The sequence below is a fragment of the Polyodon spathula genome, chromosome 21 (genome assembly GCF_017654505.1).
Source record: "Polyodon spathula isolate WHYD16114869_AA chromosome 21, ASM1765450v1, whole genome shotgun sequence".
Lineage (NCBI taxonomy): Eukaryota > Metazoa > Chordata > Actinopteri > Acipenseriformes > Polyodontidae > Polyodon > Polyodon spathula.
Window position 1 is genome coordinate 27,600,911 of NC_054554.1, and position 71,760 is coordinate 27,672,670.

The 71,760-nt window shown below is 41.0% G+C and overlaps 4 protein-coding genes across 7 annotated transcripts; 2 read left to right on the top strand and 2 right to left on the bottom strand.

The window, feature by feature from the left end:
* Positions 1-598: 598 nt before the first annotated feature.
* Positions 599-11,241, bottom strand: LOC121296634 (G-protein coupled receptor family C group 5 member C-like). 3 transcript variants are annotated; one of them, XM_041222390.1, is made up of 5 exons: positions 10,873-11,241; positions 4,599-5,660; positions 3,307-3,407; positions 2,706-2,834; positions 599-1,899 (listed from the first exon to the last, which is right to left on the bottom strand). In XM_041222390.1, exons 2-5 carry the CDS (start codon positions 5,641-5,643, stop codon positions 1,867-1,869), a joined length of 1,308 nt encoding a protein of 435 aa, XP_041078324.1. In that variant the 5' UTR covers positions 5,644-5,660; positions 10,873-11,241; the 3' UTR covers positions 599-1,866. The 3 variants fall into 3 exon arrangements, with proteins under 3 accessions (XP_041078324.1, XP_041078323.1, XP_041078325.1); XM_041222389.1 differs by having other exon boundaries at positions 10,723-11,238; XM_041222391.1 differs by lacking the exon at positions 2,706-2,834 and having other exon boundaries at positions 10,723-11,239.
* Positions 11,242-13,551: 2,310 nt separating this feature from the next.
* Positions 13,552-22,802, bottom strand: LOC121296090 (probable G-protein coupled receptor 142). The gene is made up of 3 exons (XM_041221281.1): positions 22,640-22,802; positions 16,717-16,871; positions 13,552-15,887 (listed from the first exon to the last, which is right to left on the bottom strand). The coding sequence occupies exons 2-3, from the start codon at positions 16,853-16,855 to the stop codon at positions 14,947-14,949; spliced, it is 1,080 nt and encodes a 359-aa protein (XP_041077215.1). The 5' UTR covers positions 16,856-16,871; positions 22,640-22,802; the 3' UTR covers positions 13,552-14,946.
* Positions 22,803-34,893: 12,091 nt separating this feature from the next.
* LOC121296089 (BTB/POZ domain-containing protein 17-like) lies at positions 34,894-38,905 on the top strand. Its single transcript, XM_041221280.1, has 3 exons — positions 34,894-35,091; positions 36,246-36,528; positions 37,072-38,905. The coding sequence occupies exons 1-3, from the start codon at positions 34,998-35,000 to the stop codon at positions 38,147-38,149; spliced, it is 1,455 nt and encodes a 484-aa protein (XP_041077214.1). The 5' UTR covers positions 34,894-34,997; the 3' UTR covers positions 38,150-38,905.
* A 1,170-nt stretch (positions 38,906-40,075) lies between these two features.
* On the top strand, positions 40,076-53,247 carry LOC121296108 (dual specificity mitogen-activated protein kinase kinase 6). Of its 2 annotated transcripts, none has more exons than XM_041221321.1 (12): positions 40,076-40,213; positions 47,021-47,087; positions 47,440-47,488; positions 47,656-47,769; positions 48,247-48,366; positions 48,937-49,053; positions 49,364-49,415; positions 49,595-49,722; positions 50,143-50,220; positions 50,772-50,911; positions 52,218-52,263; positions 52,772-53,247. In XM_041221321.1, exons 1-12 carry the CDS (start codon positions 40,111-40,113, stop codon positions 52,847-52,849), a joined length of 1,092 nt encoding a protein of 363 aa, XP_041077255.1. In that variant the 5' UTR covers positions 40,076-40,110; the 3' UTR covers positions 52,850-53,247. The 2 variants fall into 2 exon arrangements, with proteins under 2 accessions (XP_041077255.1, XP_041077256.1); XM_041221322.1 differs by having other exon boundaries at positions 40,147-40,514.
* Positions 53,248-71,760: the final 18,513 nt, after the last annotated feature.

Consider the following 71,760-nt stretch of genomic DNA (forward strand, 5'->3'; position numbering starts at 1 on the left):
ATCTCATTTATTTTCCATAAGAAACTCCTGCCCAGGTTTCATGATTATCTTCACAATAAACTGAGCAGACTAACCTTGGGACAACAATTGGTGATTAAGCCTTTCAATTTACATGAAAAAATAATTGTAACATAACAACACATTTAGATATAGGTCAGCATTATTTTAATGGAGTGTAGCCTACTGGTCATATTTTTAAATAAGTAATAAAATTTCCATTACATTTTAATTCTTCATTCACGGCAGCTTTTGGGCCCAATTCAATTAACTTTTCAGCAAATAAATTAATGCAAAAAAGTACGTCTCAGTGTTGAGACACCTGATTTAAGGTGGTATTGCAAGGTTATATTTTTTCTTTCACTGATTGTTCGGGAATACCGTCTTTAGTTATAGTATACCAATACCACCTTAAAAATGTATCTGTATCTGTATCTGACTACTATGCAAATGTATATTGGATATATATATATATATATATATATATATATATATATATATCTATATATATATATATATATATATATATATATATATATATATATATATATATATATATATATATATATAGATAGATAGATAGATAGATAGATAGATAGATAGATAGATAGATAGATAGATGGTTTATTTTCTACTTATTTCCTACTCCCCCAGTTTAACACAAAGGTAAGAGTTTGTTTAACAAACTCGAAAAGATTAAATTGACGTCCCCCGCTATCTCGCAAACACTGCATTGAAGCAAGCTCTTAGTTAACATAACAGAAAATTATATAAAACAAAAACAGTCAATTCAGTTAACTGAAATGTAAGGCACTCCCACTCTGGGGAACAGCTGGAGAGGCTGAAGACTACACTCCCTACTAAATCCTCAGGCACATCATACTACAGAAGGTGAGTTTCAGATCACAGGTCCCATGGGTTGTTTGCAACTGCTGGTGAAGTGACAGCCATATTCTGGGTATCTGGAGAGCAATGAGGACTTCTTCAGCTGGACAGGCATTTTAGAACTGCTGGTTATGTGTTATTTGAACCCTGTGTATTTTTTACGTTCATGGAGCACTACAGTGTGCTTGCATTATTGATGCAGCCAACCTGGCTTTCTGAATACGCTGGTTTTTGTCTTGGTTCTGTACTGGTGGTTTCATGGTTTCAGGGAACCTTTACTGCTGCATGTGGGTGCGTATTGCATCCAGAACAGCAAGCTGCTTCCAGTCCTAGATATTGAAACCCTGGATCTCCTCCTCCTTGTCTGGCTGTCCACGTCACACTGGTCGGCAAAGTCCAAACCAGAAGCAAAAAATAAATAAAAAACCTCAACGGTCAGGAAGGAGAGAAGGGGTTAAAAGGAAGGGGGTGGGAGTTTCTTTATACCCACTGACCCGCTCCCTCTCACTAGCTGACTGCCACATCAGTTCTTTTTTCACAAAAGATAAATCCCAGTCGAAATACCTCTGACTATTCTGGACGAAGAATCTTTTTTTTTTTGGTCACATTACGATTAACATTTTGATAATAAAAAAAAAAGCGCCTTGTCTGTGGGGTTTGTTATAGCCGTTCATACCGAAGCCAGGCTGGTAAGAAGCTAACAGAGAGCATCCATGGAGAGGCACAGCCTTTGAGATGATCCCCAAGGACCCCCTGCCTCCTCCTGTGTGAGGCTGCAGCGAGAGAGTGAGGAGCTAGGATATTGCGCTGTCGCTCCTTCTCTGTATCGGTAGAGGAATCTGCCATACCCCCAGTGCACCAAGCCCTGAGGCTGGGCCAGCAGCGAAGGGAACAACCACAAAAAAAAAAAAAAAAGTCTTAGCTTTACAGGGTCAGCTGGGAGTATTTGCATCACTGGAAAAGGTTGAGAAGTCTGAAGGATGTTTACCAAAGGGATTTGGAATAAAAGCTGTTTCCCTAAAAGAAGAAAACAAAAAGCAATTGTAAGTTTTACTGGCATACCATTTTGTAAACTGCAATGGTTTAATGGTAATCAGAAATGGATCTTCCCTAATTAATACATAAAAAAAGGCATACATAAAGACATATTCTAAAAAATTCCTGTCACATGGATTTAATAGGTGCTTGACCAAGTAAAAAGGTTTGACCATTTAAAAGTTTTGCGCTGGAATAGAAGCTTATAAGTCTGGTCCTGAACTAGACGGTGACCGGAAGCAATGAAGTCCCATGTGACAGGAAGTAAAAGGGTGAAGTCCCATGTGACAGAAAGTGAAGTGATAAGAAAAGCCTTGCTTACAGAGACTCAATGAGGTAAAAAATAAATAAATTATATATGCACATGTTTGCAGGCTTTGTGTGGATCAAGTCACGATTCCACTTTACGAGAACGTTGAAAAAAACATAAATGTCTTTTGAGAATGTAGCCTTATCTATTACACCTAAGCACCTAAGTTGTTTTGACACTGGTATCAGATAACTATTGATCTATTAACAATGTAAAATAGATCAAATAATATCCAGAAATTGTACTGCATAACTACATGCCCAACATTTACACATTTACATTCTTTGTACAAGTGAACAGGAATGACGTCGATAGCTTTTGGCCAATAAGAGCCTTTTTTTGTGGGGTCTGGGTAAGCGAGAGAGAGAGAGAGAGAGAGAGAGAGAGAGAGAGAGAGAGAGAGAGAGAGAGAGAGAGAGAGAGAGAGAGGCGACGGTCAGGTGACACCGAGAGGTGAGTGTTTGTTCAGTTCACGTACGCTTCCATTCCTCTGTTGCCCTGCTGTGGAGGCAGCGTCTTCAGCTCGGACAGTGGAGTTGTTGCTGCTTGCCGGCTGGGAGATTACACTGGCCCGTGGGATAGCCCCTTCGTACTGCACTTCCGAGTGCTTTACACATGCAGCATGCACCGAACCACACGCACAAGCAAACAGACACACAAAAGGAAAGGGAAAAGGGCAGCGTTAAAATCCAAATGAGACACTCACAGCCCGTTTTGATATATATATATATATATATATATATATATATATATATATATATATATATATATATATATATATTAGTTTATAAATGTGTGGATTTGAAAATATTCCTTTAAAAACATCACAGCGAAATTATAATTCGCTGTTCTGGAATTGTGTGCAGAAAAAGATGGGGTGTATTGAACTGATCTAAAGAGCAGTGGATGTATACACTAAATGGGTAGCCTAATTTGAGGGAATTTTTCACAGACGAGAGATTTAAGCCAAGACTGCTGAGCTGAATGAATTACACATGCAGACTGTACACACAGGTTAGGAATCCTCTATATCAGTAGGTTAGGGTGGATAAATCAACATTTATAAAAACAAAACTTACAAGTTCAGGGCCTTTACTGATCAATGCGAGTTCTGTGGGTTGGTACACACAGTTGCGATTCTGCCCGTTGTAACCACAGTACGGGGACACAGTCTTGTTAGCTGAAAAGGAAGAAATAAATGTGGTTACATGTAGAGAAGGTGAAACACATCAGAATACACTGAAACCTGTCTTTGCAGTCAGGGAGATTGTGCTTTCAAGTGACTGCGGGGGCACCTTGAATAAGCAGCCATCTGTATTAAGATGTGTATTGTCTTTGGCGACCAGTTAATTCAGGTTTTTCCCTGTTGTGCTCTGCCCTCATTCTTAAGTCACACTTTGGGCTAGATTTACTCCAAATCAACATTAGCACAATTGTTGATGGGGTGCAACTGTGCTGTTGCTGATTATGAAAGTAATTTGGTGACTGACCGATAAACCAGATCTCTCAGTGTTTTACTGGTCCATCAGTGATCGATGAACGGAGCAAACTTCTTAGAAATGTTCTCGTAACAGGCACGTGTTCTGTAGTTGGTTGATGTTCTTTGTAAACGTGCAGTAGATTGGAAGTACACATTAACAATTCTATTTTAAACACTATCTCACCATTCATTTTTATTATTTGCAGCACAGAGCTTGTGTTTTCTGTTATTCTTTTCACACGGTTACAGTAGTACAGGACAATGAAACAGGAGAAGGTTCGATATCTATCTAGCTGGAAATGAGAATAATTGATTTAATTCTGGCTTGACCTCAAATGACAGAAAAAACAATGTTTCCATTGTAGTTCTGGATTTTGCCAGTGTCCTCTGTATATTATGTTATCATAGCAGTTATTAAATCATGGTAGTCTTTTATCAGTTTTAAACATCATGCATGTGGAGACTGTCCACATCATATTGATGTTTTAATGATTTTTTGTCATATTGTTAGCATTCCATTTGAAAACTACACCATATGGGGATCCTTTTAAATTAATTAATGAAGTACATAAGCAATCGATATCTGTAAAGCATAGCATGCAACTAGTAGAATGTTTGGAAATGTAGCATGTTCCATTGTGGAATACAGCAAGTTGTACGCTACATTGCTGGATAAGCACACCATAACTACAAAACTTTGTAAGTCAATCTAAGATCAGTGTTAAACAGAGTCTGTGAATTCATAATGATTTTGTTAATCATCAGTCACCTACAGAACTAGGAGACAGTAGATCCTGGGTTTCAATCCTAGTTCCAAATATTTACACTCTACAAGCCCAACAGGCACCGCCAATGGATTGATTATAAATTGGGAAAGCGAATGCTGCGTACCTGTGCTTGGCTCATCCATGGAGAAAGCTTTGTTTTCCACGAACATGCTCTGGGATGTCTGTTCCTTGAGGATGGTCTCGTAGCCCACCCCTCTGGTGGGGTACAGCTCATCTCCGTAGCTTGGCTGCGCTTCAGAGACCTTGGTGAGCAGGCAGAGCTCGGGGATGATGTACAAAATAAGGAAGGTCCAGGCATTGGAGACCAGAGCAATGGCCAGAGTGGGGTCATCCCAAAGGGAGCTCCCTACCCTGCTGTTCCCAAAAACATACATCACGATCCACGCCACCCACATGCCTATAGAGAGGAGGGCCGTCAGCAGGATGAAGATGCCATGCTTCCTCCAGCGCTTGTGCTTGCCCATCTGGGCGGAAACGCTGGACACTAGGGTGGCCAACAAGAGGACCATCACGTAGATGAGCGCCATGACGAAATCCATGTTGGCAAAGGAGCACGGGTCCCCCACAACGGTGGTGTTTGGGGCGTTGCGGACTATGGTTATGATCAGCCACTCTGTGTTGATTATGACTTCCACCAGCCAGAGAGCTAGGGCGCCCAGGCACAACACCCATCCCCGCGGACCATCGTCCTTCCGCACAAGCAGGTTCAGACGGATGCTGTGCACCAGCAGGCAGGAGAAGCAGCCGGCAAACAAGACGCCAAAGAGGAAGCGCCTGGAGGCACAGGTGGAGAAGTTCGGTTTGACGATGAAATCGAATGTGAGGGCGAACAGCCCCAGTGTGCACAGCAGGAATCCCACCTGCAGCCCCACCACGCTCTTCTTCTTCCCATCCGTGACAAAGGGCAAGCTCGCCACCAGCACGATAATAACCATGAAGGTGCCAACCATGCCCGCCCCGGCAAACGCCTCCAGCACCACCCCCCAGGCCACAGTCAGATCACACAGGTTGTAGTAGAGGGGGTTCACGTTTTGTCCGCAGCCAGATGGAGGGGATGGGCTGGTCTGAGCCTTGACCACCGGTGCAGTCCACTGGAAGAGGAACAGCAGCGCCACCAGAAGGAAGTGCTGGGGTAGTGCAGGGGCCATGTTAATGCTCCCAATGTCTACAATAACAAAATAAGACACAAAGTGGGTGATAAGAAGGATCTAGAAAGGAGATATGTTCCATTGCATATCAATGAATGACTCAAGTGCATAAATTATACTTTTCCTTGACATTACGTAGGTGTGTATCGTGATAAATTACAAAAAGCTCAACAGGCAGGTTTACTATTTTCTAACATTACTGAACAAAATATAAGCCTGCACTATTTACATAAGCGGATTACTTGTATTGCATTGTACTTATTTTAAAATACATTTCGAAATGTACATTTTACTGGATCAAAGGCAAAGCTTTGAGAAACTCTAGCTAGCAGGAGAACCGTTTAGCTAGCAGGTTACTTTTTCTGTTCCTACCATAAATCACTGATAAGCTTTTAAAACAAATACAGATTTGTGGAGGAGCTCTTTTTCCAGCAGTGAGGGGAAAGTTGGATTTGCATTTTCACAGGGCAGTGAAGTGTGTATGTCGATGGATTTATCACACAGAGCACCTAAGAGAAGCCATCCTGTATGTAAATACAGATGGGGGGTGATTGAATGGGATTGGAGGGGTTCTTAAAACAAAACTATGGGGGTGGAAATGCTGGACTATGGAGTGCTAGACCCATTAACCTCCGGCTACTCCACTAAAACAGGATTCATCTTGGTCTCAGAAGCTCATTGTTTATTAACATTTCAGCTCAGTTCATTTGTTAATTTTTAACTAAATTAACTTTTAACTCAGTACTGTTTTGAAGGCCTACTTAAGACACAGTGCTGAGAAAACAATGCAATTTACATTTCTACAGTACTTTTCATTTTAATATCTAAACAAAAGGAGCTCGAACTGACACCTATTTGCAAATTTAATAAAGGCTCAAATAACCAAACCAAATAAAAAATAAAAAATACATTAAAAAAAATCTTTCGGTTTGGGCACAATCCAAAAATGCCCTAGATTCGGTATTGTTCTGCATTTGGGTTTCGGCTTCCTCGAGCTCATTCAAATGCTTATTAAAAGGATCTTTATATATTCAAGAAGGCTGTGCCCAATACCCTCAGCTCAGTTGTGTTTTCTGTGATTTTGCTTCCTAATACTGAAGAGGTCATTTCTAACCTCCTACTCCTCCAAACAGTAGTGTGTTTGGCTTAAAGAACGAGAGATGCATTGAAAAGTGGGTTTAACGTTTCCAGCTATAGAGTGATGTAGTAACTGATAGAGTAAACAAGCAGTATTGTGCAACACTGCAGTTCAGTGTGTTCAGGTAAGTTTCAAGGAGATCTGAACACTGTTTGGATAAGTGCGTGGGGGTTCTGCAAACAAACAGTGGCCTTCTACAAACATTCGACAGTAAGAATACAATGCATTCTGACACAGACTGGTCAAACAGATAAACAAAAAATGTTAGTATTGACGCTAACTGTAGAAGTGTTACCCATTCTTCTATTACACAGTGAATGACATGAAAGCACTTTGCAAGAAACAATGATCAATAGGTCAAACCTACACATCTGGTTACATTGCAATGTCCAGTTTCATTATGGGTGACTAAAATCTATTAGTGGCTTTTATTTAGTAAGAGGTACTACAGCCTTGTGTATTTTGGCTAGCTTTTCAACCCGTTACTGACAGCTGCTGAGCCTGGTTAAATAAAGGCTGATAAGTAGAACGAACAAACAGAATCGATCAATACGAATGTGGGAGATATATGAAATCGCTTGTTTCCAGGCCTCGGGATGCTAGGCTGTGCCCTTCCCCTGTAGGGGGATGTCCTTCACATTCAAAGAAGTGCAGTGTAACAGTATGAATGGAAAAAAAGAGTACTGTTGCTTTAAATCCTGACCCTTCCAGTCTCGTACTTTTTTTTTTTTTTTAACAAAGAAAAAGTTTTAGATTGTACCACTGACTCTGATAGGGGTGTAACCATTATTATGATCAATGCCAGACTGCAATGTTTCTGGATAATGTTTTACTAAGCAATTTTTTTTAAGTAATGTGTTTTTGTAAAAAGGGTAACATTTTGGGTCAAAATGCAAAGGTCTCTCTGCAATGAAACAAGCCATTCTGGGCTTAATTATTGCAGGGAAGGTGTTTTTGATTTGTTCTTGTATGCATTTTGTGCTTATTTAATAATATTTAATATAGAGACTGCTATTTTTGATAAATACGTGTACTGTGCATGAATCAATGACGTATATTTTTATTGTGCAAAAGCATCCAAAATATTTGTACTTGCATAATTATATTTTGATTAAAACTTTGCCACATGGAATGAAAATAAAATCTGTATTGTGCAGCACAGAGAATGCGACATGAAAGTGCTGTTTTATTTTTACGGATGGATTCCGGGGCTTGATTATTGCATATTTGCAGAAGCACAATGTAATAAAAATAATACAAAAGACCTTTGCAACACCACCACTGTACTTATGTGTGACTTTAGGAAGCCTGGAATGGGAGGTAAACAGGGGCTGGGTTACATCAGCAGAGGGTCTCAATGGAAAAACAGCGGCACACAGAACCTGCAGTATCCCCCTTGGAAATGCTTTTGCGGTTCACAAACCCCTTGATGCATTTTTTTTTTTTTTTTTGCTTGCAATTTAATGCAACCCTTACATAGTTCTAAATATAGAACGGCATGCAATATTATCACTGTGCATGTGCTGTAAAGTCATTAAAGGTAGTCTGTGCAAGTGAAATGTTCCACTGTAGCTGTTCCACTGTGAAATGTTCCACTGTGAAGTAAAAAAGACCTTGGTGTAAAAGTCTTGCTAGAGACTGAAGGGAACAGGCTGATGCTTATTGGAAAGTGCTCCCTGTTAGGTGGATAACTTTACAAGAAAAGCACTGCATCTGGTTTAAACTGGAGCTTTCTTCCTTCTACATCCCTACACAGCTGTGAGCCAGCACCCAGCCATGGCAACACAAACCAGCCCTCAAGGGCAAACTGGGGGCGAGGAGATCAGACATAGAACACGAACCGCAATTCATTTATTTCCATGGATATTTATTTACCCAGAACAGTCCCGGCAGACAGATCCATGTTATTGCTGTATCTATGTCTACAGTTAGACCGCCTTAATAGTTAAATTGCTGTACCGAGGCTGACCACATTTTTTACAGCTCTTTTAACACAACGCTATGCCATTTACCATGCTTTCACTGTGCTTACTTTAGCCATGGTATACCACAATAAACTTGGAGAAGGGCTACAGGCTGGAGCTAAAACATAGATTTGAATAAATAGCCTCAAGGTCAGAGTGATTTGCAGATCATCTGCAGCTGTCTTAAAGTGCAAATCTGCAGTGGTTAAACATAAAAACAGCAGCAGGACCGAGTTCAATCACTGAGCCGAAGCTAGGAGCATGGGTGGTCTGTCCGTCTGTCTGCCATCACCCCACCCCCAAGTGATGCCTTCACCTTGGAAACAGAGACAACACTTAATGGAGACGCTCATCCCTCCCCCAGCTCCCCAGGCACATCCCTCACACTGACAGATTAATTTCTCCTGCCGTTCCAACATTAACATGTTTCCTTTTGTTCTGATATCAGCATATGGAAATCTGGCAGATGTTGCTAATGGTATCAAAAGTAATTATTCATGTATACATATAACCAGGATATTTCCAATGAGATCTGTTTGCAAGCCTGTATTTGTTCAAAGGCTTTTTTTTTTTTTTTTTTTTTTACTGTATTAGCACAACCTATTCACTAAGGAGCCTTTTTAAACACTGAACTTCCTTCCTTTTAGATGATTTTCTATGAAACACTGCTTTAACTGTACCCACCAAATGTGTGCAAACGCTTTATAAGACATCAAACACAACTTGCGTTTGTAAAGGAACTTGCAGAATTCTCTGGCCAACGTTTAGACCAGAAGTCTCTCTCAGTGTCTTCGTTCGGGTTTCTGACTGGAAAGGCACGGCTTGGGAAGCCCTTTAACCAGTCTCTGTGGTTCTCCCACCGTTACATATTTTTGAATGTTAATGAAGACAGTGAAAAAGACTTCTGGTTCAAACGCTTGTCATCTTAAAAGCTTATTTTTTCTATAAGATTATCATTAAAAAGTTTATTGTCTCGCTGACTAAGAGTTTATGTAGGAACATAAATAAAGAATTATTTTAAGGGACGTTTGTTATGTTTTGTTAAGCTCATTTTGCTAAATCAAATTTGCAGTTCTTTACTTATTCTCATTTTACAAACCACCGTTTAGAAGAAAATGTTTTCAAACACTTTTCAGAAAAAAAAAAAAAACTGTCATAAAAACAAAACAAAACAAACAAAAAAAAAAAAAAAACAAAAACAAAAACATTTCTTAAGGTTTTGTGCATAGTGCCCATCAAGTCTGCCGTGTATTCCTTAGTGTGGAATAGGACTAGCAAATTCGAAGTGCTGCCAGCTCTATCAATCAAATCAGTCTGCAGGCGGGACCACAGATCCCTGTTATTTACTACCAAGATACATCTGAGCGGATAAACAATTGTTCAAAAATAAATATTCATGTATATATATATATATATATATATATATATATATATATATATATATATATATATATATATATATATATATATATATATATCCACATACACACACACACACACACACACACACACACACACATATATATGCATTTAAAAATAAAACGAATCCCACCAATTTATTTGATATGTTTACGATGTTATTATTACTTTTTTTTTAATAAATCGAAATCAAAATGAGTGTCTTTACACAAAGAAGTAAAAGGAAATAAACCGTATCTTAACAAAAATATGTATGACCTTTTGAAAAAGTTACAAAATTAAAAGTTAAAAGTTAAGTTAAACTTGATTTGTGTGTCAACATTTACCAACACTTTCAGTCTGAGCCAAAACGGAGATAACTATTATTAGCCACTATCTAATAAGGCACAGTGAATAAAAAAATATATAATACAGCAATATGGACATAATAGCATTATGCGTGATACAGCAATACAAGAATTTAAGACTATCATTGAAAACAAGCGTGCCCTTATAAGGTTAGAAGTTTAACGCTCACGGGTGTTATCAACATACACACCAGGTTAATGCTTTACTTACCTGCGTAGTTTTGGGTAGGAATAGGTTTAAAGTGTGTGGTAATTTTTTTTTCTCGACTTCAATGCCTGCTTGTCGGTGGCGCACCTCAAATGAAGGTAAACCTTAGCGTACACCAAACCTGTACAAGTTAACAAGCAGTCGGTTTATCACCTGGCCAATGGCGAGAGTCTGCCCGCGGTGTCCGTTATCCTCCGTGTCTGACTATACTCCGGATAAGTCCTTGATTAAAATGAAGAAAAAAAAAACGTAGTACTGGCCAACTAATCAGATGTACTTAATCGAGTTTTTTTTTTTTTTTTTTTTTTTTTTTTAAGTCGCTCCTCTTTTATGCAGGTAGGTACTTTAATTTTCCAATTCTGTTTATTGTCAACCTGTCTCTAGCTTTCTGCTTTCTGCCTTTACTAAACTGGCAACTTTAGTGCCAGTTTAGTATTAGTGGCTCACTCCCAGTCCTGCTCCCTTTGTACTGTTTAGTGCATTTATGGTACCATCTCTCCCTCACTAGTCTCCATCCCTCTCTCACCCCCTCCCTTTTTTCTGGCAGCTACCTACCCACGCTCAGCCCTCCCACCACAGTGCACGACTAGCGCCAGTTCACACCTGCAGAATGATCACGCAGCTCTCTTTCTTTCTTTCTTTCTTTCTTTCTTTCTTTCTTTCTTTCTTTTCTTTCTTTAACATTATGGATTTTCTATTGATATTTTTTTCTTATAGTGAATATAGATCACATTTTTTATCACAGACTTAAAAGGTAACATATGTGATATATGGATGGAAATAAAACTCCAATTGCACTGCAGTTGGATCCATTCCTGGTTTTACTGTAAGTTTACTAAGACACACCTGAGCTTGTTACCTATTCACTGGCGCTCATATTAAGCACATAGTAAAACTTGGTGAAACTGCTATGCGATATGAGCCGTATTTCCATCTCTGTAAATACTGTATATCATTGCTAAATAATTTCATTCAGTTTTCAGAGCAGAGCAAGTTAGAAAGCTTCAGTGCCATCTAGTGGATTATCTTTGTTACTTCACTGCCTGGTACTCTACCTGCAGGGTCAGGTGTAATGGCTGTTACCACCTCAAATTCTCTATCAAAGTAACCAATCTGCACTGTAATAAACAGTGGGTGACAGACCCAATTAATTGATTAGTGATTCCCATTCTTATAGGTACCACCTTGATATTAATAACAACCATGGGTGATCTCCCCTCATCTGTGAACAGGCCATTGTCCTGCCACGGGGAAGGTTATATGCTCCCTGATGTATAATAAGTAACTACCAGAAAGGGGAGTGCTCCCTTTCTCTGGTTACTGTGACTAAACAAGTTTATCCTATGTTACTGTAATGTCTTTTAATATGCTCGCTGATAAACACATTACTACCTCCCTTATGATCAATGACTACAGTTAAATGTAAAGGCAAAAAATCAAATGTTATATACAGTGTAACTCCATGTACTGTGGTTTTTCTGTCTAATTGACAGTTCCCTTGGTCGCCTGTAAATGTTGGTTATGAAAATGATTTGATTGATTATCTCACTGGCCAGTGTCTGCTGTCACAGACGGGTTAATAAAACCTATCACCTGGTTAATTGATTACTGACTCATTATCTCCTGACCATCAATCCCATGCATGTTGTGTTTCCCGCTGGCTTGGCTATTGTTAGCCAGAGGAAAGCTGGCTCTGGTAGCATCTTACCAAAGGTAATCAGAAGGAGTTACGGGTGTCATAACTGGCTGTTCAGAAGATAAATAAGAACAATTGAAGTGATTGTGTAAAACCTAGGGGGTTGACAAAGACCACCAAGTCAAATGAGATCTGCCGATCTTAGTCTATCTACTGGGATATAGATTTACAGTCAGAAACACACCAGGAAAAAAGAAAATCTATTTTGTAGCTGCTCAGTGATTGATCCTGTATGAATTAGAAATTGTACATCATTTAGTTTTATTACCCATAATAAAAAAATATATACCACTATATAAAACTGTAATCTCTATGTGCATAACCACTGATGTAGTTTTATAATAAACATCAACTATGGTTGAAATATAATATCATTGGTAAACTGTGATCTGATATATAGCCTTAGTTTTTCAGAATGTTATATGCCTGTCTTGCAGATGCCTCTGAATTAAAAAGGACAGTTATTTATTCCTAGTTCCACAACCTAAATTTAATTTTCGTCTGGGAAAAATGCAACATTTGTCAAGCTGTTGCTTTGTAATCAGAGCTTCATTAGGAAGCTGTCGATTTTTAAAAGTGTTAAAAGGGCTTTTGATGGTTAACAAATGAGCCTGGTGCTGATAAAGCCAGGATCTCTGGGTAGCCTCCCTGTGGCTGCTCTTGATAGAGCTCTCTCAGAGTCAATTGCAGGCTGAATAGTGAACTGCACCAGAGCCCTCTAGATTCACTTCATCCACTTGGCTGCAGGTGGTGTTGGCATCAATACACCCAGTTTTTATTTAAGTGGTAATGAGAGGCCAGAATCACATTTTAAATGACTTCACAGTGAAGAAGTTTGCATAGGAGCATGAAGCTCTGATGCAGGACTCAGGCCAGCCATTGTTATGAAAATACTACAATGAAACAGCATGCTCCTGCTGTGTGCTCCATTTTTATAAAGATATGTTTCTATAATTGAACACAGTATCTGCCCTCCAATCACTTACCGTCTAACAAATAGGAAAAGTAATTTCTCAACCGAAAAATAAGAGTTAATTAAACAGGACAATATGCTGTGGTGTGTGGTGAGTATTTGAATGCATGTGAGCCCTTTAACTAGACAACAACAGACGCTCAGTTCAGAAGATTTATTGAGTGTGTTTATTCATTTATTTTACTTACAACCACAGCCCCTTTCAGGGACCACAGTGCTGGTTGCAGTTTGCTTTGTGTCCACCAGGAGTTGTAATTCAGTTTGCATGCTTGAATCTGCTAGGATTGGTTCCAGCTCACTTTGTGCTTTGTGGTGCAGACAGGTCACTTATCCTAGCATGACTGGATTTATTGTGCTCCTTTCGGCCTAACCTGAAAATGAAGGAAATTGCAACTGGCATGTATGTAACGCATGCAAAAGAGGAGAGATACGTATAACAACTGTAGGTAGTGTGGCTCCTACCCTTTAAGGTGGTGTTGTTGACCTTGATAAATAAATTGTGCTCTTAAAGGGAAAATCACATTGGAATTGTCCACACATCATTACATCAGGTTGGTAGTTTCTTTTTCTAACCTGGTTGTATATGAGGACACTTTAACCAATAGGCAGTGTACTATGGTACATACAGCATACAGTACTAGTATAGCTAACAATAGTACTTTTGCGATAAACAATATCAATAGACAATTGAAAACAGAAACGTAGCTAGATAACGACTTTCACTTTACAATGAACACAATATAAAGGTCATTTTTTGTCATTTTATAATGATGGTTGGTTGTGTGTTTCAGGACGCCTGTGTTTCCAAAGCCTATAAAAACTCCCTCCCCATCGGACAGTGATAAGGTGGAATCAACACAAAGTCCTCCACACATAAACTTCAGACGACAACTGGCATTTCAAAGGTTATATGACATTCCCTTTAATCTGGATTTATAGGGCAAAAGTCATGCGTCATTTAAGCTCTTTAGACAGAGGGACTGGGCTTTAAAAAAACTGTTTCACAAGTAAAGAGATATCCATTTTGACATGGTGGCTTTTATAAACCCATTTCCTCTTTAGGACGAATCAGCAGGACAGCCTTAGTAGAATTCACGCTTCTGAAGCATGTTATAAAAATGAATCTGCACAACAGTTCTGCTGTGTTCAACTCACAGTCCAACCTTGTCCAGCTCTGCTCTAATGGAAAAGGATGATTCCAGTTCATGCTTTTTATTTAAACTGGGTTCTAAATAGTATATGCATCTGGAATATACATTGTTGTTTTTCCCCGGGTGAACTTTAAATATTTAAACATATTACTCAATCATTTCAATGTTCTCTGGACCAGTAAAAATGGAACCCTTCTCGAACTCTGACCATGTATGCCAATTAGGAATGTCCCCAGTTGTTTATAACTAGCCCTATCCCTAACCCTAACCCCAATGCTGAGAAGTAATTAATCTCCTCTTCATGTTTTTATTTGTGTTATTTACAGCGATGGAGGAACAATGACAAGTGTCAATGTACAAATACTACAACAGTCCCTTTATGATTCATTGATTGGGTGAAGCCATGTTTATGTGCTAATTCCTGGGTCAGAATGGGAAGGGGTCATGTCAGGGGTGCTGAGTCTCTTGCCATCACAGGAGGAGTGCAGGGAATTGGCAAGTGGTTTGAGGGTCAGGGGATGATGGGGAGCCGGCGGGGCCCCGCCATGCAGCAGGAGCACGTCTCGGACGCCCGAGCGAAAACGCTTGCTGACGAAGCAGTACAGGAAGAAATTGACGGCGGTGTTGAGCATGGCAAGCATGTTGGCAAGGTCGTAGGCCAGGTGAACGAGCCAGTTGCGGTTCACCGTGGACACGTAGAGGTGGTAGATGATGACGAAAGTGCGTGGCGCCCACAGGATTGAGAAGGCAGTGGTGAGCACCAGCAGGATGGCCGTGGTTTTGCTGCAGCGCCTCGGGGCTGGCTGTTGGCACTGCTCGTGGCATTGTTTCCGGTGCCGAATCTTCAGCCTGTAGATGATAATAGAGTTGAGCACCAGGAAGATACTGCAGGGCAGGAAATAGATAATGGTGCAGTGGGTCCAGATTAACACCTTGTCCATTGCTGTTGGTGGGTGGGTGACCCTCCAGACGTCCGACCACCAATAGAAGGGGACACCAGAAGCAAGTGCTAAAACAAAGACCAGGGCTATGACCTTTCGTGTTCGTTCAGGGTAGCTGAACTGCCGGTGGCGCAGGGGGTGGCACAGAGCCAGGTAGCGGTCCACAGTCAGTGATACGGCAGACCAGATGGAGGCGTGGTTGGCGGCGAACTCCAGCACGCTGATGGTGTGGAGCAGCAGCTCCGGGACCTCTCGATGGAAAACAGCTGTCTCCAGGAGGAAGCCCACGAAGATGATGAAGAGCTGGGTCAGGATATCGGAGCCAGTCAGGGCTAGCAGGTAGAAGTACGAGGACTTCTGGGTGCGGGCTACAAGCCGGGAGAGAACCACTGCTGTCAGAATGTTCACTGAAATGGGAGAAAAGGAGAGCATGTGCAACTAAGGTTAAAAAACTTGTACTTTTAATAGATGTCAGACGCCTGAATTCATTTAGGGTTAGATTTAAATAAACAAGACTTAGTCTTGGATTTGAACCTGGGCTTGGATTTGAATCACCATGTTTTAGATTTCAGTAAACCAGAATGGGTGTGAATGCATCTCTCCTGGGTATATAGGTATAGCATGGCATTAAAAAATGTGTGAGTGTGTTTGTTTGGGGCAATACATAATCTAGAGTGGAGCTGAAATCCTTTTTGTTATTGGCATGCTTCATTGATCCACGAATTGCAATCATCCCAAGGGCAGCAATACAAATCGAAAAATATTCTCTCTGGGCATTACTTCATGGTTGATCAAGAAGCCTTGCTCCCTCCCAGAACCTAAGACCGTTTTTGAAAACCCTGGCTTGAAAATATCAATGGCTGCCAACATTACAATATTACAACTCAGAAAGGACAGGCAGAACACCCACTGTGTCAATCAATTCCAACCTACACAAACAATTATGTATTTATTCATTATCTATCAAACATTTTATTACCCCAGGTTGATAACCTACAAAAAATATTCTGGGTGGTCTATTGTTTATAGCCATGGGACTGGGAAGCAGTGTGGTCCAGTGGTTAGAGCTGAGAAACTGGGAGACAGTGTGGTCTAGTGGTTAGAGCTGAATGGAAGATTAATAACTACAGGTGCTTTCATGGAAACTGAATTTAGCAAAAAATATAACTGCTGGGATACATTTTTGTAAGGCATTCCGATGGGATGCATAGAGTAACTTGTGTAGCCTGGTTGTACCTGGCACTCCGATGCAGAGGAGGGTGCTGTAGTAAATGACAGGGATGAATCCCAGTACACAGACAGACCTTTGCAGCTGCCCTGACCCCTCGGTCCCCCCCGTGGGGCTGGACGAAGTAGCGTTGAGCAACGCGATCATCGCCTTCCGGCGTACCCTGCAACACAGAGAAGGAGGAGGAAAGATGGAAGAGTGAACTAAAGAGTTCTAAAGTGCACTTTAATCAGCAAACAATGGATTGTGTAATGACTCTGGTGTACTTTCAGTATTCTGAAATCTTATCTAAATGCCACCTTACTTCTCCAGTCTGTTAACATGCAACCCATGTACCGACTCAAAGGGACACGTGAGCCAAGAACGGCAACTCGCCATTACTGGGTTCTCTACTTTCCCGATTGTATGAGGATGACTTATCAATGTTTAAACCGCATCTATTCTTAAAGGTGCTTCTCTGTTTTCATTATTTTACCGTGCTTGCCTGTGCAGTGGTATGCTACAGTGCCCTACTATAAGAGAGTCCAGCCCAATTGATTAATGGAGCAAAAAGTTTTCCCCTCTCTCAGCTCGGCTGGACGCTGTCTCTGTGCTTGTTGAAGGTCTGTCCGGCCCTGTGGGAATGGGATTCTGAATGAAGACACTGAGCCCCTGGATCTCGGATCATAGTACAGTTTGTGCTTTCTCCATTACAGTTTACATTGTCATCTAAAGCCCAGATCACCATGTGATCTACATTGTGAGAGAGTCTTTCAAACAAGCTGGTTACAGGGAAGGAGTTTATTATAGCATGATTTGGGGGAAATAACAAAGAGGGGAGCTTGATTTAATCTTCAAAGTGATGTGATCGAGCAACGCACCTAGAAAATTAGAACATTTCTGACAGTCTATTGCTGCTTTGTTTAAGCTACTCCCTATTCAGAAGAAGTAATAAAACGTTCTCTGTCTTGGGTCACTATGGAGCTTGAGTTTCAGTATAAAGCAGTAGTTTTAAGCCAGATCTATTTTTATAAGACAAACATACATTTCTTAGTAACAAAAATCCACTTTATGTAGCCTATTATGGAAGCCCAATTTTTTTACTTACATCTAAAGATTACAAAAGAAAAATGAAAGGCTTGATAAAAGACTTCAAATTTTATCTAATTTTATCACAGTTTTTTTTAGTAGTATGGTTATAGATGCCACGAGCATTATGAAAATGTTAGTCTAAGATTGTTAATGAGATCGTCGTCTATTGCATTGGCATTAACACATGATTGATCGGGTTTTCATTGTGTAAAACGAGTAAATGAAAATGTGTTTACCAATTTCATACATTTTTACCTTAATGTTTATCAAATCTTTAAAAGTAGTGGAATTATGTTTTTTTTTTTTTTTTTGTATTTATGGTCTTTATACATTAATATTATTCAGCGGGTTACCAGACGAAATATGCCCCCCCGATTTTGGCAAACAATGACAACTGTTGACAAAATGGTTTGTGTACAGCCGGCAATATTACAGGGTTGCTTTGAGATTTCAGAATTTGACTACAGTACCATTGGGTGGTTCAAACGGTTGATCTTTGGAATGAACATGTTGCATTTTATGAGTACAATTAATATGTTTGTATCAGATTAGGAATTATGTTTTTTTTTTTTGTCTTCTACATTAATAGGTTCAGCGTTACCAGACGATCTTCGATGGCAATGCAATGGTTGTGTACAGGGCACTATTACAGGGTTGCTGAGATAGCATTTTGACATACAGTACCATTTGTGGTTTCACACGGTTTGATTGAATGAACATTGCAGTACCATTTCATTGTATCAGAACCAGTGTGCTAAGGAACCAGGCCAGCTGTGTAATATGAGATCCAGATCGGTTGTGTTGCCAGTGCTTGTAATGCTGATATCTGTAACATTTTCTGTACAGGGAGAGCCAGTGCTTGCTGGAGGATAGTGGTCATATTCTCCCTCTCCTTTCCAGCATGACCAGTACAGATTGATCGCCCTCAAAGTGCAAAGGGAAAGAAAGTGAAAAGTCAGCCACTGCTGTTTTCTTAAGTATTACAGCACAATACCTACATAATGCATTATTCTGTATTGCTTTATTAGAAAATAAGTTAAACAAAGTGTTGCTTAATACTGTAAGTACATAGCACAGACTGGCTCTTAGTCATTGGGCTGCATCGATAAAGCAATTACAATGGAATTTATTAACCTGCATTGATTTGCTTCAAAGTAGCTCAATGAATGTCTTAATTTGTGAATGCACAAGGCTCATTTGCTGGCTTCATGTTGAAATTACCCATGGTGATTTGATTATATAGTTAGGGTTGTGTTCTGTGTGGGGATGATGACGGCAAAGCTGTCGGGAATGTGTGATGATTCAACACAAGAGTAAGGGCTAGGAATGCAATAACCTATGGTGAGTCATTGAAGGCATGGAAGAACATCCAAATCTAAATGTGTTTTGAAATGTCGAGATCCTGAGACAGATGTGACGTGACGGTTTGAAATGTCCTGATTCTCTCGACACAACACATTTCTGTAATTTCTTCCCCGCTGTCCTTACAATGAGCTGCTGTATAACCCTAATCCAAACCTTAAAGGCACTATCAGATTGCACAGTTCCTCACTAAATTTCAGATTGAAATACTGTCCTCTGTGCAACATCATTGCTCTTCACACCATGGATTCATTTCAGTAATGGACAAATCAACAAACCTGCTGAACCTCTGTGTGATTGCCTCACTGTGGACACAGAGTGCCTCCAAACAGCAGATGGGGTCTATTGCGAGAGCAGAAGAGGAGAGAGGGTTGGGTACAATCGGGGGTAAAAGCATTTCAGGCCATTAGAGAGCCGCTTACAGCATGGAAGAGTGAACACAAATGATCTCTTATCAGTCTTCCTGCCCCTTATCACTCCATCTAGTCACTCTGCCACCCTTCATCTTTCTATCTGGCTTCCTGTTTTTCACTTCTGCTCTACAAATAGTGCCTGTACTGGTTTAATTATCATTAAATGTTTATATCTAATTATAAAACCACAGCAATTATTCTGTTTGTACAACAATACACTGAATTAATGCAAATGTAGCCTTATGTTTAACAGCTCAGCGCCTTTATGCCTTTATTGCTTCTATCTGAACTGGGAAACATAAATATACTCCAAATACTGTCATATGTAAATTAAAATAATATGCATGTGCATATATATTGAACTTGAGGACATGAGACGAATTGCTTATTAATTGCTTATTAATACGAATTGCTTATTAAAATCCTTAGCATATTTTTAAAGAAGAGAAAAATTATCAAAATATCTATTCAATACAATCCCCACCCCTACTCTCGCTGTAAATCATTAGTTTTTTCTTTAATTTGTGCCAGTACTGTGTGTGTGTGTCTATATATATATATATATATATCTATCTATCTGTTATATCTCTGTGCGTGTGTATGTATGTTTTTTTTAACTTAAATGCAAGAAAACGAATTTAAAAACTAAAATCCCAGAATGAAAGATAAAGAATGAGGCTAGTAAAAATAAAATAATTCATGCCTATCTTATTAGAAATGGTTTAAATGCTTTAACCAATCAAATGTATGCCACCCGGAACACCTATAAGAATTTTATGCAATCCACAATAGGGTTAAGTATTCTTTTTAATATCAACCGAGTTAATATGAAAATAGTAACATTTCCACTACAAAGCTAATGGGGACAGCGCTAACGACATTGCTTTTTTTTTTTTTATATATAAGCCCAGCAGCGATTTGGACAGATGTCGTGATTACAGCCTCACTAATGTTGCTCCTCAATTGAATTCAGAATTTGTCCGTGAGACAGAAACAAAGCACTAATAGGATTATTTCCCTACCTGGTCGTTTATATGTTGTACTGTGTTAAAAGCGTCATGGCAAAGTGTAATGATAAAGGATTGTGAAAGCAAGGTAAAGCACAGGCAGGTTTACATGCACGTCTAACCTGCCTGTCTGCTTGGCTGCTTACATGCCATGGTGTCTGTCTGCATGCCTGTTTAGCTTTCTTTACACCCATCTTTAAAAGCTCAGATGCATCCGAAACTGCTGACTGTGGTCTGGATCAAATTAAAATGAGTACTAAGAGGCATATTCAACCAATACAGCCCTGATCGATGACCCTTGCTTCTGTTTAATGGCGCTATTCAATCACACTTCCGATTTACAGTTTCGCTATGGCGCTGCCATAGACTGATTTCATTTGAATTTATTCAGACATGGATATACTGGTTAGAGAACCTTCTGGTCTCCATTAGGATCCCAGTAGAGATCTTTCTAAGGTATCGGAAGCCAGGAAACTATTTTAGACGTTCTCCAGAAAGATATATTATACTTTTTGAGCTTTCAATACACAGACAGAAAGTTCAAAGCAGCCCTGACGCTTGTGGAAACAAATGCTTGTGCTGGTGCAAAATCTCTGCCACATAACCCTCTCCCCCATCACATTTCCCCTCACCCATCCAGAGGTGACTTCTTTTGCCCGAAGATAAAGTTCTGTTTTTTTAAAATATTTATAATTTTTATGCTTATGCTTTGAAATGCTTAAAATCTCAATGCTCTTTCCCCATGGATGATTAATTAAAATTAAAATTAAAAAAAACAAAACAAAACAAAACAAAACAAACAACAACAACAACAACAAAAAAAAAAAAAACATTTGAACCAAAGCGTTTTTTTTCTCATTGTCCCTTGAGAAATCAACAAGCTTATCACCACCAATCTGATCTCGGAGAGATCTCTCTGACACTAATTATCGTAACCTCTATTTGCAACACTCAGCGCACAGCTCCAGCGCTCCACTGCTGTTAAATTCTTTCAGTTGTGAATTGTCTCAGTCCTCCTTTGTTTCTCATTACGGACTTGCTGGCATCAAGTGTCAATATTTCAACCACTGCTGCGGCAGCACTTTTTAATTATTCAGTGGTCAACATTGAAACAGTTGGTAGGGAAGGTACGCTGGGTGGTTTTTCAAGGTCAGTTTGTGAAAAGGGTTAGATCCTGATGATTTTCAATGAGTGCAGTTAGCTGTAAGATTATTTCTTGTAACATTATTTATTTAGCCATGCTGCATTATGGAATTTCGTCTGTTTAAACAGATGTAATCAAAATGTATATTTCAAAGGATTTCTTGTCAAGGCACCCTCGGACAATGGTCTGTCCAAATTAACTCACCACTACACGTCGAATGTATATTGAAAAAATTGTTTGACTGTGTAAGCATATCAAAGTCAATATAGATTGAGTAAGCAAATAGATATGTTTTTTTCTTTCCCCATTTTCTTTAAATTGTGTCATCTGCTGTATTCCTGTATAAGCTTGCAATTGCGCTTATGCAATATACAATATATGTCTAAATATATTATCACATTTATTATTTTGCATATATTCAGTTGCATAGATGGTGGTGTATCTTTGTTAAAACCCCCTGTTTTTTTTCCAAACAGGGGTTCTGGAGACAAGATTTATCTGCACCACAACCAATAATCAATACATAACCATGCAATAATGTATGCAACAAAAATGCAATGGTTTTTATACAGATATAAAACAGACTTCAATTTGCATCTCAGACCCTAATCCCCTGCATATCAAACATTCATTTATCATGAAAGGTAAACAATAATTACATGCACTATAGAGTCAAGCGTAATGTGGTTTAAAGGTTTGAGTAAAAGAGATGTAAGATACAATTAAACTTATTGATGGCATTGTAGTTCTTAGATGAGTTAGTATTCCAGTAAATTAAACCACAAACACATGTCACTTCTGTTGATTTAATAATTAATATCACATTGTGCTCAGTTCTGTGCATTATAACTGCTATATTGCTAAGTCAAGATATATCCTGATGCACATTTAAGTAATTGACCCTCTCCCCTTACTATCAGAAACTGGTTCTTACCTCTACCACTGGGAGTGTCTGTCTGTCCGTCCAGTAGCCAGTGGGTATGTCTGTCCTTCTGCATGGTCTGCACAGCTTGGGATTGTGTGGGGAGATAGCACAGGGTCTAGAGAGAAGAAACGGGCTGCTAGCTGCAGAATCATTACTGCAGTGAGTGAGAAACAGAGAGAGAGAGAGCAGAGAGAGGAGGGAGTGAGAGAAGGAGGGGGAGTGAGAGATGATGGGAGGGAGTGGGATTTAGAGGGATGAGGGAGGGAGACAGGTGAAGTACAGAAAGAATAAAAAGGAGAGGAAGGCAGCATGGGATGAGAGAGAAGAAAGGACACAGGGATTGATCTGCACTCAGTGAAGAGGTGAAAAAGCCAATTGCTTTGTAACATCTAGGTTGTTTAGTCCTACTAAATCCAGATGATTCACCCCCAACCCCCCTCCGTAGAGTGGCGTCCTCAGTCCCACCTCCCGAGGTAATAAAGAGTCACTGCACGGAGTCCTCAGTCTCTTTTGCCTTTCACGAACAGGTTAGTGGGGTGAGTATAACACTAACCTCTAGCTCCTTTGCGGCTGCGAGGGATCAGGGTGATGAACTAACAGGACGACTGGTTGATTTGTCCCCAGTCCCAGGAGGGGGCAGTGGCCCACACAGCCATTGTGACGGAGCATCTGTCAAGGCTGGGTCTCACCCTCAACGATACGAAAAGCCAATTAATACCAGTGCAGAGTACGGTCTACTTGGGTCTCCAGCTGGATTCCCTTATGATGCGAGCCTACCTGTTGGATGACAGAATAGCTGCCATTGGCAACTCTGGCGTTGTTTCAACTAGGGTTCACAGTGCAACTGCTGTTGTGCCAAAAATTACTGGGTCTGATGGCTGGAGAAGCTGCGGCCATCAGACCCAGTAATTTTTGGCACAACAGCAATTGGGGTTGTTTCACATGCGAGGCCAGCCCTGGGAGATCCTGCTGCGCATGGATTTCCTCAGCCAGATGAAAGGCACCCTCTGGTACCCATAACTGGGCAGACTCCAACTTTGGGTCTGGCCCCTTAACAGGACCGTTTGATCACGTTAGGGCTCTAAGACATTGTAATCGGTATGCTGCAGAGTGCTAGGGCTTCTTCTACAACTGGAAATATTTTCAGAATTGGTGCATGGCCATAGGTCGTGATCCCTTTTATTGTCTTATAGTGATTATTTTGCAGTTTCTGCAAGTTCTGTTAGAGGCGGGTAAATCCCCCTCTACATTGAAATTGTACCTAGCAGCCATATCTGCATGCTGTGTTCCCATTGACTCAGTATCCCTGGGTGCTCATATACTGGCGACCTGCTTTCTAAAGGGTGCTCGGCAGTTACGACCTCCTATAAAGGACATTCTCCCTGAATTGAGTCTAGACGTGTTAGTGGAGGCTCTCACTAAGGCCCCGTTTGAGCCCATACATGCCACAGAGTTGAAGTATCTCTCTATGAAGACAGCCTTTCTATTAGCTATTACCTCCGCTAAGCGCATCAGTGAGCTACCGGCATTGTCTATGCTTTGTTTCTGTATGCGTGTTTGGGACAATGGAAACAGGGTGTTGGGCACGAACCCTGCTTTCCTCCCTAAGGTGATTACAGCATTTCACTTGAATCAGGTTTTTCATCCCCCTCCCTTCGCGGAGGAGTAGGATAGGATATTAAATTCCTTCTGCCCTGTTCGGGCATTGAGACGCTATGTGGATAGAAGAAGAGCGCTGTGTCAGTCTGACCAGCTCTTTGTTTGTCATGGTGAACGGACCCGAGGTCAAGAGCTCTCTAAGCAGCGACTGTCACATTGGATTGTGGACACGGTTTCGATTGCGTATACTAATGCCAGCCTACCCCCACCTGGGAGGATGGCCGCGCACTCTACCAGAGGTGTGGTTCCGTCATGGGCCCTCTTCAGAGGTGCCTCCTTGACAGGACCGAGGATGTCACTCCACAGAGGGGCCTATCAGCAGCTTTGATATAAAATGCTCAGCGAATACCTGACAAGCAGGAGTATCCCAAAAGTATTGATTTGGCGGCCATCTGCTCTTTCAGGGAACCAGGGTTACATCCGTAACCTATTGCTTGCGATTGCATGCCACGTAAAATGAAGGGTGAGGACCTCTGAGAGGGCGAGGGTTTTGGAAGGAGGGGCTTGCTTTTGGGAAGTACCCGTCACCAGAGAGAGGACTGACCTCTAACGATCATACTACCCTAATAACGGCAGTCTGGCCAAGCACATTGCTCAGGACATTCAAAAGAAGAGAGAACAAACTGCCGGCCGGACGCGAAACAGAAATATGCATGACCCATAATGACCCCGCGTACCCATAACATATACATTGTGGGCTGGTAGTAGTTTCCTTTATTTAACATATTGGAATTTAAATTGCATATTGATATACCACTCGTAACTATTAAACATTCAAACAGCGCTGCATTTAGAAACACAAAATGAAATGTGATAAATTCAATGACATCGTTTTGAGTTTGGAAAACATCGCGAAAGACCTTCAGTCGAAACATTTGTCGTTCAATTTGTTACGTTTTGTTTAGTATTTCTAATATATTTTTTTTAATACAAATAATTCCCAAATGCGTACATTATTATCTACAAATATATATATTATGAATGGTCATATACAGTAAATATATCACTATAAAATAAATTGTTCTTGAATGCATTTGCATTATAACAATACAAGAAAAATGGCTCCTTCCAAGGACAAGAAGTCAGGCTTTACCAGTAATTCTGTTTCAGGCTTAGTTGCCATGTTCTCTAGTAACCGCCCTCTTTCTTTTCTGGTGTGCTTTCGTGTCTGATTTGTTGTAAATGATCAGATTCTTCTAGAAATCAGCTATACTGGGGCAAGCTCCACAAAATACATTAACAGGCAGTGCTGGAATTAAAAAAAAAAAGCAGTGAAATTAAAAAAAGAAAAATCTGAACAAAATGAATACATTTAACTCACAAGCTTTGAAATTATGTTAAAAGCAAGGTCTTTTTTTAACGCTAAGGGTGCAAACTCCAGCTTTTTTTGATCAGCTCCTATTTGTATTGTATAGGGCTGTGTCTCTGGTGTTACCTGCTGTATTTAGATGTATCCCCATGTGAAAATAATACTTTAGAATACTATAATTCTGCATAATGCCAGCAGTCACTCAACACTACATTACATAATACTGTGGTTTTGAAATTTCCACAATTAATTTGCATACATGGCAGAGAGCAGATGTAAAAAGGTTATGTCAGCATTACTTACAAGGTAACATAAAACCATGTTTTATGTTACCAAATACTACACAACAAAGGTCCCCAGGACCTGCCTCTACAGTAAGTACAATTTCATAACAAATGCAATACTTCATTTCATCAGAACCTGCGGTTCTCAAGATACAGCTTTTAATACAGGGGTGGCCAAAATTGGCCCTTCCACACATGAGTCTTTGTTCCAGCGCTGATCTAAATTGTACTAAATTAAACCTGTTTTACCTGTTAAACATGGCACTCCAGGACCGTGATTGGACACCCCTGCTTTCATAGCTCAGCCAATCAAGTGCCGGTACATTGACAAGACTTTAAAAGAAATGTTGACCAAATTTTGGTGGAAGCTTCAGAGCATTCTTTATCCCAACCAATCAGAGTCCAGAAGTGACACAAAAGTGGGTCACAGTGTGATAGATTAAGGTACTCTCGTACCCTAAGTGGTATCATTACCAGGTTTCACATATCCTGGTCACCAAGGATGTCAGAACACTTTTAAACACGTACTGTAACTCTATACATTTATCTCTTTTATGTCTGGGTTTCACTTGCAGCTTTTAACCTACATGTATTCCTGCAATGTTTACCCATCAATTACCAGCCTCTTAAATATATAAAAAAGACTGATAAATATAGTTGATCAACAGAGAAAATGAAAACATATGATGGTTAAAGTCCACATGCTAAAAGTTTGGTGAGGAGCACTCCCTGTTGTTCAAAGATGCTATGCCGTTAATGTGAAAAGACTTATTTTCTCTCGGAATCTCCCACAAGGATGCTCCCCATTGCTCCCTCGTGGTTTCACTTTTCAATAATTAACAGATATGATTTGAGGTGTAAAAAAGTCAGTGCCCTGGATGAGAAGAAAATCCACTTCCAATCCACTTTCAAACCGTGGAAGTTAATTAGCATTGGTTAGTACTGAATTTCTAAAGCTGAATGATATATAGCTTTTCATGTTTTGAAATCAACACATTAATGAATGGATCTATGTATTGCTTGGGATGTTTTAGTTTTCATTATAACAGTATTTAATTGTTTTCTTAATGGGTCACATCTACCATACCCACCAATACCAGTTTAATTTATATAGCGTTCTCCATATGCAAGCATCTCAGGCCGCTTTGCAAGAAACCTGGCCTCCTATTCCGGACATTACAGTGAAGGTGTCAAGGTTGCTCTTATAAACTAAAACTTATCCAATACAGAGGCATCCATACATATGTATTTCTGATTATATTTGATCAAAGCCCTCACATACATTTCATTTTAGTTAGGCACAAACCAAAGTGAATTACTCCCCCTAGAACCTGGGCACACTGGCTTGTTACAGTCCATTGTGTGCCTCAGTCTTCTCAATTTCCTCGCATCACTCTCCATTAAGTTGTGTGCGGGCCCCCTGGGCTGAACGCAGGAACTAGCATTACAGTTGTGCAACACCCCAGCAGGTGGGAAAGCACTGCTCTCTCAGGAAAGTAAAACAGTCGAGGGAACGGTGACCTTTTAATTTTCGGTTGAACAAGGTTGCTATGGTACCAAAGCATACAGCAGAGATGAGTCAAACACCCCCCCACTATACCCTTATCAAATACGCACTGGTTTATTTGAAACTAATGTATTAATTGACCATTTGCGTTAGTAACTTATTAGCACTTTATCAGGGTTGCAGATATTACTGTAAACACTCTACATGATGACCCCCCCCCCCCCCCCCCCCCCCCTCCCCCTTGGTGCACTGGTGTATGGTGCACTGCAGACAGAAGGTACTGATCGGAATGTGTACCCTCCTTGAAGATCACAGTGACAATGATCTGCAATGATCACTGTGATGTATATGTTCAATTGATTAGTACAGGCTCTGCTCCCCTCTATTACAGGCAGATAATGAAGCTCAGCTTTCGATTACAAAAGAGCAGAGCAATGGCAAACACTTCTCACTGAGACAAGCCAGCCGTGCTCAGCAACACTGAGCTTGTTAATCTGAACTGCTGAGGAGTGGGAATAGGGAATATGTGCGTGAGACAGAAATAGAGAGGGGTGATTCGTGGGCTTTCATGTATATTCACATACCACATGACTCTTAGGAATTCTACAGTAAGACAGCTCACCCATTCAGGACAAGAGTCATTCTTCCCAACAGTATCCTTGGGGACTTCATGAAATTATAGTGCCACTGAAAAATTCTCTAATTGAAGAATGTATATTGATCTCAGATCCCCAGCACTGAATTCTCTATACTGTATATAATTCGCTGGCTCTCGGATCCCCAGTACTGAGTTCTCTATACTATATAGAATTCTCTGGCTTTCAAATCCCCAGTACTGAGTTCTCTATTGAATTTGAAGCATTTATAATCCCATTTGTGTTCTGTACACTGTACTGAATTTGGTAGTTCATGTATTTGCAGCATTAGTGTATATATTATTCATGTTTTCTCCCCTCAAGGTGCTAAGATGGATTCATTTTGGCTTTATTATTTTCTATTCAGCGGTGCACACATTATCTGTGCTATTCACAACCCTGTCATTTTCCTGTGATTCTCATGTGCTGTGTAAACAGCCAGGGGCACCAAGGCATGTTGTGAACATTCATTCCCCGTAATGAAGTTCAGATGATGGGAGCGGAGTTTCCCAAAGTAAACCAAGTTGCTGGGCTGGTTTCATGCAGCTGTTACAGATCAGTCTGACCCCTTCATGATTTTAATTGCATGGTTATTTTAAACCTGTCTCCTGCGGCTGCTTGTTAATGCCCCAAAGCAAATGCAACGTATATTTCAATTGCTCCTCTCACTGTAAGAGTGTGTTCAGCTCACATTTGCATTATTTTTCTGTCAGCACCACATTTGAGATTTCCCTAATTAAACATTTCTAATATGCAATTTATGATTGTTGTGGCTGTATTGAAAGATTTGCATTCAGTGTGTTTATGCAGTTAGGATAATTTGGCACCAGCTGGTTCATGGACAGAAAAGCATGCACTAATTAAGATTTGTTGTTGTTGTTGTTGTTAAGGTATATACTACCCTACAATAAATGCATTGCCATCTTGTATTGGCCTCTCTATGTATGGAGCGCACAAAAGATTGTGCTTTTACCTTAGCATTCTGATTGAGCGTATTGAAGTTATGGATGAAGCTGTGTGTAAATGTCTCCAGCAGGGGGCATAGCTGTATATACATACATTATTATTGTCCAGTTGGTGAGCAACTATTCCCTTGGCATTGCAGTAGCGAAACCTGGATTAACCGGTCACCAGAGGTACTGAACCTCTGTGCCTGCCAAAGACGGGTGGCGGCTTATTCAAGATGCTTCTGTCATGCCGAAATCCTCATTGGGGTTTATTGGCTGGAAAAGCAGGTGACAGCAAAGACTCTTTTCACTATTCCAAGCAGTGGAAGGTTTTGAACATACACAAAAAGTTATTAAACTGGGGCCCTCGAAGGAGTATTAGTATAAGCAAGTGTTGTAAGATTGATGATGGTAAAACCCCTTCTACACCTACTCTTACTTTAAGCTGCATTTAAAAGCAGCCACATGCACCTACCTGTACTGTAGTAAAATATTCTGAAACACAGAATCACATCAGAGCTCATTAAACTTGGCCTCTGGCGGTTCTGTTATGGCTTTGCTGTGCTTTGGGAAATAAATCACTGGGTGTGTTTACAGAGTATGGCAGGGGATGTAAAGTGAGTGATGGGGAAAAGAGAGAGAGAGTGAGGGAGAACAGATAAAGAGAAGATAAGAATGGAGGAAGGAAGATAGAGAGGGAGCAGGGGCGACTTTTATTTACTGTACCACTCTTTCTGAGTATTGCTGGAGGAATCGCAGACAGAGAGATGAGGGGAGCCCTTGCAAGGCAGAGAGAGGGTGGAGGAGAGGGGCGCAGGCAGGACTTTGCTCAGAGTAACACTTTTACTTACAGCTCTAATGTCATTTAGAGAATGGTTTTTCAAAGTTTTTATACAATAAATTCAGCAGGAGCTGTTCTAGACTGTTAGTGCTGTGAATGTAAAGCAGCATTTTATCAGCATTAAAATATTCTTTCAAAAGCTTTGTCAATAGTAATAGATCAAATATTTATATTTATCAAATATAGTGTAGTTAATGTAATTATCAATTTTATTATCATCGATACATTAATTAATACAATAATAAATACCAGACCTGTTCCATAACCTGAGTAGTATTCAATAAAACCAAGAGAGACAGAAAGAGAAATAGAAGTGATGTTGAGCTAAGCTGAGGTTCATTTTCTTGGCTTATTTTAGTATAACTTTGTATATATTTGATAAAAAAAAATGTTCCATTACATGAGAGTAGGTGTTAAAACTTCATACTTATCTGATGCCAAGATAAGCACCAACTAAGACATGGTTTCTTTTACTGTAAACTAATGTGATCCATCTGCGTTTCCTTCCATCTGATGATGTAGATATCCTTCTGCATGATGTTGATTGCTGAAGTGTAATGCTGGGATCAGCCTATTTTCCCTCCCTGGCGCATCAGCACACACAACAGCTGCAATGCTGGCTCCAGGGATCAACCACAGTGCGGCCTCCCTAGCGCATCAGCATGATAACTGTCTGGACTGAGCTGATTAGGGTACTTCTCTGGGGTCTTCAAGTGGGCACCTTCCATCCTTAGTGTTTCGTCGACCAGCCCACAACACCTTAAGAGGGCTCGACAGTGATTCTGGCATCCCAGCATCACCCCCCTCCATCACCCACATCTATATATTTCATATATTTACATTGGGAAGACATGTATAATGCCGAGTCAAATAATAGGTTTTTAATTTGAGTTTGAAAGAGAAAAGAAAGGGTAGAGGAGGCAATGAGGAGAGAGAGAGACAGAGAGAGGGATGCCTCACAGTAGCTATGTTTGCAAAGCGCTGCGGCTGTGCACTGACCCGCAGCCCTGAACCTTGCAAAAGATGTTTGCTCGGAGAAACAGGGCAGAAAATCTGATGACATAGAGCCAAGGCTGTGCATTAAAAAAAAAAAAAAAAAATGATGGGAGCAGTTTGTAAAATGAGCACTTCACAGTCAGACCACACCCTGCCTGCTATCACTGCCGAAGCACTGCCTGGATTGAGAACCTCTCCATATCACCAAATGCACTGCAGCAGTCATTTACCAGCATTCTGCTGCTTTAGGAATACAGCCCTGAGAAATCTATTTCAGTAAGCAAAGTTTCAAATCGAATTCAAATACATCTTATTGAAACTGAATTACAGTGCATATGTTTATTGCATTTGTTTTAGAATGGAGGAGATTACAAAGTGCAGATATGACACACACACACACACACACACACACACACACACACACACACACACACACACACACACACACACACACACACACACACACACACACACACACACACACACAAAGACAGACTCCCCAACACTAGATTCAACACTGCCTATTGTTTCAGGCCTCCTACTCTGGATCTGTCTGAGGGAGAAAGAATTAGAGATTGACAAATGGTCCAATTCAATGATCTGTTGTTCCCATACTTCATGGTACACACTGTCCCATGCTTGCACATGCCTTACCAGGCTTGCTCCTGCTTTCACAATGCTTTAAGACACATGGCACTGTATATAATTTGTTTTCATTAATAGCGTGTGTTCTCTGTTAGGTAATAGCGCAACACAAAGTCAAGGATTATGAACTGTGACAGAAAAAAATAAGCAGATTATTCTTATTCTAAACCAAAACCACAGATTCTTATCAAAATAGTGCTGGCATGTACATACTTAACTCCTGCTATTTCCATATAATACAGCCTTGTTTAGTTAAAACAGCCAAACTGGAGTCCGTTCCAAGCTACTGCTTTTTATGATCCCAGGTTAATTCTGCTGTGTGCTTCTTATTGCTTAATTGAAACACTCAAGGGCTTGTAATGCCCTGTGCAGTTACCAGCTATTGCAGCATAGTCAGTCCTAGAATCCCTAGGGCAAACTGTGTGGGTTTGTTTGATCTCTGAGGTTCAGTAGGTTGGGCTACACTGTCTGTAGTATGTAATTGTGTCAGTAAGCATAGCTAAAAACAGGAGTATTGGTTGAATTGGAATATGAATGCTCATGACCCCGTGGTAGCTATACTTTATCATTTTCACCACAGCACCATCATTTAGCGCTTACTAACTTGATGTTCTCTTCTTTTTTTTTTTTTACAGTCACTTCCTACCAAATTGAAAATCTCAGATCTGTTTAATGCCGTAGCAAGAGCTCAGGAGAATTGCAGGTCAGTGGGAGTCCTCCCATCCCAGTGCAAAGCCAGTCTCTGCTTTACACCGAGGAGCTCAACCATCAATGCTGGAGAGCCACCAGCCCCTGGAGGAAAAAAGACCATCCCTGCAAGGGTCAAGCTCATCAGGAAGCTGCTCAGCAGGGGCCACTGCAGCACGGTCGATTTGATCTCTGGTTAACAGTGATAACAAAAACCAGGAAGAAATGTGATCATATTCTATTGTATTGTATTTATTAGGCTCTGCAAGTCTTTGTTAGTCCTGTCAAGGAGATGTGAAGTTCCTGCCCTCTAGTGGCCAGCTCAAGTAGTTGATGTGAAAGAAGCTTGTGGGAAGGTCTGATCTAGGGACAGCAAACAGATCCACAACGCAGCAGTGGTGACTGCGTCCTTCAACCAAAAACACATCAGGGGTTTAGAAGGATGCTGTACCTCATTTTGACCTCAACGGGCAGGATGGTGGAGGATTTAGGAATGGGGCTCATTTCTGAATTTACCGTAATATGATGTTTGTTGTATAATATTTTATTAGTATTTATCCAAAGAGAGTACCCACAAGGGAGAGAAAAAACAGAAAAAAACCACAGACTGGCTTTCCCAATTATCTCATTCTTATTCTCTTTCAATAGCACCACTTCCAAGTGGTACGTAGTTGAATACACTCAAAGCAGAAGTCACAACAATATCCATGTACGCTGTCCATGTGTGCTCATGTCCAGTTTCTGCATAATAATATAATTTTCAGTGTGCTCTGCAGCACACCCTGCTGGAAGACAAAGGGAGTACGTAGCTGTGTCCATCACTTTTCCTTGCTATGAGAGCTCTGCTTTGTTTGTTGCAGAATATTTTATTGTTAATGACTTCTTCATGAGATTTCATGACAGTGGATTGAACTCTAAGTGTGCTGCAATCCTGGGAAAATATGTCAAACTGCGCAGGTTTACAAAGAGCCTTGAGACCAGTTTTCATTTCATTACCATGTTTTATCCTGCTTGCACTGGGGAGACAGCAATCATTGCAATAAATCATTGCAGATGAATAGATCTTCTACAATCTTTATTGTCATTATCATCACACACAAGGATTTGGTTTGATATATTTCCATATTTTATTCATACTAATATACTATACTGTATAATATGACCTCAGAGACCATTGTATATGGAAATGTGAAGGCACAGCACTGTAAAGATTCAAAATTGGCTGTCTGTGTACTACAAAGGTCAGATAGGGATGGGGGGGACATATTCATTCCTCATTATAATTCAGGCATGTTTTAATCTGCAATAGATCATTCTATCACTGTATTCTGATTCTCTTTGTCAAGAGATACGCTGTATCTGACACACTCACACATACATGCACTGCTATATAATTGTAGCTGACTCACATCCAATGTTTAAAAATGTTATTCATCTGAGTATTATTTCCCATACTCCTTTTCTAAATAGAGACCCCCCCTTCTATGCTCCTTCTTCATCCAGCAGTTTAACATTGACTAATGTCATCATGTTTTCAGCTCAGGGGAAGGGATAATATTACAATTATTAGAATTAGAATTATATAGGGGAGTGATTTCAGCCACAATGGGTTCATTTCCAGTCCTGTCCCTCCAATCCAGAAACAAGCGCAGCCAAAGTACAGGAAATCAGTGCGAATATCAATGCATAGATTAAATGCATTTTTTTTTAAAGTTTATTGCACAGTATTGTACCTTAAAAAGTGTTTTTTAATAAAACAGAGACTAGCATGAGAGGTCACATTGTAAAGAACCAGGTACATGTGTTCATTAAATCATAAACTATACTGCCTGAAATTAACTTCTCCTTTCCCAAAACCTTTTATCTCTCCAGCAATACGATTTATTGGCTTGACCCATAAATTTAAAAAAAAACAACAATAAAAAAACATGGCTATATTTAAAAAAAAACTATTAAAAAAAACTGTGAAGAACCAGTACACACTGGTAATCCATTGCAGTACCATATCTGTACCAGTGACTTTATGAAGTAAGGATAAATAATCATATATGCACCTTCATTAGGAGAAAAAGGTGTCGCAAATCTGGAGGCATTAGCCATTGCATAAACAGTTGCCTGTATTCCTTATCTGAATGTCTGAGTTCCCTCTTTGGCCCTAGTTTCCTAATTTTAGATGATCACACATTTGCAAGCTGCTGAACTACAATTTAACACCCTCTCGCTCCAGCTAATTTGAATCCTACATGACTAAATTTACCATGTCACCATAGCAGTGATAAGCCAAGAGACTTTAATGAGACAGTGGAAAACAGGATCACTTTTCACACACACATGCAAAAGATATTAAGTTCCTATATTGCATAATATTTCTTATTACGATTTGCACATGAGGATACAGGAAGACGACACATATGCACTGCATATCCCAGGGACACATTGAAAATATATATCCATAGATACAATGTGCATTCAACACATTTCAATGTTGTCCTGTACTGGGACCAAAGTCACAATTTTGCATACATAAAAAAATAAAGATTCTGCTAGAAGTTGCATGTTCAAAATAAATGGCATTTATTAAAGAGTCCATTCACTGCATTCCTCAGAAGTTGGCTGCTGATCGATATGGCACAACATTGAAAAGGGACAGTCAAAATCAAAGTGGTTGCCTTAGCAACTGCCCTTTCAGATTCCACCAATCAATGGGTCCGCTGCACTGCGATTTGCCTGTAAGGACCAGCTTCCTACACAAAGAGTGAGGGTCTGGGACTAGCGAGAGCCACACGCCTCAGGGGCTAGGAGAACAAACTGAAAGAAAGAAAGAAAGAAAGGAAGGAAGAAGAAATAAAACAGAGAAATGGCCATCATGTTTCAGAGAAGAATTCCAGCTCGAATCCAGTGGGTGGTCCTTTTCGTAGTCTTCTGCTTTCAGATTCTAACAGCTAGTGGAGGTACAGTACTATTCCTTTGTTAATTCAACTGCATATCTATCTATCTATCTATCTATCTATCTATCTATCTATCTATCTATCTATCTATCTATCTAATTACAACCAGTGAAGTTTATTAGCTTTGTTTAGAGTTCTGTTGCAAGGGCGGGAAATAACAGCAAAATACAGACTGGCTTTTTCAATGATCTCATTATTATTCTCTTTCAATAGCACCGCTGCCAAGTGGTACACTGTTGAATACACTCAAAGATAACCAGTAGCACCTAAAAGAGGAAGCCATAATAAGATCCATGTACTCTATACATGTGTGCTCATCTCCAGTTTCTGCAAAATAATGTAATTCTCAGTGTGCTCGCAGCACACCCTGCTGGAAGACAAAGGGATTTTTGTAGCTTTGTCTATCACTTTCCCTCTCTAAGAGATCTCCGCTTTCCTGGACAGAGACCAGTGCTGTAAGTAGACATGTAAATGAAACATTGCATCTCTTTGGAGTAACTGCGAGCACAGAGCCTGTCTGTTCTGTCTGTTTGTTTTTTTTTTTTTTTTTAATCAGTTTAAAGAGGTGGAGGGGATGCAGCTGTCTAGTACACTGTGGACCCCTGCTGCTAATCACTGATCATGTGATCTAAGGGACAGGGGTGCCAAGGTTGTAATTTGTATTTAATTGTATTTAACAGCCATCAGTGCCTTTGTTAAGTGCAGTATGATCTGTATGCTGGGCAGCAACTACAACTGGGTAATAAAGTATTACTGTGTCTGTCATGTGTCTTGGATCAGCTAATGTCCTCATTAAAACAACAAAAAAAAACTGTCCTCCACTCACCTTTACAATTGAGTACCAATCAATGGCAACTGACTTCCATGTTGACTTTTTAAAAGCAGATTGGAAGTGAATTTTCCTCTCACCTGGGGGTCTAATATTTTTACTGCTGTACTGCAGGAAAATTAGCTTTCAATCTGCTTTTAAAACACTCAACGTGGAAGTCAATTGCCATTGATTGGTACTCAATGCAAAGGTGAGTGGAGGACAGCTTTTTTTGTTTTAAAATCAATACATTAATGAACAGATGTATTCCGTACTTCACGAAAGTTGATGATGTATCCTTGATATATACAGTGTGTATATGAGGGTGTCCGTGTTGTGCCTCCTGCAGTTCAGAAGCTGGAAGCTCTCCCTGAGGGCAGCAGGGCCCTGATTAACCACTCCCTGATGCTGGTGCAGCGGCTGGAGGCTCTGCTGGCTCATGGCAACGGCAGCGACATGGCCCTGCGCGTGGAGACGCTGCACTCGGATGAGGTGAAGGTGTTCCAGGCACACTCGCTGGTGCTCTCCCTGCAGAGCGAGGTCTTCGAAGGGCTGCTGCAACACCGCAACTCCAGTGAACTGATCCTGAGAGAGACAGACGACTGTGCCGCTGTCTTCGACAAGTTCATCAGGTACTGTCAGCTCCACACACAGTGACACACAGCACATCTGTAATGTCAAGCACAGTGACACACAGCCTATACACAGCTCTGTCTGAAATGTCTGGTGCTAATTATTATTTGATTAATGCATATTATATGATGAATTTTTATTCTGTATTATAATGTAAATACAGCTCATCAGTAAGTGACAATCCCTTTAAGGGGTGGTAGCTCTAGCTATACCATATTCCTTACTCAATACAATTATTTGTCTACATCTGTTTCAGCACCTTATTTATATATATATACGAAACTATCTAGGTAGACTTGTGTACTACATATTTATAAGGGTTGACCCAAAAGTCAGACTTGTATAATAAACAGGGCGGTGGGATATCGTGCCCTAAATTTGAAAAAGCAAGAAAACAATACTGACCATGGTGCTGGAGTGCCATCTAGTGGCATTGCAGATAATAGCATAAGCATAAAGACTGTACCTGCAGTGGTCTTTGACACTTCATTCTGATAACTTTTCACAGCAGCTTCTGATTAATAACAGCCTTCTGTTTCCAGGTATCTGTACTGTGGGGAGATCACAGTCATGCTGGAGCAAGCCATCCCACTACACAAGCTGGCCAGTAAATACCGCGTGTCAGCTCTGCAGGAGGGGTTGAGTCACTATATGACCCAACATCTGGTCAGCGACTCCCCGCAGGGCCACGTGGTCAGCTGGTACGACTACGCCATGCGCATCGGGGACGTGGGGCTGAGGGACAGCTGCCTGCAGTACCTGTCCTGGAACCTGTCCTCGGTCTTCCAGAGTGTGGAATGGGGGGCAGTGAGCGATGACCTGCTGCTTTCTCTGCTCCAGCGCTCCGACCTGATCCTGCAGAGCGAGCTGGAGCTCTTTGGGGCTCTGGAGAGCTGGATTGGGCGCAACCAGCCCAGGGGGACGACCATTGAGAGCGCACTGCGTTCGGTGCGCTACGCCATGATCCCCCCCGAGAAACTCTTCCGCTTGCAGAAGCAGTCCCTTGTCCTGCTCAAGTACCATGACTCGGTCCGGGACCTGCTTTTCATGGCTTTCCAGTTCCACTCGGCCTCACCTCTCCAGTTCGCCAAGTATTTCAACGTCAACTGCAGCCTCTTCATGCCCCGGAACTACCTCTCCCCAGCCTGGGGCTCCCCCTGGCTCATTAACAACCCCACCAGAGATGACCGTAGCATGAGCTTCCAGACCCAGCTGGGCCCCAGCGGCCACGATTCTGCCAAAAAGATCACGTGGAATGCCTTGTTCTCCCCACGCTGGCTGCCCGTGAGCCTGCGGCGGGTGTACACAGCAGAGCATGGGGCGATGCAGGGGATGAGGGCGGAGGAAAGGCGCCCCCGGATCATCGTCACCCCGGCCACCTCCAGCGTGGACTTCGCGGGCGTCAGCTTCCAGAAGACGGTGATCGTGGCGGCGCGCCAGCAGGGCAAGGTGGTGGTGCGCCACGTCTACAACTTCCACCAAAGCACGGAGGAGGGTGGCGACTTCATGGCACAGGCAGACCTGCAGCGACTAGCCTCCGAGTACCTCATCGAGAGCGCCATGCACCTGCACATCATCATCAAGCCCATTTACCACTCCCTCATCAAGGCCAAGAAGTGATTCCTGCCTCCCCCTGCTCCTCCCCTCACACACTCACCTACACAAATGCAGCCGCAGACGCCACTGCTGTACAGTACCATTGCTTTTGGAATTGCATTGCAGCTTCCTTTCTGCTACCCTAACCCCTTTTTAAAGAGCCACTGAACTGCCATCTTGGACCACTATATTGCCATAATGGTTCTCAATGCCAAATGTCATTTGAATTTCTGGATTTTTAAACAATAACCATCCCTTATAAAAGTCTTCCACAGTAAAAGCATAGCAAAGTGTAATAAAGCACGGTGACAGCATGGTAACAGACAATTAGGCATTGTAAAGAATAGAGAGGTATGGTATAGAATACTAATAAACATGGCAAACCAGGGTAAAGTAAATGCATAGTATAGCCTCTGGAAAAGCACTGCAGAACTGCAAAAATACTGTGTAAAAATACCATGGCAAACTTTAATATGGGATTCTCCAGTTTGGTATATATAGTCTAGATAATAACAATGGCGTTGTTGAGCCCAGCATACCGGAGGAAACATGTTTTCAGTCAGGAGCTGTGAGCATGTGACTCATTGATCACATGACTATGCAAGATGACAAAAACCATGGATTACAACATGGTTTTGACAGCTACAAAAAAAATGAAGTGGACAACAAGCCAAGCATCATTATTATTATTATTATTATTATTATTATTATTATTATTATTATTATTATTATTATTACTGTATGTTAACCCTTTCTCTGCTTCTCTATGAGAGCTCAGTCTGCAGTGTGCTGCTTTGTGTTGTCAATAAAGAGCTCTTTCTCTCAGTCTGTGTCTGCAGTGTGCTGCTTTGTGTTGGTAATAAAAATATGTCTCCAGATCTCAGCACCTGTTTTCACATGTCATACTGGACAGAAGACACGTTGCCCTCTGCAGTGCAGGCCCATGACAAACAGGGCCAAGTCAGCTGCTCACACCTATTGCTAAGGTAGTCTTTCAGAAATTACGATTTGGAGTATGTTGATTTGAGAATGTGTTTGCTATTTTTAAAAGCCACAATGGGACATTAGCCCCAACACCTCCTTGCTTCTTTAAGGTGTCACTAACAGTGGCTGTTATCTGTGCTGGTCTGGACTGGCTATACGCTGCACTTGCCCTGTGTGCTCGCTTTACAAGTAAACGCTGCCATCTAGTGTTCAGTGTGAAGCATTACTGGTACATCTCTGTTTCCTCTAAGAGGACAACTTTACACTTGTCCCCCCCATTGATAAAAACGGGAAGCTTAGATTGTCATACAGATACATTCAAGTCACAACGTTTTAGAGTTAAAAAAAGAAGGTTTACTTGTTAATCATTTATATTAAACCACAAATCCTAGTGAATACCAAACAGTTTTTTTTTTTTTTTTTTTTTAACTTTAAAAAGGCTCTTGAGGGAAGCAACATGTTTAAAATAGCTTGCATTGTAATGTGATAAAGGTTTTGTACAGATACCAAATCATGCTTGATAATTTTGCTAAGAAAATGCAGCAATGACACAACTCAAAATCACTGCAAAAAGCAAGTTTTAAGTATTAACTGCAAAACAAGGCTCATATTTGACGCAGACTAATGTATACATGTTTGAGTCTAAACTACTATCAGGCCTGTCCATACTCAGGCCTTGCTGTAATTACACACAGGAAACGCACAGACACAATCACGTGATTCGCTTTGCAACAAGCCTTTATGCAAACAGCAGACTGCAAACTGAACCCTCCTCACCTTACCTAAACCATCACACAAAAACACAAGCTAGAATAAAAACTTTACAATAAACTTTAAAATAAAAATACATAATTGCATGATTATCACAGCGACTGAGGGTCAAATGACTGTGTAAGGTCACTGTATATTGACTAAATATACTTTTATATCAGACATCTATATTTTAACAGCGTAGGTGTGTGCACGTTCTGAAAAGGTATTTATTTTGTCGATAAAACTACATGCCCCATAGTGCCTTGCGTTACGTGCAGGAAAGACGTCTGTTCACACAGACTCTCAGCGATCCAAGTTTGGAGCTTTCAGCTGCTATCCTTGGCCCATCATGTAAGTGCAGCTGAGCTTTCCTTGCAGTGCAATCAAAAAATTCCTCTTTCCAGCCTGTTTTGCAAGGTGTGCATTTCTACTTTCGCTCTCTGCACGGAGACCTGCAGCCCACACCCGGAAAACCTCCAGTTGCATGAAGATCGGAGCCTGCATTTTTGCATTTTTTTGTTGCAAAGCTTTCCACTGAAGCTCCAGTCAGAGAAAGGGAGAGGGAGGGAGAGACAGAGAGAAAGAAGGCAAAGTCTTTGTGATTCCCCTCCCCCTCATCAAAGCAACGGGGAAATGTCTGTGTCAAAGGGAGGTAAGATTAGAAAGAGTGATCTGTGCAATTCTGAATTAATGCAAGCAGGATTGCATGCCGTGCTACATGCATGGGTGCAGCTCACTATTTGCCATTGCATTTTGAAGTTTTGAGTTTTTGCAAGGGTCAGCTGCATTTCCTGTTTAGGTGGTGCCCTTTTACACAGCGGGAGTTCCTGGTAAGACGAAGCTTGCAGTAGTTCAGCTGTATATTTGTTGACGTTATTTGCGTTCTACGGGAGCCATCCTGCTATATTTTTGCATTGCCAGGGACTCCCATATAGAATAATATGCTACAGCCTTCAAAATTAGCTGTGAAAACCTATTATACTAATCCCAAATTTGTTTAACATATATGACATTTATGTACTGTAATTGCATGGTGAATCATGCATTTGGAAACTTTTTTTTTTGGTGGACCTGAACTTTATTTTTATATGTGAAACTGATTTCTGACCGACTGTAACTATGAACCCTTAATAAACCGTTGCTCTAAATGAAATGTTCGCAAAAAGAAATGCGCACATGTATTGTTTTATGCATTTCTTTTTGTCAGTTCGTGTGCGCAGCTGGAAATCAAACATTTCTAGTTCAAACGTCTCGTCGTGCACGCGTTGTTTCAGCTGTAAATAATATAAGTGGGCTTTGCAAAAAATAACAGCCTAAAAATAGCCGCCTCGCAACAAACATAAAACACTGTTTCGGAAGGGCGACTTCAAATCTGAAAAGATTAGCAATTTTTAATATGCACGCATTAATATTATTGTCCTTGTATAACTTGTGCAATTTCAAGTATAGCATGTAATCGGCACGGAAGCGCGTACGCTTACAGGGCAGGGTTACACGTGAAAGCGATATTTTGAGAAACTTGTTTGTATTTTTATATATAATAGAGTAATACCTTAGTATGTTAGAGATGGTAACTTATTTAAAGAAAAAAAAAAAGTAAATGGGATTTAAATATAGTGGTGTGCGTGTAAACGCTGGTAGAACGAACAGGTGACGCCATCCGTCCGTCTCTCCAACTGCGTCAGTGTGACTGGAATGTGCCACTCCACGGGGGAACTGGGTTGCATTCGTACTGCAAAGCAATGTACTAGGGTGATGTGCAGATGAAGACAAACGTGATTACACCCGGTGGGAGAAACGCGTATGTATTCTTTCTCAGTCCCTCAGGGGGAGAGATGATATAGTCAGTCCCACACACCAACCTTGTGTCATTTAATGTTACTGAAGATATGTGATTGTGGATGCTTGGAGAGGGTGCATTTTCAATACAGCATGCTGTATTGATGGATTTGTAGAATTGTCTGTGGTAATATGCAGATTGCCTTTGAAACATTAGTGGGCCTGTTGTGCTTGATCCTTATCTTCAAAGCTGCAGCCCAGCACTCTTCTTACCCCTGAGATACTCAATCCCAACTCTGTTGTCATGTAAATAACCCTCGTTGTCACAGCACCATGCCTAAATCCCCTTTCTGCAGGGTAACCGTTGGTCGCGTTCCAGTGCTAGGGGTTTCTGCTGCAGTAACAGAATTATCCAGTTTGTTGTTCCAACAAGCTGCAGGATTCCTTCTGGGTTGCGAATTCTATCACGTATGTTCTGCTTGTGTATGTATTTTGTTCCCGTTGGTAACAGAAAGCTGTGTGTGTGGTTTTTTTTTTTTTTGCAGGGGGTTTTGCAGGTGTTGGGTCCACTATAAAGAACTGCTATGCAATACGTACTTTCTCTTCATAAGAAATCAATGCTTTGTTTGCACCGTGGTCAAATGTTTTGCTTGCAGCAAGGACTGCAGACACCTTCCTTCTACAGCAACAGTGTAACTTTCATTTCGAGGATTCCCAGTTTAATCTCTTTATTCCCTTTAGGATTTCCCAAACCCATAGCAAGCATTCGCCAATCCCTTCAGCCCCCCATGCAGATGTCCAGCACTTTCCCAGTGAAGCATGCTGTAACTCAGCCAATTCTGTAACAGGTTTGGTAACAGCTGTGTGGTTCTCTGCCTCACCTGCAAGAATCTGTATAAAGAAGTTTATATATGAGCAAGACTCTCTTGGCCAATCAGAGAATTTACAGAAATACAGAGATGGTTTTATCATGCAATGGACGCACATTTTCTTCTTGATGGAATTGTCATATTCCTCTTTATTTTTTACAGAAATATACATTGTAATACATTTCAGTGCCATTGACTTTTTTCTTTTTAAAGCACAGTTTTATACCAGACATACATTTATTTAAAAAAACATATTTTGTATTACAAAGATTAAAGTTGCTTTACCCCATGTATGCTTGATCATAGGTGAGTTTTCAGGAATATTCTGTATGATCATGAATGCAAGTGTGGGGCTACGTCATGTTGGAGCACTGCCAGACAAGGGGGTCTGCAAGAGAGAGAATTAAGTTGTTGTTACAAGTACATTCTTTTGCGCTGGTGCAGTAATAATACTGTAGTTTATATTATATCAGTTCCCTGGGATTTTTTATGCTAAAATATTCAGTTTTGTCTGCACCAATTGTGAAACTAGCTCGAATACAGACATTAATTTGAAACTAATCTAAAATGAAGCCGGGTGCTTTGGCTTGAGAATGGCTGGCTGGTTCGGGAGGCAGGCGCTGTCTTGGAAAGTTTAGGAACTCGCAGTTACTTAGAGGCCTCTCTGAATCAGCCTTCAGGCAGCCATGGAATTCCATTGAAAAATACTCAAAATTCCTGGAATTCTCAGCAGAGCAGAGCAGAGGCCAGGAGGAGAGGGGAGGGGAGGGACCTGGCCAAGTGGAAGGGACAGGATTGACTGTAACTGCTAGCCAATGCAGGGCGCCTCAGTGGTAGGACAGTTAAGATTGGATGTAGCAGGGCTTTGTTTTCTTTACATTAGAAGGGAGATTGACTAACTGTAGTGGACTGTGGTGAGCCAGTGCTCTCTTTTCAACACTGCTGTTAGGTTGAGCAGAATCAGCATACAAGACCCCGAGTAGAGACAATGTGACAATTTAAAGCTGTAGTAACTTTTTGCACTATTTATTTTATTTTTTTTTAATACCCAAGAGAAAAACAAAAGCAAACTGTTAAGGTATCGTAGCGATTCGGAAACGAGCTGATTAACCCGCTTGTATCCTGATTTTTATTTCTAATTTTATTATAAAATAAAAATCAATAAAACGGTTATTGATGAATTAATCGTCCGAGTGCCCTTTCTGGTCCAGTTTTCTTCTTGCTTTTGAAATGAAGTGTTCTCAACGCATTGATTGTTGACGACAGTTATCAGTTACATATTTGATTACTTCATGCACTTACTTCATGAACATCATGCATTTGCCACTACTGCAATATGGTTTTCTCTGCCTGTATAGGCATGTTGTAAAAGCCAGGGGGTGTAACTCTGTAATATTTCTACATTATCTGCAGCAGAGTAAGTCTACTTCCTTAGTCATTCAAAACCTCAAGTACTTGCTTATTTTGCACCCCCATCCTTTTTAGGTTGTGTGTATGGGTGGTGGGTAATTCACTGACACAGGAGAAGGACAGGTGTACTTGAAAACACCACACAGGTCCCAGTTTTATTTTCAAGTGTGTTTGTTTCTTTAGCCCGCAGAGGGCGCTGTTGTCCATGGTCTGCTTACCAACTATGGTAAACAGAACCACAGGAATACCAAGCAATGGTAAACAGTTCAGGGTGCAGGTGCGCTTGCAGGTGCTCCAAACACTGATTCAAAAATAGAAGGCAAAGGGAAAATAAAACTACAAATAAAAGGTGCTGCACTTGGCAGTGATATCCCGGTCGCCGCTACCCGCACGACCCGGATCACCGACCTACGCTACCGGCTCACTAGCCTGCTCTACACAATATTCCGGGGTCTGCCCAAGGGTTCCCTGCTGTCACTGTCTTGCTGTTAAGTTGCTTCTTCCTCCCCGCTGGTTCTTGATCACGACCTGCGCTTCCACACATTCAGCGCGTCTAAAAGGGCAGACATGAGGAAACAGTAGAGCATTATCTTATAGGGCTAACAATCTCCCCAAGACCCGCCTCCCAGCCATTCAGAGAGAGGGAAAGTCCACACACCCCCTTTCCCACCTCCCTGTGTCACTGCCATGACTGACAGGCAGTTATTGGATGACTGCTGCACTCTTTCTGCAACACTGTGAACACGCCAGCAGAGTCGGCACAGATCTCCCCCTGCTACAGGTTGGAATTTCATTGTCTCTTGGTAACTGCACAGCATTTAATTGCTGCTGTTGTAACCTTTTCAACCCGCAGCCCATTATAGTAAGAGATTGCTCCACTTCAGGGCTATTATTGTACAGTAGTGTTCGATACTCTGTATTCTTTCTCTTGTTCACATCTGGTAAAAGGTAGGTAGTGCAAGTAATGTAATTAAAACAAACACAGGTTGATTAAACAATGAACTCATCAGGCGATACTTAACAAAAACAAACTATTTCTATGAAAACTTGCTTGTACAGTAAGTGTATTTCTGGGTTGGTTTGTATAGAGGATTTCCTGGTAATAAAGAGGTGCAAACATATACTGTGTACAGAATGCCTGCTTATGTTATTATAGTGTGATGTTTGGTAGACCGCTTTGGGCCTGAAGCTATTTATCCATTAGCACAAAGGAATAAAAACCACAAATTAGAACCGAGAATGTTTACAAGCCCCCTACGTTGAAATGTTTGTGTTGTTTACTTATGGTTTGGTAGCTTTGTATGATGCTTTTTTATCCGTTCTGAAAAAAAATTGGCTAATGGCAACATCTGAGGGTCTGTGATGCTGTAAGTGTATGTGTGCATTTCTAAACTTCATTGCTCAGCCCCAGCTGATCTCATGATGTAACTCCCTGTCTTTAACCCTTCTTGTTCTTGGCACTCTGCACGTGTTCCTTTATGTGAAAATACCAGAGATGGTGCCTTTTGGAAACAGAGGATTTCTCTGCTGCTAGCCGTTAGGAGGTGGTTCGAGGGCTGCAACGTTTCCAACCATGTCTTGTTTCTATAAATTCTACCTGTTGTGCACCTGTCTGTTTGCTATGCACGCACAGCTACGCCGTCAAAACAATAACAAAACACACTGCGTTCCGCAGTCATATATATATATACACACACACACAATAAACTCAATACAATAAACAAATACAAAATAACACAGGTGGAGAGGGAGACCCCATTCTAAAAACAAACAAACGGAACAGGGCTGTTCGCCCTGTTACTATATAATATATATATATTAGTGTGCGTTAAAATAAATTTGTTTGGAATTGAGAATTGATTTTAAAAAGGAATTGAAAAACAGCACTGATGCACGTGCTTCAACCTCTTTTTATGTCAAGTATGAAGACGAAGTGTTAATTCAGGGCTGTGTGTTTTTATAATATAGACAGTAAGAGTCGCTTCTCATCTTCCAAGGAGCACTGTGGATTATAAGCAGCTCTCAGTAAGCATGCTGGTGTACTGTGATTTGTGGCATGCCGTGAAGGAACACGTGTCCCAGTTGCACTGTTTATGGTCTGGAGCTCCAGCTGTGTGTGATAAGCAGGGATCCTAGGAAGCCTTTCACTGTGGGGGAAAAACAAAGCTTTTCTGTGCTGTCGGAGGATTTTTGATTTTACACTTGGGGCGGGGCAAAAACATTCAAGGCTTTTGTTTGTTTGACAACCAAATAAGTGCATTTGTCATATATAATCATCAACAAATTTACATAAAAATACTTGTTTAATAAACCTGCTTCATGTGTACAGAGGTGAAGGCTGCACGAGGCGTATTCATATTAAGTGGCTTGCAGTTTACTTGTTATCCTGACGTGCTTTGTTGTAACTGAACAAGCTGTTAAAGATGCCGAAAACGATCAAGTCAATGAGTCTGGCAATAGCCATCCAGATGACCAAGAATAACCTCGGAGATAAGCTAATATGAATACTATTTTATGTTTTTTTTTTATTATTGTTTATGATGCTTAAAGTAAAATGGTAAGTTTGTTTTTATTATTGATTTAGTGTACTAATAAATACTTCCTGTGTTGGGTGACAGAGGGGACTCAGTTTTAGCCTTTTATTTTAATTAGAATTTATTTTATTTTTTTATTGTGGAAGTCTAAGATCCCTGTTGAGAATGTGGGCTATGCAGTTCTGATGCAGGCGAACTCGGTCACTGTCATGTTGTGAAAAGCATAATTACCCAGGTGGTAAGGTGTTAAACACAATAATGTGTACTGCACTCCTGACATTTCAGCTAATAAGAAAATTACAGGCAAGTATATGAAAGCCAAGCATTTAATTCGTATTGAGGATCTCCACGCTTTGCTCTGATGGTATTGCTAAACTGTAAAACGGCAACAGGAATATAAATTGTGTATGCTTTTACACTTTGTTATGCTTTTGCAATTTGCGTTCTGCATGCTAAGCATTCATTTTCTTTTCTTTCTTTTTTTAATGAGCTACCTTCTAAGTAGACAAAAGTTTCAGCGAATGCCTTTGACTCACTGTGTCTGTCTGTCTCGTTCTCATCCACAGGCAAAAAGAAGAATAAGAAGCTGACACTTCCCAAGGAAGTCTTTGAGCAGCCATCTGCAACCGCAGCGTAAGAGAGCTCTGCTTTATACCTGATCTGAGATGAGCTATAATAATGTAGATTGAGGCGGAACTGGGGGCTGTGTTACACTATAGAGAGGTACAGATTGAGTGAGAGTGGGGGGTTGTGTTACAGTGATGTATAGAGGGGTACAGATTGAGGGAGAGTTAGGGGCTCTGCCGCTGCATAGTGGGGTACAGATTGAGGGAGAGTTGGGGGCTCTTTTCCAGTATAGAGGGGTGCAGATTGAGGGAGAGCTGGGGGCTCTGTTACAGCATAGAGGGGTACAGATTAATCCTGAACTAAGTGTGTATAGGGATATTCTGAAATTTTAAAATGTGTCTCTTCTTTCTCTTTCCAGACCACCCAGAGACTTGGACTCCAAAGCCTGTGTCACGATTGGGGAGAAGGTAAGACCTCAGAAGAAAACAATTAACAATATACTCCAACTCATATCAATTGGTAGAAAAGGTGGTGAAAATGTTGGCAGATGGAAAGTCACTCATGGGAGTTGGACTGAAATCCTCCCACTGTGCATTAGGCTTGTGGTTTGCTATTGTGTTTTTTCCCTCATCAGAACTTTGAGATGAAGGCAGACGACCTGGAGCAGATCAGTGAGCTGGGCCGTGGGGCGTACGGAGTGGTAGACAAGATGAGACACGTTCCCAGCGGCCTGATCATGGCGGTGAAGGTGAGAACCTGGGTCTGCCTCCGTCGGAGCCCCCACCCTATACTTTAACAGAGCCCCCAAGTCTTCTTCCATCTGTACTGTAACAGCGCCCCCAACTCTCCCACAATCTGTATCCCTCTATACAGTAAGAGCCCCCAACTCTCCTTCAATCTGTACCCCTCTGTACTGCAACACAGCCCCCAACTCTCTCTCAGTCTGCACCCCTCTATAGTGTAACACAGCCCCCAACTCTTTCAATCTGCACCCCTGTATACAGTAACAGACCCCCTCCAACTCTCCCTCAGTCTTTACCCCTCTACGCCCCCAACTCTCCCTCAATCTGTAGGTTGTTTCTTAGGGATGTAGAACAGTAATATGGCAGATCAGTGCGAGACTGAAGCCCTCTTCACACTGCCTCTCCTCTCACACAGTAAATGTGGCAGTTTCTGTGGGTGGGCTGGCTCATCACAGCCATTGCTTTGTGTTTTGAATTCACAGAGGATCCGAGCGACTGTGAACAGCCAGGAGCAGAAGAGGCTGCTGATGGATCTGGATATCTCCATGCGGACAGTAGACTGCCATTTCACTGTCACGTTCTATGGGGCGCTCTTCAGAGAGGTACAGTGTAGCATTCTGGACTCCACATCAGTACAGTTTTCCCAGTAGTAAGTCGTGCTGGACCTTCAGGATAGTTGAGTCAGTGAAATAATGCGACGCAGTAGTAGTTATCCGCCATATTCCCCTCTTGTGATATTTTGACTACCTATACTAGCTACAAAGGGTGGAATTCCTTAGGGGAGTGACAAAGCATAATAGAAATACATTTCAGTGCAGGGTATAGCAGTTCATCACAGTGGTATGGGGCTGAGAGAGTCAGAGAGTGGCGTGAATATCTCCACAATCTAATGCTTTCTACGCTCAATCATCGCCATGTTGGCTAATCAGCTGTCTTCACCTGGGACATTTGGAAGTCCCTATAGAACTAGTTGGGCACCCACTCTTTCAAACCTCTCTTAAACAAAAATATTTGCTTTGCCAGCTAATAAACTATTACTGTTAAGCATTAACATGATCACATTGTAGATGCCATTCTCTATTTGACATCCTGTATGTTGATTTGTATTCATTCGAATGCCGGTCTATCCAGTCCACTCTGTCCTCTTACCCAGTCTCTGTGTCTGTCCCCAGGGAGACGTCTGGATCTGCATGGAGCTGATGGACACATCGCTGGACAAGTTTTACAAACAAGTGATCGAGAAAGGCATGGCCATTCCTGAGGATATCTTAGGAAAGATCACAGTCTCTGTGAGTCTGCCCCCCCGGGCTTTGATTCTGATTCCATGAGAACACTCGGCATATTCCCAAACACTATTTCCACGTAACCCTTTTTATCTAGCAGGCGTAGTTGGTTCATCATTGTAACCTTTTATTTGTGTGACTTTATTGTGGGTAATCATATATATTTTTAAATTCGTCACCCTGGATGTAACACCTGCTAGACCTGCGGTTGTATTCAGGATCAGATTGTACTGCGTTTGTGTGTTATGCATGCAGAGATTAAGTTTTTTGGAATGTCACGCTGATTGCATTAACCATTTCTTCTGTGTCTCTGCAGATCGTGAAAGCTTTAGAGCATCTACACAGCAGGCTGTCTGTGATCCACAGAGGTGAGCCACCGTTAGCTGCTCCTTTGCCAGGTCTAGCGATTTTTTTAAGGCGGTTCGTTTCACACACTACATTTACTGTAGTTGTGGGGGTTGTAATGAGCTGCTGAGCTTGATTGATCACCAGGAAAGCTCCCCAGAGCTGTGCCAGTCTGACCCTGTTTCCTCGCTCTCCTGTGCAGACGTCAAGCCCTCTAATGTGTTGATCAACACGCTGGGACAGGTGAAGATGTGTGATTTTGGGATCAGCGGCTACTTGGTGGACTCGGTTGCCAAGACGATGGACGCCGGCTGCAAGCCCTACATGGCTGTGAGTCCCACTGTCTTTGATCTGGGAGTAACACATGAGAGGTTTGGTGTCAGTGGAGCAGGGTTTAGACGCTTGTGGGGGGAAATATCACAAGTCACCTTGGTGAAAATTCTGGTGAGCTGGTAAGAGTCTGGTCAATTACACATTGACCTTTTAATGAGCTGGTATAATAAATCCTAGGCAAAGTATACTGGCAATGAATTTGTTTTTAGAATTTGAGAGTAGACAACAAATAGCTCACTTTAAGGGTTTTTACTGGACCTGTTTTTTTTTTTCCTTCACCACCTTAACCAGCTCACCCAGCACCAAGTCTTCTGAACCAGCAGGACTGTTTTTTTTTTTTTTTTTAACCAGTGCTGCTCATTGCTGGAATTTGCAGTACTGCGGGTATAAGAATTCTCCCTGTGCTTTTACTTCCAGCCTGAGAGGATAAACCCGGAGCTCAATCAGCAGGGCTACAGTGTGAAATCGGATATCTGGAGTTTAGGAATTACGATGGTAAGTCCCTTGTGTGTGTGCACTGTGCCTCTCCGCCTCTCTCATGCTGAAGGTACTGTATCTCTGTCTAATGCCCATATCACTGCAGTCTCAGTGGTATGTTACACATCCTCTAGTTTTAATGGTACCTTTAAAAGATGTAGGAGCCTTATTTTCAAAATGCTTTCCTCCATTCTTTTAATTAACTCTTTTAATGAATTTTTTAATTAAGAAAAAATCATCTTGTGGTACAAAATGACAAACAGACACCTTGGGAGTTCTTAAGACAGCTTTGGTTATGTTAGGTTCAGTAAAGACCGGAGAAAACGCTTAGAAAATATGTCCCTAAGTCAAGCAGACAAACGTTTAGGCTTGTGACTTCTTCAGTGCGCTAGTGCCGCAAATTGAGTTCATTGGTACACTGGACAAGGCTCTACCCAAAGCGCTCTTCTGCTTGACTTCTGTCTAGTTTCACCTGATTTGAAGTCATGGATAGTTAGCCTGTAGTAGTGCAGGGTGTGTGCGCTCCTGTCTGATGGATCTCTCTCTCCCCCTCTCTCCCTTCTCCTCAGATTGAGCTGGCCATTTTGCGGTTCCCCTATGATTCCTGGGGCACGCCCTTCCAGCAGCTGAAGCAGGTGGTGGAGGAGCCATCCCCACAGCTCCCAGCCGACAAGTTCTCGGGAGAGTTTGCCGACTTCACCTCCCAGTGGTGAGCTGATACCTGACCTGGAAACCTGCACAGGGGAGCACCCCCAGCCAGGGTCCTGAGCAGAACTGGGGTCAATTTATAGTTACAATTATAGCAGAGTTGTTATTTTATTATATGTTAATTTGTTCAATTAGTTACAATTATGCTGCAGTAATTGCATTTATTACAATAACACAGCTCCCCACATTTAACAAATTCACTATTTATTCTAAATAACCGGCAATAATCGCATGTACAAATATAGTAACATGCTGTAAATTATTTTTCCAAACAAATGAGGTCACCAAAAGTGGTGGAAAAGACTAGAATAATGATCGTCCTGACAAATAAAATGCAGCATTGAAGTGTTATCGATCAAGTATAGGGTATAGTTACAATTACACAGGTGTGCCAAGGCTCAGCTACAAGTAAAAATGCCATTGTAACTGTTATTAATTGTGAATTGCACAATTACGTTTGTAATTGACCCCAGGTCTAGTTTGAAGCAAAGCCGTCCTTGCTGGAAACAACTTTGCCATAAAATTCAACTAAGGGGGGGGGGGGGAGTTCAAATGGGCTTTCTGGTAAGAGAAATGCTGAGGTCCGGGATTTGGGGCAGGTGATGTGTTGCACCATGCTGGCTCGGAGCTGTGTGCTTGAGTCCCGTTCCAGCAAGAGCTTCCGACAGAGCTTCCCTCTTCCTGACCTTGCTGCTCGGGGCTGGTTCCTGTCAAACTGCGAGACCCTCTTTCTCACTGAGCGGAGCTCTTTATCTTGCTCTGAGCCCTCCAGGCACTTCAGACCCCAGGAGACAGGATATGTGTGCGCTGCGTGCATCCTTGTGTCTCACTTTTCCCAAATTAGTCAGAGGATGGGGTGGAGGCTGAACGCTGTTGTGATTGATCAGAAGCACCCGGGAGAATCGTTTTGCAAATGTTGTGGTTTTATACCCAGTAAAAAATACAGGCCTTTGCTATAGATGCCACATCAGGGATGGAAATAAGATTCCTTTTACAGAGCAGTTTGATTAATTCCTGCATTTAAAAAGACACCTGAGCTTATTAACTAATACACTGGGATTAATCGAGCTTGTAGTAAAACCTTTGATGGGTTAAACTGCTATGCAATAGGAGTCTGATTGCCATCCCTGATACAGAGTAAGGACACAGTGCTAGAGACACACGGGGCATTGTCACCCTTTTGTTTACCCAAGGGACTGATTTTTTTGTTTGCTTTTGTCGTACTAGAAATAGAAAAAAAGATTGCTGTTGCATAGCACTTTGAGCCATTCTTGGTGTTTTTTTTTTAAACATTTTTTGTTTTTCAGCTTAAAGAAGAATTCCAAAGAGAGGCCAACATATGCAGAGCTCATGGTGAGTACCCTTGCTGTGAATACCAGTGTACTGAGCCCACAGTTCAGGGGTGTGTATTATTATTATAACTGTATACTGTGTGTGCCCCTGTGCTCTAATTACAGGTGTAGGGAATTTGCTACTACTGCGCAAGAGCTGATCATGATCATGTGGCACTTCATTCATACTGCCACAAGAGGGCAGACCAGCTCCTCTAATGACAGGCCTCTAAGCTGTTTCCTATGTCTGTTTTTATATTGCTGAGCGTGAGCTAGGATCTGTGTGCAACCAATAGTCCAATGTGAATACATATAAAAACCTATAACCCATACCTCCGGTGCTGACTCCGGTCTAGCATTGCTGGATCCAGTTGTAGAAGTTGGAAAATAGTAGATAAGTGTTGAGCGTTTGGTTAACATATCCCAGATCACACTGTATTTTGATCGAATTCAAATCATCTTTAATCTGTGCAGGACTGTGTGGTAGAGGCTAAATTAATAATACATACTGTTCTTTCTGAACCCGACAGCAACATCCCTTTTTCACCCTCCACGATTCCAGTGAGACTGACGTGGCCAGCTTTGTGAAAATAATCCTGGGGGAATAAGTGAACCTCTGGGCCCCCGCACACACGCCTGGGGGAAGCAGGACTACTCCACTTATGCACCAATCGCAATCCAGAAACCGAGAGAAACCCATGGCAAGGTGGGGGGGCGTGGCAAAACAACCCGCGCCGCTGAGACTGACACACGTTACAGAATGCAAAGGGTTGGTAGCTGTGCTGAAATGCACCAAGCGCAGAGAGCAGACTAGACGAGGGACGTTTCTCACGCCAGGGCCCTCTAGGTGATTTTAGACGATGTCAGTTAAAATAATATCTTCTTCCAAGACCCACTCCACTCCCAAAACAGAAGTCAAACTCAGCTTGCTCCTCCCCAGGTGTTATGAAGTTGTGTGTGTGTGTGTGTGTGTGTGTGTGTGTGTGTGTGTGTGTGTGTGTGTGTGTGTGTGTGTATGTGTGTGCAGAATCTGTTGGTCATATCAGTTATTTTATTATTTATATTACATGCTAAAATGAATCTGATGTTCATCTACAAATTTTATATATATATATATATATATATATATATATATATATATATATATATATATATATATATATATATATATATATATATATATATATATAAATATGAGAAAATAAACAGAAAAGGATGTTTAGAGTGTGTTGTTGGTAAATGGGGTTTCCAAAAAAATTTTTTTGGTTTTGTTGTAGTGTACTGCACATGGCGAATGGTAATGGCTTATCTAAAATGCAAATTAGGTAGTAGCAACAGACACAGTAATAATTCAACTTCATCTGCTACTCCCTATCCGCACCCTTTCTAGATTAACATGGTCTAGTCTGCAGCAAGTAATTTAAACTAAGCAAGACTGTACCATACATTGGTATGCAAAGAATGAGCCTGTATAGATTGAACAAGCAGGATCCCGGGGCTGTATCTTTCCTGAATGCTCTCTCTATGTATAGATTGCTCTGTCACAGACTAGGACTGATCAATTCATGTCACACTCCCACTGCATGCTTTTTTCCCCCTTCTGTGTTTATTGTACCAGAATTCTCAAGGTGCTTGTGTAACACCTTATATCGCCATGTTTCACGCAAGAGTTTTACAAGAACTTGCTGGGGGTAAAAATGACAGCTGTTTTATTATGGATAAAATCCACATCCATTTATTTAATTTTTTTTTTGACCTTGGTGTAATTTTTTTCTATGGACTTTCTGCATAGCGGACACTGCCATCTGGTGTTTAGATTGTGTAATTGCAGTTTTTCTATTACTTGGAACATTTTGTGCTATTCTCGTAGCTATCAAATCCTGCTGGATTAAGTTGAGACCCTGATTTTATTTTTTTCATTTATTTTTTCTGATCCACTCACATAATTTCTACTGATTTTTTTTTAATATTGCGTTGTCTGATAGTCACACAATAGTTATGTCAAAGGCAGCATGTGAGTGTAAAATAAACACCCCTTTGGGGTTCATGGATCCAGATTCATTCACAGAGCAGGTACAGGTACCCTCTGCTGGATCAAATCAGTACTGCAGCTGTAAGACTTTTACTACTGGATTTTGTAGCCGATCAGAGTTCTTTTTGTAGCAGTCCTCCTTTCATTAGGACCGGGCAAAAAAAAAAACATTTTAAAATATTGTGATTTTTTTTCAACACAAGGCAAGTGTGCAAATGTATTTTCTGTGAATATTGTGGCTTACATGCTTTCCCTTTTTAAGGTGTTATTGTTTACGTTTCAGTTATGTTGTGGTTTTTACTTTGCATATAATATTGCAATAGTAATTGTGCTTTTTATTTTTTTATTTTATTTTAATGGTTTTCTTAAAAGGGATGTGAAATCCAAAAGGTCTGCCCAATCCCTAGCGTGTGTGTGGCATCGCAAGAAAAGTGTTGAGAATTGTGCGCCAGTAATCTCGTTTTTAACTCATTCTGTTAACAGTTTCTAAACAGTACAGCTGTGGAAAGAAAGTTAAAAGCAGTCTCACCTGAACTTTTGTGCTCAGAACAAGGCTGTCATAGAATCACTGTGAATGTAGCAGCTAGCTGGAAAACCATGTAAAAAATAATACCTGCTGCATTCAGAGTTATATTCAGCTAAATCTGCAATAATCTGACCCAGGAGTAGTGTTTCCTATTACAAGGGTGTGTCATCTCCCCCTTCCCCACACAGACCTACAAGGTGTCACAGTTTAGCCCTCAAAACTGAATTACCAGATGGCCAGCTGTATTGCGAAAAACATTAAATAAACAAATTAAGGTGTTTTGGTAACTGGGTCAGAATTAAGCTTTCAGTTTCAGGGATTGAATTTCAAGTTCCCAAGTTAGTTTGGCAGACAGATGTTTAGTCCATATCTCTACCACACAACGTGGCACAATATGCAGCCCGTGCTTTGAGAGCCCACGGACTGCAAGAATTGCAGAAAGTGTCCTGGAAAGCCATGGAGACCCATTGCTTTGGGCAATGTTTAAAAATTAGTTTAGCTGTATCCCAAACCAGATTTCTAACACTGGGTTCGTAGAGGATATATACACTGCTGTGCTAAAGTCTTAGACGTTTTTCATGTTGCTATTCTTTTTATTTTTCACTTCTCAGTCGTGCATTGTTTATCTGACCCAGCTGTGCCTTATATTAATTTAAAGGATTTAATATGGCCTTTCTATTGTTGTCTAATACATATATATATATATATATATATATATATATATATATATATATATATATATATATATATACACATACATACATACACGTTTCTTATACATATTTGTTGGGATGCTTCACTCCCCCCCTGTTGAGATCCACTGTGTAGATGTGATGGACTAGCCACCACAACACCTCACACCAGCTGCCCATGCACAGTTCTGCCTGAGCTGCCATGATCGCAAGTTCTTGAAGACCCCGATCAACACGAACCAAAGACTGCTAAACCGCATACCTGCCCCCCCCCCCCCCCCCCCCCCCCCAAACCAAGCTACATCAACAACAGTCAAAGCAGCAGAACAGCAGAAAATACCAGTGGAGGTCCGGCGTAAACCGCGGACGCTCGCATCGATACACATTGTAAGTCCTGAATGTGTGGAAGACTTGCACAGCAGTGTGTGTGTGTGTGTGTGTGTGTGTGTGTGTGTGTATGTACACCTTATTTTTAAGTTTTAAGTTAAAGGGTTACTGTAGAGGATATTGAAATCTGTACTGTAATGCAAATATGAAAAATACAAAAATGTGTATTCTTTAGAGTTAATAAAGGTATTTTGGTTGGGTGGGGACAGCAAAGGAACATACCTTTTTATGAGAACGGATTCCAACACACTGCAGCATTAACAGCAACAAGCGCGCGCGCCTCGCGCGAAGAGATATATATATATATATATATATATATATATTCTATATTATATATCTATATATATATATATATAAAAATATATATATATTATTTTACATATATTACATAGTATTAGTTGGAAAGGGAAAAAGCATGCAGTATGCAAGTTGTGTTTTTTTTTTTTTGAAATCGTTTGTATGCAAATGACTTGAGCTTTAAATTGTTGATATGCAAATGAGGTGTCACTTGATTTGCTAATTTATTAATTGAAGGTAAAGTACAAAGGGCACACTGCCAGTTGTGTGTCTGTGGTTGCGCGCCAGGGGCTAGATCATACTGACGGCAGAGACAGTGACAACATCTGGGTCCTACCATTGTTATTGGCAGAGTAAGGGCTGGTTCACACTTCTGCCACAGATGAATGCGACACGTTGGGTGCATGCAGCTATAAAAGCTGCATAGCTTTACTCCAACCAAATGTTGACGTTCTTCAACATTATCCAACCCTATGCGATTTCAGGTCGCAGACACATGAGAAAAGGCTGTACGACTTTCCAAAAGAAGACGTGCGACTGGCTTTGGATTGTGTTGATACAAATAAAGCATAGTATTACAGCACATAAAGTACAATCAAAAATACTTATTGGTGCCATCCAGATTTTCTAGAATCGGTGTGATACAGTATTTTCAGTGCTCTTTTCTGATGGACAAAATGCTGCCCACTGTTCTTGATTATTATCATTACTAATAATTCGATGAACTCTCCTGCAGCAGTTTCTCTTATCTGCACCCTGTTGCACATAGTGCGACTCTGGGTCTGTATACTAACATACGTGGTTGTGCATTCTGAAGCTTGCAGTTCCAACCCTGGCTTGTATATGAATAGAGCAGCCATGCATTGCCTGATTTGTCAGAGCCTGCAGAATACCAAAGGTGGGACCCTGTACTCTGAACGAAAATGGACTTGCAGTCAGGGTTTAGCTGCGGCGCTGTACTAGACGAGTCTACCTGAAGGGATAACAGTTCTCGGCATATCTACACATCACTGTAAGCCATCTGCAAAGACTAATGACTGTTCATTTAGAGGTGAATACATTTCTATGAATCTTTTAGATTGCACAGTCTGATTGTGTGAAATTGTACTGATGTAAACTCAATAAAGAGGTTTTTTACACAATAACGATATAAGTGTGCTTGGGTGGTGGTGTGTTCCGTTGATGTCAGAGAAACTTTTTAATATCTGCCTGGTATTCGGGAATGGAATGAGGTGAGTTTAGAATTGTACTGAACTGGGGTGGTGGTGGTTGTGTATTTTGAGGGAGGCAGAATTTGACCATAGGTCCCCAAATACATGTGAAAATCACACATTTATGATTTTATTTTTTGTTCAGCTTTTATGATTTACGTGTGAAACGTTATGGATGAATTACAATGAAAAAGTGTTACAAAATCGTCTTTGCAAATAAAACTGTAAAATCTTTGGTTTCCTCTCTGCTTTTGCCTGTACATTTTAATGATTTTTCTGTTTTTTCTGATGTTTTCGGGTTGAAAAAACAGGTTCAATTTTGAATTTGCAAGAATTGCTGTTGGCATCTGCCACTAGGCAACTCTCTGTCTGAAATGGTTCTCAACAAAAACTTGCTGGGTACATGCTGTTCAGCAGATATCGGCCCCACATTCTCAAGGGGTGAAAATTTGTGTCAGATTCCCAGAGTCCCAGCAGTGAGCTATATTAGACCAGCCCAGATTGATCTCCCTCAAACTGGCTCCGGCCTCTTCTGAGTGTTTCATTCCAAACTGATGAAATGCAACACTGAACAGATCCCGCCTAGGTACCCTTTACTAGCTATTTTGATGAGATGTGTTTGTCAAAGCAGGATAGTACAGGGTGAATGATGAACAATGCATGGTATGGAAAAAAAAAAAAAAAACATACATGTTTGATTTGAGCTCTGCTGTTATCTGTGCACCTGGTACTTCTGTGATTGCAGGTAAGCAGGGTACAAGCTGGTGTGATGTTTGCACAGTCTGTGCTTAATGCATACTGCAGTTAAACAATGCTGCCGGTTTTTCAGTGTAAACTGGTTTCAGAACAGGAAGTACTTGTAAGAAGTAGTCCAACCTGGGAATTTGTGGTCTGAGTATACAGCTATGGCCACATGGTTTGCATCACCCTGTAGAATTAACAAATTTTGCTTCATAAAGTCAAATGAAACCTACTCTTTCTAGTTTTCCATATTAATGAAAAACTGACAAAAATTGAAAAATGTGACTTTTCGAAATCCATCATGGAACACTATTACTCTGACTTTCTGATTACATAAGATCTAAATTGGATTTTATTTTTTATGATCGCAATCCTAATATTCTAGGTGCTGCAAAACTTTTGGTCGTAGGTACGAAAAACTTGTAATCTTACAGTGCGGTAGAAGAAGAATTTCCTCAATGAACCGGTTGCCCTTTACTGAGTCATCTGCATTCCTTCTGGTTTTATATTGACATGGGGTAGGTGCACTGAGATACAACACCCTGTTTCTAGAACCTGTTTAATGGGATTAGGAGAATTGTATCCTGAATTAATGGCCAGTAATCTTGTCCCTGTAAGTCTGCCTAAATATGGCATCTGCAAAACAGAAATTGTATCTGTCCACTTCATCAGTTAAGTGGTATTCCCTGTACCAGCGTGTCTACTGGGAAAAGGCATTATTCTGAAGCGTGAATCTATCCAGAAAGGTATAATATCAGATCTTCTCATTACGAGGCATGGCATTTGCATTGTGTTTGCAATTGGTAGGGTTATTACAACTGAAGAAAAGCCGCTGAGAGCTGTAACGTTAAAAACTGAACTTTTTCTGTTTTAAGGCCCTGGGTCCCTGTTCTGTGGTTCTGCCTTCTGCCCCAGTGTCTCTGTGTGTGTCTCTCTGTTTCGCTTGCTTGTAGACAGTCGCCCTTAGTAGGGAAATCTGAGAAGGATTTCCAGTTCAAACGCACTAAATTTAGCACAGGAATACATGAATGTGCTTCTTCTGTGTTTCTGCACGTACGTGATTTTTATCAGAGAGCCTCGATAACCGCTTCAATGCAAAAGAGCTGTACTTTTAATATTAATAATCACCATCACAGGTTGGTGCAATTACACTAGTCTTGAAATGAAGTGGAATTTTTTTTTTTTTTTTTTACAAAACAGCAAAAGAGGTTCGAGAGTTCACATGTGCTCCACAAACAATGAGAGGAAGAAGGAATTTAGGATTGAAAGTGACCCTCATGCTGGTTTCTCAGAAGAGAGCTGCAGAGGGTCAAGTTAGAACACGTCCATAATGTGACACTAGTTTAGTGCTGCAGACCCAGGTAACAAAAGCTGATTTTAAAATGTAATAACCTCACATAGTTGCATTTCTAGGTTCTAAATATGTTAACAAAACACACTATGTAAATATAACCACAAAATTACAGTGGCAGTCAAATGGTGGACTCCCACCAGCATTGTTGCCACTTAAAGTAAAGCGTGACTTTAAGCAGGGATGAGTGATCATGTAAAGTAAACCTCCTGACCACCCTTGGTGGGCTTACTGACAGTGTTTTTGGCAGGTATGTCATCTTTATGATTAAGTCTTAAGGACTGGTGAATTCTGCAACTGCACTGCACAAGCTGCAAAACAAAATGTGAAGAAGTGAATGCTGTGAACTGCAGAGGGCAGTGCAACACACCTGACTGACCAGGCATGAGAAAGGTAGGAGTCCATGTAGAACTGTGACAGACTGTCATGATGGGTTATTGAAACTGGAACGATGCAGGATGCCGAAGAAAGCTGCTGAATTGGCATAGCTCTACGCATGGGAAACGTCAAAACAGACTGAAGCATGTATTAGAACATAAGAACATAAGAAAGTTTACAAACGAGAAGAATCCATTCGGCCCATCTTGCTTGTTTGGTTGTTAGTAGCTTATTGATCCCAGAATCTCATCAAGTAGCTTCTTGAAGGATCCCAGAGTGTCAGATTCAACAACATTACTGGGGAGTTGATTCCAGACCTTCACAATTCTCTGTATAAAAAAGTGCCTCCTATTTTCTGTTCTGAATGCCCCTTTGTCTAATCTCCATTTGTGACCCCTGGTCCTTGTTTCTTTTTTTCAGGTCAAAAAAGTCCCCTGGGTCGACATTGTCAATACCTTTTAGTATTTTGAATGCTTGAATTAGGTCGCCGCGTAGTCTTCTTTGTTCAACTGATCTATTGTTCTATTGATCAACTGCGCCAAAATATACGGTTCAGTGTGTGTCACGTTACTTATGAAGCGTTTGCAATTGAGAGGTTTGAACAAGTTTACTGTTCCAGGTACCAATCCAATTATATGAATCTGATTGCTGTTCGTTTGACCAATCCGTGATTGCAATTCGAAGCAGCCTTCTGCAATACAAGCTAAAAAGGCAACAGATCAAATTGATTAAAATGTGAGGTGCTTGGACTACCTTACCCAAGGTAACTTAAGGGAGTCCAGTATTAGTGCTAATGAGGGTCTGTGAAACCATCCATTATAGTTTACTAGGACAGATCCATGTGCTATCAAAACCTGTCATATAACTGAGCAGAAATGGAACAGGCCTTTCAGTTGCAAATCGATGGTTGGTTTGCAGAAATACCTGCAGACAATCTAATAGGTGGATTTGAAACAAGGTTCTTTCAAGTTTTGAGCCAGCGAGTAAAGTCAAGGTTCGCCCTTGACCTCCTGTTCAAGTTCCAGAGAGGATATAATATGACATGGAAAATCCAGACCTTCCCATGACCATGTGAGAAAACACTGGAAACAATAAAGATAAAACCGAGCTTGATGAAAGAGTCGTTCCAAAGCAAGACCCTCCCTGATCTCCCGGCACCCCTGGCTGTGCAGGTTTCGTGTTTGATAACTTCTATGGTGAGGGTGTTCCTCCAGCTCACCCCAGCCCGGCTGTGCCACCTGCTCCAGGCTGACGTGCATCTGTTTTGACGCACATCCCAGGCTGGGAACCCCTCTGGATCTGGGCTTAAGTCATCCCCATTTCTGGGAGAAGTTGTTTTTAGCCTCTCCTGAGCCCAAGCTACTGAACTTCCTCAGGGCCGAGGAAGATGTTCTCTGCTCTTTCCTTCCTGAAACTTGAAAGAGGGGAGTATCCTGGCTGCTGGGTGAAGGGAGAGGGCCGTAACGATATTATTCACCTTCCTTTAGAAAGGTGTAGTAAATGACAACAATTCGGTGTGTTTTATATATCGTATATGAATGCCTTAAACCCTGTAGACCTCAGAATAGGTCTAGGTAAAAAAAATTCCACTCAGCACACCTGACCCGTTCATTATATATATAACTCCTTTATAATAGGTACCTTGGGCTCATGTTGCATTGAACTTGCCTCACTCCAGTGTTCTGGAATCCTGGAATGCTATGTATTCATTGGAAGTTTGCATCTGATCCCCTGGTACCACAAGGTCACAGAAACCCCCCTCTCCGCCAGTAAACTCGTTGAAGTGCGCTCGCTTCTTCTGGCCAAAAGAACTGTTTTCCTTCCTGGCCTTAGACGTCAGGATTGTTTCCTTTCTCACCTCAGAGCTGCCGGGACCTGGCAGAGCTCTCTTCCCCCTTGTGAGATATTACTGAGCTGTCGGGACCTGGCACTGAGCCCTGTGGATAAGCAGAAGGTTTCATTCAAGACTGCTGTCAGACCAGCACCTTACACCAGAGCTATCTGTGCTGTAATCCAGAGCTACCTGTGCTGTAATCCAGTCCTGCAGACAGGGACACAGACAGGGCTTCACTTTTTAATATTTCAGAGGATTTTTACCTTATGTTGCTATCAACTCTAATACAGCTTTCATTAATAAGTTTGCTAGAGTTAATAGCCAGAATGTGCCTGCTTTATTTACGGTGCGACTGTTGGCAAGCGTGTTGTAAGGAGGGTGGGGGGCATTTTTCTCTTGCACTTTTGAAGAATTAAAATGATGTATTTAAAAATGCATTATATTTCAGTATTAACCTGAACGTGATTGTTGGACTTTAAATTCTGCCACACAGATAGGTAACAAAATCTGAAACCTGCAAAAAAAAAACTATTTCATTAAGAAAATACATAAAAAAAACAACAGTTGCAGTAGATATGGATAGTATGTACAGTAACATACGATTGGAAAGTATTAATTTCTCCTTTCTGCAAAGCACCATGGTATGGGCAAAGCAGAAGCATTGTAAAATGTAACATTTCCCTGAACATTATCCACGTTCAGCTTTTCTAAGGGTAATTTAGTGCTACCTTGGTATGTAAACTTGTTAAATAGCTAAATGACGATGTCTGGCCTCTGCCCTGTCTGTGGAGATAGCTAGCCAGAGTTTCACACGCAGGCGGTAAGGGAATGAAGTGTGCACCTGCGTTACAGTAACCCTGCAAAGGAAGAAAACAGGATCTGGATTCTAAACAACATCCTTTGCCCCCCCATCTCCCCCTGCTGTTTGTGTTGCTATTCCTGCCTCTGTGTAGAAAGTGGGAAAGAGATGAATCAAGGCCGTGTTGCATCCTGTGATCCTGCTGCGGTCATCCCCAGATTCACTGAGTTGACGTCCAGCCACTCCTTAATGTGTTTTATTTAATGGGTGATGAATAATGGGGAGAATTCCAAAGGAAAAACACAAGACGATGTTCACAACAATATACTTACATCTACTGTACTATCTATGAATAACACCACTGCTAATCGATAGAAAAACATCTATTTACATGACGTCAGAGATACTTCAATGCCTTCCAGTCTCTTAACTCTACCTACAAGCGCACACTGCTTCCAAGTCCCTGAGCTCTCATACTAGATCACATTGCCTCCCAGTCCCTTAGCTCCAACTACAGGGCTGCTCTGCCTTAAGTCTCAGCGCCTAACTAATAGACTTTAATTCAAAGTCTTGATCTCGAATCACAATGCCCCTCCTCCCCTCAGCTCTGTATCACCCAGGTGAAGTGAGTGTTGCTTAGGCTGTGCTGGAGTGAGAAGTGTTAACAGTTCCCACACACTAATTTCTAACCCGAGAGGAAATGTGTAAGAGTGGCCAGCTTTGGAAAGGGGAAGTGTGGAGCTGATTGTGTGCGACAAGGAAAACGAAGTGTTAAAGTTATTACCCAGGCAGGGTGGTCCCGAGGCATCCTGCACACCACAAACTTCCTGTTTAACTTGCAAACTACAGAACAACAGGCCATGGAAAACGTGATTGGCTTCATGAGCAGCCGACAGCTACAAACGTTTATTTTTACACTTGCGCTACTTCCCTGCACCAGTTTGAGACGCTCCGTCACGTCCAGAAGGAGTGCTAAAAGCTGTTCCGTCAAAACAGGCTCATCTCAGACCGTGGGAGTTTCAGCATGTCAACCGTCATGGCTAGAAAGAGGGATTTTAATCAGATAATAACGACCTCACCGTTGCACCCAAAGATCCCATTGTGAAATGACAGTGATGATACTACTGACTGTATCATGTTTATTGTCATGTGGATGGCTTGAGTTAATATTGGATGCAGATGTATTGTGCTGAGCAATAGGAAATTGTCCTCGACTCCATTGCAACGTGGACAACCCATGTTATGAGTTTTTGTTCGACACATTATCTTCTGCACACTCAACGCATTACATTGCTTGGATACAAAGCCACTTGTTATAAAGATCACAAAATCAGCTAAGACGTTTCCCACCCATCCTTTACACTCTTGACTCATTTGATATGTGATTTAAGCCCTAGACTTCAGGAGGTGAAAAGCTAGAGAATTTAGCCTTTTGCAACACCTACTATAGCCTCCTGTAGACCTTGCAGTGGAATTGTGGGCAGCTAAAACAAATGACGGCCATCCGTTCTCATCCCTTAACGACCTTGGCTCCCTGTCAAGGGAGTTACTGTGAAGCAGGATTAAACTCACTTTTATGTTTGTTTTCTTCAATAGAGGATTTTTATTCTAATGGCTACCTGATTCCCTCAATGACCAGAGAGGCAGTTCCTGCCAGGCTAGTTCCTGCCAGGCTTCTGCAGTAAATTCGTCACTGTATTTTTTTTTTTTTTTATTGCAGATGTCGCCCATTGAGTGTCCTTAACACTCTAAGCATGCAAACCTCTCTGCAATGGGGCAGACTCATGACAATGCAACGTGGGCTTTAGCTTCCTTGGTTTTTAATTGTAGATACAATCTTTGACTGCAATTGCAAACAGACACCTTTATGCTTGCAAACATTACGGACCCAATCTGGCTAAATAAGCCCTATAATTTGTCGAATGAGGACTTTGAGTGACTGGCAAAAGGTCAGGTCATGTCAAAGTAAAACACAGTCTAGTATTTAGATGGTAAACTGTACAACTTTTTGGAACCACAAAAAGATCTCCAAGGTAATTAAACAAAACTCTGTTGCGTCTGCTGACTTGCATAGCGACTGGTAACACTACTGAATTGGTGCCTCATACCTGCACTGTGCCTCTTTTGTTCTTCCATCTGTCTGAAGGTCCACATAGTGCAGATGCATTCCCTGTTCTCTCAAGACTTCCATTACTGCTGTATTCAGCTGGGATGAAGAGTGAAAGGGTTCTCAGTTTCACATTGACATCAACATCCCACCCCAGTGAGTCAGTGGCCTTGTTCTGCTATTGCTGATAGTGTTCCCTAATAATAAGCATAGGAAGCCTTTAGATAATGTTAGGGTAAAGACCTTAGGTCAACCCACAAAGTAGGTCAGTTCCAATAATAACCACAATAATCATAATTATTACATGAATAAAACCCATAATTGCTGTGCAGCTGCTATGCTGAAATGCAGAATGTGTGGGTGCATGAAGAAACTGAGCATGAGCTTTAGAGGACCCTGGTTACATCGCCTCCTATAATCCCTGCTACTCTGTTTATAAGGCAATTCATCGATGTACATGTGCGTCATCCTCTCATAGGGGTCTGACAGCTTCCTGAATAGGTAGATTAGGTCAAAACAAACAAAAAAAGATTATGTATATCTGCCTGAACAACTATAATGGTTAAGGTGACAAAGAAGGGAGCGATTCCCACCTTTACCAGTTCTGTATGGTCTGGTTTGTGGCATGTGTGCCGAACCTAGTTTCCCTGCCTCTAAGTGTGTATAATGCATGTCTGTGTACCAGTGTCTGTATGTTAATGTGTTTGTTATTTTTGCTGTTTAGTGTAGCACAGTGTTGGGGTAACTGGCACTTCAGTGTCTATTTTCTTGTGAACACAAGTATCATGCAATTCTGATAGGTAATTCATTGTAAATCAATTAGGGAAAAAGATCAAATGCAGAGTGTTTTAGACTGAAGTGATGACTCACCCATCATGCTTCAATGAAGCGTTGTTTTTATAAACCCTCCAGGATTGCTCATCCAACAACATCTCATTGATGTGAAGTAAAGATGAATACCATTCAAACACTGAAAGAAATACACATGATGTACAATTACGCAAACTCACACAGTACTTGCAAAAAATAAATCTGTCACAATAAGTATACGAAATATGGGTCACTCAAAACAGAATACTAAGAAATGAAATAGCAGATTACTGAAGACATGGTTCACGGTTTTTTCATTTACTGCAGCTTCAAAATAATATTCAATTTCATGAAAGCCTGGGGTCTCTAGCGTTCCACAACACATTCAGAAAGAAATGTTAAGCATTCAACAGGAATAAGTGTGAAATGTAAAGTACTTCAGAAGAATGAAATATGAATAGAATTATAAGCAAATCACATGGTAGCTTTTCAGGGGCGTAGCTTGCCTCTCATGCCAGGGCTGCAAGTCTTACTGTGGGCTGGGACGGGGGGCACTCTCATGATAATTGCCTCACAATTTACTAATGTCACGATCACGATACAACTGAAGTGTTTCTATAGTTGAATACTAACCTGCATGCAAAGCGATATCACACCAAAACAACGCAAAATCCAATTTGACTTCTACAAATGGCATTGTACACTGCATAGTTGAGCTGACAATGAGAGGAGCAAATGTAATGTCACTACCACTAGTACAGACAGTATATCAACCACATTCTCATATGTTCAATGCATTTTTTCTTGAAGAACCGCAAAGGAGAGAATGGAAAATAACTAAACACAAACTCGTCCTAGTTTGCATATCACGTTGTGTGTAGCCTAATATAACTGTTGAAACGTTATAAAGATAAGTCATTTATCAAGAGATGACGTTCTCCTGTTCCACATGTGATCCAGGGGTATTGATCAATCTGGGGGCATTGATAAACCCAGGTGCATTGATAAACCCAGGTGTATTGATAAATCCAGTTCAGTCCAATTTCAATTCAGTCTTAAGTCTGCAAATTGAGGTTGATTTGTCAGTGTATAATTTTAAAAGGGATATAATTGGCGTTTCAAAATAAGAACCAAAATATTTTTTTTTAAAAACTAAGAATTAAAAGAAATAAAAAAGTTCTCCTCTACAGCTCAGTTATTCGTTCCTTTAAATTATAAAATTTAGTGAAGACTTTTTCAAAATCAATTCTTTCATGCTGTAGCTCTTTCAATGAACAGAAGTGCCAAATTAGAAAGTCGGTTTATGTGCATTGAGGAAGGCAAGTATGTTTTGAATATTTTGAGATGGCTGAAGCTTCGCTCTGCCTGGGTGCCGCTTATTGGTATGGTCAAATAAATCACTCAGGTTCGAGAAAGCAGAACAGTATTTTCTCAAAAAGAAGAGTTTTCATCAGCTATCAACTACCAAATCATCGAAGTAGTACTGTGCCAAGTTATTTACATTCTCCAACGAATTCGAATAAAAAAAATGCCTTGGGTTAGGCACCAGGTATGCATTTGCCACTTCTCTAATGTCGATAAACCTGTCCTCAAACTGGTTCGCAAACACTTCCAGCACATAATAAAATGTTCCAACTTTGAAGCCGTCTCTGTTGCCTTCAGCAATTCCATCAAAACATATTTTTCTTTTGCATACTCTTCCCTTCTGAAAGACGGTTGTTGAATGGTATTTTCTAGCGATTTCCTTTGTCGAATCTTCCATGTTCTTGAAGGCCGAAACATGTGTTTTTTTATGTTCCCTTTCTTTTCGCTTTTCGGCACCCAATTTAACTATTCTCCTCTCCATTTTAACAGTCCCCCACGCACGCTGAACGCAATGGACACAACGTCGTACCTTGACAACAAGACACGAAAGCGACAAACGGATCTGTGCATAGAGATTCTTTAGAAGAGAGCGTTTACCAATGATGGAGAGTCAATGTATGTATAATAGGTGTATAATTTCTAATAAATATTACATAATTAACTAGAAACCTTAAATAAGCACGTGAAGCAATAATATTTTATTAACAGTCTTCAATTCAACGCAAGTCTGCGTGCGTGTAAGGGCAGTTGCGAGGGGCTATATTGAGCTTGGCGCAGAGAACTGCCTTACATAGTGAGCATGTTCATTTGTACTGAGAGTAGATGCCTCAATATAAGACAGCATCGGTAATGTCTTTTGCAGCGGTGATGTTCTCCTCTTACTTGGCAGCTATCGCGTTGAATGTCAACAAGAGGAAGAGAGGCTATATGATCTGTGTGCTAAACGTTTGAACAAATGGAACCAGAGACAACAGGTTCATTCACTAGAGTTTCACATGACTTTTTGCTCCAGTGAAATAAGTTTGGTGGGTTGAGTCAGAACCTTGGTGAGCTCCGGGGGCAATCCCTACCTCACCCCCAAAATTTAAAATATGGCTTACCTTCACAAATGTCAAGTGCGAAGCCCAGGACTGAATTGCAGAAGGTACTCAGGTCATGGTTGAGGTTTGAGGGTAATTTGTTACATTGCCTGCTGGCATTTTGCCATTCCCTTATAAAATGTTCCCATAGCAAAAGCACAGCAAAGTGTAACAAAGCATAGAGTAAACATTGTAATGAATAGCAAGGCATGGTAAAGCACATTAATAAACATGGCAAACCAGGGTACAAATGCGTAAAGCGTATCAAGGATTGTTCCTAACCTTTCATCAGCAGCACATTAACAAGAAAGGGGAAGAATTTGTCCGATGTCCGAGATGATACCAAAGCAACAAGTCACCAAATCAAACTAGGAGATTGATAACCCCTGACCCGCAATCAGCACCTGCTCAACCAGTGTGGTAACTGGCTGCCAGACAACAACAATAGTCACCATTCAGCTATTATATGTAAATACCAGTACTGAATATATGTCATTCTATCTCTACTGTAATATGAAGCACATATACCGTTTACTAATAAGCTGCAAAGAGTTATAGTTTGCCAATTAAAATGGTGATTCTCACAGAGAGTGCTGCAGTATTCCTGTTTTTTTCCCCATGGTGCATGTGACAACTCATTTCCTCATAACCTAAAACCTGTGTGAAATTGTCACTTTGATAACGCGACTGGCATGAGGTATAATTAGGTGGAAAATGACTTTCAGTATAATTAAGTAACAAGACCAGACCAGACAACAGTCTTTCTGGCCCTGCTACTATACAATGTATTTCTATCTTACTTTGAAAACCCGTATTGAGATACACATAAGCTACAATCGCTATGTAAATGCATGCACTGTAACTGTTTCCTATAACAACTGTGTATTTATACATATATAAAAATGTAGGACCATTTTATTAACAGTTATATATAGTAATAATGCTGTAACTGCATGATAACAACCACAGTAGCTTTGCAGTCTTTATAATGGCACTTAAAACTCATTGTTAGCAGGATTTTAGTTATTGTTTTGTAGGTTTTCTAAATGAGGGTGACAGAAGAAGAAAGGGGTCTTTTCCTTGTTACTAAAGTTAGTAAACCTTTTTTTTAACCAATCTGAACTTTCAAGGTGTAGTTTACAACAGCAAACCATCAAGCGTCACTGAAGACCTGGCCCAAGGTAGGTAGAACTTCTGCAGTAATAACCTAAAGCCAAGCAGTGCTTGAAATTGACAGCAAACATCTCCTTCCTCCTCCCCCATGTAAAATCTGATTTATGGTGTTTCAAATAAGATAACAGGCAAACCAAGGGCAGAAAGTTTAAGCAACAATAAGCAAGTAATTACAGGGCTGACATTTACCAGGTTATTTTTATAGAAACTTGATGATAGGAAATGTCAACAATGAGAGCCAAGATATCTGTTTTATCTTGGCAAGAGCACCCCATGGCTCTGGTGGCATTGGAAGCACGGGGCAGGGGGCATAGCGAGATGGTTATACGTTATACGCTGCGGATGAGGGGAGGGGTAGTGACGCCACACTGCTACAGTGGGCTGTACTACCCACTATGCCTTTGGGGGGCCAGTATTATTGCTAATATGGGGAATACCATGCTGCTCTTGGATAGTGTGTAATGCATTCAGTTGTTGCCCAGCCAACATGACATGGCCATTTCCCAATGGGAATGTACATGTGGCACACAGCACAGGAATAGATGTAAAAACATGGCAGCCGTGACCATTAGTTTCACTTGTTGATGTCCAAGGCCCGTCTCATGACTGGAAAAAAGTTCAGATGTTCACCACTTACAGTGTACACGTGAAATGAAAACAACAAGAGCGGAACACAGCAGAGGCTTGATCAAAGCGACCTGGAGCCTGAGTGGCCTAGTGGTTTGGACAAGGCTGTTTTTGGAAGGTATTTTTTTATTTTGCCTAACCAGTACCCTGGAATAGGTATCTTTTGTTAACCTGAGACAGGATTGGTGGACATGAATCATGAAAGAACACTGTCAGAAAATAATTTTTATCATCTCCATGCTTCTTCTAAAGATGTATTGTTACTTGGTTGCAGTGTACAGTTTCTGTCTTTTCTATCGTGGGACAGATTTTCCACGTTGTCCTCATATTTTTAGCCATGCAACTTGGTCTGGAGTCTACCCTATGTTCAGAATCTGAACCACTCTGCCGCCTCAGTCCTGACACGGGGTCATGATCATTAAACAGTGTGGACAAGAGAATAGGTGCACGAGGCTACTGTAGCATTGTAAAGTTTGTGTACTCATATCTGTCACCCCCCGCAATTAATCATTCAAGTCGTTTGAAATTCACTGATGTGGTTATTTGTCTATTGAAGCGTGAGTGGCTTGCATAAGTGGTACATTTACAGTACCCATTTGAAGAGTCAAAACACCTGTAAAGCCATGCTAAATTACCGGTGTTATTAAACAAGTCTGTGCATTAGAACTTTTCATTCGTCTGATTCAAGCAGTGTTGTTTTGAAAATGACACCCTTTATCAGGGTAAACATGAACAAAGAGCAAAACTCAAGCTGTAAGAGACATGCACAGTGAATAATTAATAGTACAGTAGGTAGCTCAAAACTCTGTTCAGCAACTCTAGTTGTAAAGTGTGCCCTTAATCCTGTAGCACTCCTGGAAAGAGTAGATGGGTTTCCTCTAAAACAGAAACCTTGTAAGAGCGAAGAGAAGAGTTGCAAAGCTGTCCTGCAAGAGAAGAAAGATGTATACCAGTATACCTTTGTACACTGGGTCTGTTACAACGCATTACAATAGAGGTTTATAAAGCGCCTTCTGTGAAACACCTCAAAGAGCTGTACATTAATAAAACAAACACAATACCTTGTTGAACAAATAGGTTTTCAATCTTAATGACATCATTTACCATAATCTGTAGATGTTGTGCGTGAACGGATTGCCCAGTAGATGAGTGAGTGTAATCGTACGTCCAGATACATTTATTAAAACAACTATTGCTATTGCACAAAGGTAGCTATCATTGTTCATGAGCATAAAGGAGGATTGAATAAAAGATTCTAAGCATTACATTCAGATAAAGAAGCAGACCAGGTATGCAGTAACTTAACTCATATATAAACTCAGCTTCGGGACTTACGTTGATTGCATGAGCGAGAAATGTGAGAACGAGATCTGGGTTGGGATGAAAACACAGACTGTGAGTACCTTTTTGTCACTGATTCCTCTCTATGCTGTTTTGAAATGATGTGGCAGCTGAGATTCCAACACTTATTCACCAGTGAACAGATTGTCTTATAGGAGCCACAGCTCTGCCTAAATCAACTGCCACAGCCTCCTTCCACTGAACCTGCAGGCACAGAATGGAGAAAGTGTTTCTGAAAGATGGCTTTTATAGCAATCTCACAACTGACTTTGCCTCCAATAACATCACATTTGTGCTTTCTGAAATTTAGGTGCATGTTACATGTGTTTGCTTCTTATGCGCTGTCATTGTTAAATACATTATTAGTAATAGTGACAGAAATGTGTGTTATACAGATTGATTTGCTGTATGCTGGCGTGTCATATTTGATCTTCCTTTTAATCTTCAATTGTTTCATTTTTAGTATTTCTAAATTCAGCACTATTGAGAGATAGTTCTGGATGAACTCAGATGCAAAAAAATGCAAAGCAGTGCTGTAAAACACACAGAGCTACCAACACGGGCTAAAGGGCCTAGCGGTGATTCACACTCTCCTCTTACACTGAACAATACACGGAACCAGCTGTTAGGATAAGGCAGCTCGACAGCAAAGCTTGTTTACAAACAACATGCTCGGGCAAGGAGGGCCTGGAGGAGCGGTCAGCAAACCCTCCCGCCCTGCTGCTGGGCATTACGTGCTTTATTTATTTTTTCAGACAAATTCTGTGAC

Bases quoted from the DNA above. Each gene is read 5' to 3' on its own strand.
- LOC121296089 (XM_041221280.1), top strand. From the start codon at position 34,998: ATGGCCATCATGTTTCAGAGAAGAATTCCAGCTCGAATCCAGTGGGTG. The intron at 35,092-36,245 runs GTACAGTACTAT...TGCCTCCTGCAG, and splicing joins GATTCTAACAGCTAGTGGAG to TTCAGAAGCTGGAAGCTCTC. The intron at 36,529-37,071 runs GTACTGTCAGCT...TTCTGTTTCCAG, and splicing joins GTCTTCGACAAGTTCATCAG to GTATCTGTACTGTGGGGAGA.
- LOC121296634 (XM_041222390.1), bottom strand. From the start codon at position 5,643: ATGGCCCCTGCACTACCCCAGCACTTCCTTCTGGTGGCGCTGCTGTTC. The intron at 3,408-4,598 runs GTACGCAGCATT...CTTCCTTTTCAG, and splicing joins CATGGATGAGCCAAGCACAG to CTAACAAGACTGTGTCCCCG. The intron at 2,835-3,306 runs GTAAGTTTTGTT...GCATGTGTAAAG, and splicing joins TCAGTAAAGGCCCTGAACTT to CACTCGGAAGTGCAGTACGA.
- LOC121296090 (XM_041221281.1), bottom strand. From the start codon at position 16,855: ATGATCGCGTTGCTCAACGCTACTTCGTCCAGCCCCACGGGGGGGACC. The intron at 15,888-16,716 runs GTACAACCAGGC...CTCCCATTTCAG, and splicing joins CCTCTGCATCGGAGTGCCAG to TGAACATTCTGACAGCAGTG.
- LOC121296108 (XM_041221321.1), top strand. From the start codon at position 40,111: ATGCCCCATAGTGCCTTGCGTTACGTGCAGGAAAGACGTCTGTTCACA. The intron at 49,723-50,142 runs GTGAGTCCCACT...TTTTACTTCCAG, and splicing joins GCTGCAAGCCCTACATGGCT to CCTGAGAGGATAAACCCGGA. The intron at 52,264-52,771 runs GTGAGTACCCTT...TGAACCCGACAG, and splicing joins CAACATATGCAGAGCTCATG to CAACATCCCTTTTTCACCCT.